Genomic DNA, 72,089 nt, shown 5'->3' with positions numbered 1-72,089 from the left:
TCATTTTTCAACATGATTCCTATCAGAGGATACTCGATAAGAGATATTGCTTAACAGGACCTAATGCAAGGGTAGAGTGCTCAAGAGATTCAAGATTAGTGAACATGAACGTTGAACAACTTGTTGACATGTTTTTGGATACGGTTTCCTCTTCTAACACCATTCTTAATATTCTATCAAATTTTTGTGCAGGTTTCACAATCAGATTCCATGTATTAACCACATATATATTCTCTAATCCTTCTAGGGCAAATGGTCTGATCTGTTTCCGACAATTGTTAAGAAAGCACAAACACTCAGCAGTTTGTCAAGAGATCGAAATGGAGCTTTGATGTTGGTATGTTTTCCTGAAAACCTGCTCAATAACAATTCTTTTGCTGCAATCAGTATTTGATGAGTAAGGAGTGTTTGTATAGATTAGTGCAGAAATGCACATTGTTTCTCCTTCGGTTCCAACTCCAGAATTCCTCTTGGTTCGTTGTTGTAGACAATTTGAAGATGGTGCATGGGTGATAGGGGATGTGTCAATTAATTCCTCGAAATACAAAACCAGTGTTCATACTTGTCTTTGGAGACGACCTTCTGGCTGCCTCATTCGAGAAATTAATCAGGGATTCTGCTGGGTAAGTTCATAGTTCTATTAAACTTGGAAAATGATTTTTTTCTATTAAATTTTGACAATTGGTTTTCATTTTTTCATTTTCTCTTCTTTATTCCAAAACCACTCATATTTAAGAGAAAGTTGTCAAAATTTAGTATTCAAAATATTATTATCCATTAAACTTTGCTTTTATTTTTGCTCAAAATGATTAAGGAACATGGATTCCACCTTTGTAGACTCAAACAAATATCTTAATCCTACTGATATTTTTAATAGTCTCACGTCATTTAGAAATTCAAATCTTTCCAACTTCCTCGTAACCTTGGAGGTGTTCGTATAAAAAAGAAAAGCCTAAAGATAGTCACATAGTCTGATTTAAGCTACCATTGTTGAACTTGGATAACAACAATATGAAAGTTAATTATAATAGAAATTTTTTGTTGATATTGAGTTTAATTACGATAGGTTTGTTGGGTGGAGCATGTGGAAGTGGACAAGAAGATAGAAAATTCGATAGAGGATCTCGCAGATGCTATGAGTCAAACCAACTATGGAGCAGAAAGATGGCTTTCCGCACTTGAAAGAATGAGTTTCAGATTTGTTTAGAAAGAGCATATCTAAGTAAATTATTAAAATAAATCTTATTTTTATATTTCCTTATATAACGTTTCAACACTAAATTTTATGTAATACTTCATTTATTTTTATTAGGAACTGGTGTACACACTTATTCAATATGTGTACCAGATATTTACCCACCTAACTATACATGAAATAAAATATAAAGCTAGTTTGTTTTTTTAAGTAATTGATAATTGCACATTTAACAAAACTATGACACGTTTTAACAAAGTTTTATTATAAAATATTTTTTTCAGAAAATACATATTAAATTTAAGGTTTAATTACGTTTTAAACATCTTATAAATTTTGAAGCTTTCAATAAAGATGTGATTGTTAAATGTTATTATCTTTTATGTAATTTAGTAGTATTGTCGTTATATGTTATTTTATAATTTTATAATTTTATATTTTCTTATTTTCTGACCGAGTAAAATCGAACATCTTACATTTTAGATTATAAATTAATATTTTATTCTAAAAGGTGAAATTGAAACCTAATAAATAGGTTAACTTTGGCTACTATAGCTCATGCATTTCTATTACAAAAATCTTGGCCATATGAAAATTTAATAAATTGGGTTTGCATGTGTTAATCCTATAAGTGAAAAGCTCCTACCCACCCTATTACATTCATTAGGTTTTAATTTAATATTCTTACCATTCAAAATTAGCTAACTCATTACACTCCTTCTTCCATACCAAATTTATTCATACAAAATTATAAAATTATAAAATAATAAAATAATATGTGGTGACAACTTAACCGTGTGACATGACAAAATAATAACACCTAAGACATACATGTAACATGACAAGATAATAATCATCTAAAATATACATGAGATATGCTAAGATAATAATCACCTAAGACATGTGACATAGTAAGATAATAATCATCTAAGATATACATGAGATATGCTAAGATAATAATCACCTAAGACATGTGACATAGTAAGATAATATAACACATAGGCAAGATAATAATCACCAAGACAGTGGCGGAGCATACAAGGGGCAGGCGGGTGCCACAACCCCCCCTCCCCAATTTTTTTTATTTTTTTTTCATTATTTTACATTTAATTTTTTTAAATATTTTAAATTATTTATATTTTTTAAATTAAATAATATTATATTCAAAATTAATAAAAATTAAATTAATTATTTTTTATTTATTTTATAAAGTACAATAATAAATAATAAAATATAAAATTAAATATATAAGAAAACAAAATTATTAAGATATTTTTTATTTTCTCTCTTAATTATCTTTTTGAGTTTTTTATATGATGTATTCTTCTTTTATGTTTATTTATTTTCTTTTGTTACTAAAAAATAAGTTAGGCATAAACTCAGTATTTCTATCCTCATCTTTTTATATTTTCTCTTCTATTATTAAATAAATAAATAAGGTAACTTTCTCTTGTCTCACTTGATAGTAAACTATTTCTTTAACATTTAGTATTATTTTTTTATCTCATGACCTTTTTGTATATTAATTTTTTATTAATATAGAAGAAGAAACAATATACTATGTGATTTTTCATAGTCAATTTTTAATTGTAACTTGATTATCATAGTTTTTTTAGTAATTATGTCTTTCAACTTTTGATTAGATTATGATAAATTATTTTTTAGTTTTAAACTTATTTTCTAAATAGGTATATTAATGAAAATAAAAGAATAAATTTATTTTTTAAAATTGATAGAGAAACTACTGGTGAAGATGAAAACATGATAATATGGTTATTTATCGCATAATAATGAAATGAAAGTTTGTGAATATTTTTTGAATCAAATGTATGTTAATAAAACAGAAGATGAATATTTTGCAGATAATATGATTATTTACATCGAAAAAAGTTAACTGAAAAATCTAATTATAATCAATTTCCATGAGTTCAAAAATATGACAAAAACGATAGACATTCCTTTAGATTGTGTAATTTCTTTGATAATTATATATGTACTAGATTATGTATTCATTTTTATTGAATTAGTCTCAAAAATATTAAATATATAAATTTTGAGTATATTATTTTGGCTCCCCCAAAAATTTTGGTGAAGATCTGCCATTGCACCAAGACATACATGAGACATGCCAAGATAATATAACTACATAAGACATGTGATATGACAAGATAATAATCACCTAAGACATGTCAATATAATAACCGCCTAATATTATTGAGTACTCAATAAATCATACAAAATTTATTAGAAACTTAATTAAAAGTTTCAAATTTTATAAGTGACTCAACATAATTAATACTAACTTTAAATGACGTTGGATTGAAAAAAGATTTTAAAATTAGTACGAAATTAATTAATAAGTATATTGATTTATTTGTTTCATTTTAGAAAGCGTGAATTTTGATTTAAGATCTAATTCTACTATTTTTATTTTTGACAAACTATTTTATATATATATATATATATATATATATATATAATATATTAAAGAAAATCTGACCTAATGATTATTAATGTAATTTTATTTTATTTAAAATATAAAAATGCTCCAGGAGTATTGTATATCTATGGTTAATATTTTATTTAATGATCATCGATCAAAGTTAAAAAATAATTAAATAATAAAATAATTATATTTTAATGTTGCTAAAATTTAAAATATAATTAAACATAAAAAATTTAAATTAAAAAAAAACCAATAAAATATAGTGTTAAAAATATCTAAAAAGTAAAAAAACAAACAATTAAAATGCTTATTTATATTAGAGAATTATTACTTAAAAATTTCAAAAAATATTTTTTACTTTATAAAATTTGTTATATACATTTATATTTTTAATTAATGAATTTAATTATTTCAGCTTTTCATAAAAGTTGATAGAACATATATACAATAATTATTCCATATATATATATACATATATATATATATATATATATATATATATATACATATATATATATATATATATATATATATATATATATATATATATATAATTTAGATTTAATTTTAATCTAATTATTTTAATTTAGATCAGTTATATGAATTAAACTTTTAAAAAATTAGGGTTTATTGCTTAACTTTTAACTTGAGAATGTATAAAAGAAAGTTTATATCTAACTCTACTAAAAATATTTACCATATGTTGAAAACTCATTTGCTTATGAAAATATTAATTAATTACAACTTTTATAAAATATGAAATATTTAAAAAATAATTGACTATAAATATTATACTTAGAAATGTATAATAATTTTAAATGTAAATTATTTTAATTTTAAATTCAATTTTAAAAATATTAATTATAAAATCAATACTAAATTAATTTACAAATATCAAATTACATTTTTTTAATTATGAATTTAGATTTAAAATTCAATCTAAATTTCTGAAAATTTTTAAATTAGTTATTTTTATATATAGATTTATATTTAATTTTAATCCAATTATTTGAATCTTGATTGGATGGATCATATCCACCACCACTGTTTAGTTTTGGTAATAGTTCATTTCTTTCTCTCCTTCATTGTTTTATAATAGTTTTTCTACCCGCACGAGATTTTTTAATGTCATTTTTTTGTAATGGCAATAAAGAATGAGTGTTGTTTAATAATATATATATATATATATATATATGATGAAAAAATGGTGTTTTTATAAATTTATCAAGTGTATGATACATAAAAAAAATATCATCCATGTTATGTAATCAATTAAGAACTAATAAAAAACATACAGTTGTATATTCTTATATTCTGTAAAAATAGTTTGCTTTTATAATCTTCACAATTTAACAAACCTTGAATCAAATGAGGTGGTTTTTTTAATAGTGAAAGTTCCACTTTTTCCTTTTCATAATACAATGAGAATTACATTTGCTTTGATGTGCTAAATTTTTCTGCTCTTTCTTCATACCAAAGTTGACCTTTATAGTATTGGCATTCCAAGCAAGGTTGTCCAATATTGAGTACTTCTAAACATAATAAAAAAGCATTAGATCAAATGCATGTATTTAATGTTAAGTTATGTAGAATTGGTGTTTGTTTACCTTGCAACTCCACTTTCAAATACTATTCCCTTGTATTTGTAGTATCTGCTTAAATTGTAGTGGAATGAAATTCATGTTACAAAAAATGATCCAAATTATGTACTTATTTACATGACTGAGTTTTTAATTAAATTTGTGAATTACCTTCATCTGTTATTATTGTTGAAAAATGATTTGTTGTTGTTGAACCATTTCATTGTGTTGTTGTTTCATCATTAAGACTGAACCTATTTTGAAATTATTGCATGACTTCAAAAGTACAGCATATAAACAAAATATAAACAAATATTTTATATAAGAAGAATTAGGTTATAAACAGAAGACTTACTAAACTCCAATTCAGTTAATGACTTCCTCTGTATAACATTTTGTAATAATTTATCATATTGATTTTTTTTGTCTGTCACTACTAAAGAAAACATTTTTGATTATGCATGTTCATTGTGAAGTTCCAATCAAAAACATATACATTGTTTTCAATATAAATCTCAAGTTAGTTTAGTCCAATGAAACCTAATATGTTGCTACTTTCAAAAGCATTGTTGTTGTCTTTCATTTTTTTTCTTCTGTTGTCTTCTTTTTATCTACAAAAACAAAAAAAATGTTCTTTCATTTATTGAGTATTCAAATTGTTAGTAATTGAAATAAAGTTAACTTTAGAAGATGACAACATGTATATAAACATACAACCTCTAGGCAAATTTGATGGCATAAAAATTGCACTTGGTGAGAGGTTGTAGTGGTTATCATTGTCACTCTCTAATTTCAAGAAGCTCATCATTTTCACTATGTAATTTCAAGAAGGAAATGAGAACCATTGTTACAACGTGACATGCATTTATTATAACTTCAGTTAATGAACACCATTACCATTGAACAATTGAATAAATTAGAAGAATAGTGTGAAATAAATAATGACATACCTATAGTTTGGTCTTTGTTAAAGAGTTTCGAAAATTTTCTTATACACAACATTTTTAGTTGTGTTTGTGATATTTCCATCTTCATCTAGAATAATTATTTTGAGTCTTTTTTTTTTTATTTTACTCTAGAGATATCAACATATAGTTGTCCATACGTGAAAACTGGATGGGGAAGATAAAATCCAACTCTAGAGAGAGATTGTCCTTGACTTTTATTGATGGTCATTGCAAAGCAAAGTGATATTGGAAATTGTCTTCTTTGAAATTTAAATGGCAAACCTGAATCTAAAGGAACTAAATCCATTCTTGGGATAAAAATTTTGTCACCAACGTTTTTCCTTGTAATAACAATTGCATAGATGACATTTTTTTCCTAAATGATTGAGTTACAATCTTGTTCCATTGCATAGACCTTTTGCTTGATCAATATTTCTTAGAAGCATGATTGGTACCCCTATTTTCAACTTCAATCTGTGATTCAGAATACCTCAACATTTGATTTCATTAAAAAATTCGGATGTAAACCATTCAGATTGCCTTTCTTCATCTTGATTAGATTGGCAAGGTATATCTAAACTTAGATACGTAATTTTCTCACCACTTAATAAAGATAGCATGAAATTATTAACTTCCTCTACATAATCATTTGTTGGGAAAAGTATTGCTCCATCATCAAAATAACCAGGATTCCTCATATGTAAAACAAAATCGGGATACACAAATTGAACCAAAGACATCAAAGGTGAATTTGTATATAGAATCAATAATTGTTGTGGAATTTCAACCATGCTTTCACCATTTTCATTTAAATCCATCTCTCCATCTCCAATTTTCAAGATCCAATCAACAAATTTTTTTATCTCCTCTACTGTCTGCCTATTTTGGGTGGTATTTAATCTTATTTTTTTGTTAGTTTTAACACTTTACAATACTGCCACAAATCAGAATAGTGTATTGAATATTTTATGATATCATACCTGAAAGCTTTCTTCATGATAGGTATAATTTGTCTAAAGTCACCTCCCAAGACAACCATTTTACCACCAAATGGTTTGCAATTGTTGTACTCATTAACATTTTTCATTATATCTCTCAAAGTTCTATCAAATGCTTCAAAACACATTTTGTTCATCATAGGTGCTTCATCTCATATAATCAAACTGGTTGCTATTAAAAGCTTAGCACGTAGACTACCTTGAGCAATGTTGCAAGTTGATTCCTCATTAATTAGTAGTGGGATGCAAAAAGTTGAATGTGCAATTTTTCCACCAGGAAGAAGTAACGAAGAATGCCACTTAAAGCTACATTTAAAACAATCATCCCATTGCTTCTTATTGCAGCTGACAATGTCTTCAACATGAAAGTTTTTTCTATACCACCATAACCATACAAAAAAAGAATCCTCCATGTTTTGAAAGTATTGCATTCATTATATCATCATGTACACACACTTGTTCATGAGTGAGTGACTTGAAGAGCATTGCATGTTCTTTAGCCATGTCTTCTTTATTATATTGAAGCTCATCAATAATAAATTTGTTTTCAAATGGAAATGAATTTGAAATATCTAGTTGAGGTAGGGAAAGATAATCTTTTAAAGACCTTCCATTTGACATCAACATTTTTTCGATTGCAAGAAGACAAACTTTCTATAATTCAAATTCTTCCATTTGAAGTTCTACACCAAACGGTAAATGATATCAATAATTTTAATTGTTAAACTAATTGACCAAAACAAAAATTTTAATTGTTAAAACATTTTCATAAATATCCGAACAGATGCATCTTAATTTTGTATTCAAATCAGGACAAAGTTATGCTTGAAATTGGATTGCAAGCCAAAAGAAAATGAGACTTAAAAAAACATAGAACAAAATAACAAAAAATAATAATTGAATAAATAACAGTATAAAATACCTGGGTAGTTTAAGTCCTTTCTTTTTTGGTATAAAATTTCATCACATAACACACTCCAAGTAGAATTCCAAACTACATCAGGTTTGGATATTGTATTCATGCCCAACAATGTAATAAACAATCTTCTAAATTGATATCCAGACGCAATTTCATTGGCTTCCTTAATTGCATCAATAAATTCTTTGTCATCAGCCAATAATCCTAAAGCATAACAAGCCTCCTGGAATATTTCAAACATTTGTCCATCAATTGTCCTTATGCTCTCATAATCAACACACCTTTTTTGAATAGTCAATAATATTCTCATATGATATATTTCTCCAGAGCCAAACGAAATATAAGTAAGCCTACCAATGTTGTAGCCTTTCTTCCTTGGTTTCCATTCTTTTTCTTTTGCCATCCACACAAATTTACTTGGGAATTCCCCATAAGTCAAATCTTTTGCTTCTGTATAATTACGATTAGCCTCGAACCAACCTAGAAACATTGTGTTACTGTTTTCACATCTGTTGAATACAACATTAATATCATCATCTTTAAACAAGGTTGATTGATCACTTGGAATATAGAATGTTAATCTTTGAACAGCAGGCCACCTATGGTGAATATCAAAAGCAAATGTTCTCCAAACTGTTCCGCATGGTGAGAGGTATCTACAGTCATAATACCTCTTTATTTCATCAGTAATTGTTTCTTTTTTCAAATCTGTAACAACATTAGTTATTTTAACTATAGCTATGTCTAGACCTTTGTTGACATACTTGAACAAATATTTGATTACATTTGTCTTATTACAATACTATGTATTGAGATGAGCTTGATACTTCATTAAAAGAGGTAGACTATAAAGAACCACACTGGAATTTTCCAACTGGATTCCATTTTTTTCAACAAAATTGCCATTATCACGTCTTTTATATGATAGATATCATTCTTCATCAATGGTAGTACAACTTGTAAAATTCTTTGGATAATATTTTGAACATCTACCTTCTTTCATGCAAAGAGAATTGAATCGTGCAGGTCCACACGACCCATGTATCATGTAACTGGAAACAACTTTATGCAATTTTGGGTACAAATCTTGATTAGGCAATTCAACTGAAATCACCTTATCAATATCTGCCAGAGTCTTCAGTTTGCTTTCTCCATCTAACCACAAAAGTATGAGCGTGCAATAATCCTCTTTTTTGAAATTTTACTGTGTACATACCTAATTATATAAAAAGAATAAATACAGTGATACACATTTTTTGTAATTGAATAACTAAATATATGATATAAAATTGCATACAGAACATACCTGCAGTAGTCTTTTCGAAGAAGTCCTTTTTTTTTTAAATTTGTCATCATTTGATCAAGTTTCATTTTGAAGACTCTGTACATAATGTCAGGTCTGTCTGATGTAGATAAACCTCTTGAAGAAACAAAATCACGTATTTCACTCCAATTTACATTGCATGTTATAGTTATAAACAAATCAGGATATCCAAATTTCTTACAAATTGCCATAGCATCTTGACAATTGTTAAACATATACCTTGTACCACCAGTGAAGGAAGTCGGCAAGACTATACGTCTTCCAATTGGAGATGGATCTGTCTCTCCTATATTAACAGCCTCTTGTAATCCATTAAGAATATCACAACATATTAACTTTTGATTTGCTCTAATGAAAGAAAAATGTTGTGCTTCAATCATTGTGTAGCAGTCGACCAAGAATTGTTGGAACAATCGACACGCATTAACAATGTTACCAAACTCGAAGACCTCTGTTGGATTCTAAAGGTTATAAATTCTCTAAAAGAAATACGAACTCTTATCCTTGCTTTACTTTTTGAATGATCTTCTCTAATTGGAATATCTTCTTGCTAACCATCTTCTGCAAACGGAAACATTAGAGGATATTGTAGTAGAATAAAGGCAGTGTGAGTTTCGCGCAATTTGGTCAATTCACCGGAACATTTCTTCACAATGATATCTCTTCCTATATCTAGATTACCAAAATCACCAACTATTAGTGCATCTATCTCTTCACATAAATGTGTGTTGTAGACTCTTGGATCTTTTGATCTACCTCTAAATAATCTTAGTGTGAAGTCAGATTTTGAATTGTTTGCTGACAAATCTCTAACTCTTATAAATGATTTTGCAAGAACATTGTGATCATCAATCATTTTCATCAAGTTAGCAACCAATGATTGTCCATTAAGAATGAATTGAGGTGGTGCAGAACAATGAATGAAGTTTTAAAAAATGTAAGCGATTTCGTAGATAACTATTGACTGAACAAAGAAAGTATATTTGAGAAAGTATATCTGAGACAAAAAACTCGATCCAACATAAATCGTAAACAAAGAAAAGTATATCTGTAAACAAAACATTCATCCAACAAAATAAAATAGAACAAAAATAAGTAGATCTTAGAGAAAAATATCTATCAAAAACAAAAAAAATAGAAAAAAAAATAGATTTGAGAAGATAGTAAAAGAACGAAAAAAAAACAGAATTCTTGTTACCTTTTTTGTATTCCTCAAGGTGCTCAAGAATCTTAGAGCAAAACATCAACCAAAAGAAAGGTAGATCTGAGAAGAAAAAATCCATCAAACAGTATACAACGAAAAACAAATCTGAGAGCAAAAAAACCATTCAAAAGAGAAATAGAACCAAAATTAGTTACATATGTAGAAGAACGAAAATACAAACAACAAAGTAAATCTGAGAAATAAACACCCATCAAATAGAGAAATACAACAAAGAAAAATAAATCTAAGAGAAAAACCTAGAACTAACACATCTCGTCAACAAAGAAAAGCATATATGAAAGCAAAACATTGATCCAACAAAAAAATAAAACAAAAATAAGTAGATCTCAGAGAAAAATATCTATCAAACACAAAAATAATAGAAAAAAATATATGAGAAGATGGTAGAAGAACAACAAAAATAAGAAGTTGTTACCTTTTTTAAGTATCGTCAAGGTGCTCAAGAATCTCAGAGGAAAACATCAACCCAAAGAAAAGTAGATATGAGAAGAACAAATCCATCCAACAGTAGATTTGAGACAAAAACCTTAATCCAACACATTTCGTCAACAAAGAAAAGTAGATCTGAAAACATTCACCCAACAAAAATAAGTAGATCTCAGAGAGAAACAACACTCCAAGACCACAAAGACCAAAGAAAAAACGTAGAAAAGTTGTTACCTTTTTGTTGTTGGTCACGGTGGTCATGAATTTGAGAGGAAAAATCTAAGTGCAAAAGATCAATGCAACGGAGATGAAAAGAGAAGATGAAGAGTAAAGGAGTAAGAGAGAAGAAGAAAAGTTTGAGAGGATGAGATGAAGAAAGGAGGTTGAGAGGAAGAGAGAGAGAGAGAGGTGAGACTGCTTTTGTTTCAACCGAAAACAAATGCCACATAAGTGTATTTCTGTTTATGGTAAAAAAAATTGAACGTTTTGTTTGACAAAATAATAAAATATTGAAAACCTTCTGATTGTTAGGTTCTCAATTATATATTAGATTAGATTAGCGAAAACTAAATCTAGTTGTGACGAAGGTGGAGGTTGGTTATTAATTTAATTTGTTTAATTTTTGAGATCTATAGTTTTTACTCTAATTTTGTGTTATTCATTGTTCACTAGGGTTTCATGCTTGAATATAAGAACAATATAATGCACATGACTCATCCTTGGATTTTAGACATGCAACATACCACTAATTCCCACATTTAAGTGAGAGTATCTCTCTGCATGAATAAATCATAACCAGATTAGTCAAAATGTTTGATTCTTAGTGTTTACTACCTGTAATGTGTAACAAAAAGGAGAGTCTAAAATGAGCAAGATTCGAAGGAAAAAGTTACTTACATCACAAATCACAAAAGCTAATTATGAATTGAATTTAATTCGGATCTATTTTAGATTCAAATAGTTAGATTAGATTTTGAATCTAAATTCATTTTCACTATAAAATTAATTTAATTTTTCTTTTTTTACATCTACATCCAAATATTTGGATTTAGATATAAATATATATTTAAATATTTGGATTAAGTTCAAAATCCATAACTCCTTTTTAATAAAAGAAATTTAAATTGAATTTTTTAAAAGTGGTGTCGTCGGGATCGACTCAATCGAATTTAGTCAAGTTTCAACTTGGGCTGACTTGCTCAAATTTTTGCAAGGACTGACTTGGCCCAAATTTGGTTGGGCCAACTAGATCCATTTTTAATTGAGGTCAACTTCGCCAAATTTGGCCGAAATTTAGTCAAGGGTGGCTCAGCCAAATTCGATCCAATTTCAGTCAGGGCAAATTTGGTCGAATACGACCTGAATTTGGTTAGGACTAACTTGGCCTAATTTTGGCAAGAACCATCTCAATTGAATTCGGCCGAAGTTGACTTGGCAAAATTTTGGTGGGGGCTGACTTGGCCGAATTTGGTCGAGTTTTGATAGGTGCCAACTCGGTCAAGTTTTGGTTGAAACCACCTTGACTAAATTTCAGCTGGAGTCGTCTCAACCAAATTTCGATCAAAGCTGACTCGGCCAAATTTTGGGTTGGGCCAATTCAACCGAATTAGGCCATATTTTATCCAAGGCACACACACTCAGTCAAAGTTGGGCGTATTTTGCCCAAGGCCAACTCGACCCAATTCTATCGAATTTCGGTTGGCCCAAACTTGAACGAATACGGTCGAATTTTGGCAGGGCTGACTAGATCAAATACGACCGAATTCAGTTGGAGTCGACTTGAGCGAATATGGTCAAATTTTGGTTAAGGCAACTCAGAAGAATTTGACTAAATTTCGGTCGGGGCTAACTTTACTGAATTTTGATTGGGCCGACTCGACCGAATTTAGGTCGGAGCCGACTAGACCGAAGTCGACTAAATTTCTTCTAGGGCCTACTCGACCGAATTCGTCCAAATTTTAGTCAGAGCCAACTCAACCAAATACGGCCAAATTTTGAACAAGACCTACGCAATCATATATGACCGAATTTTGGCCAATGCGACTCGACTGAATTTAGATTGAATATTGTAAGATCCGAGAAAATTAAAAAAATAAATATTTATTTATTTAATATAAATGCAATTAAAGGATCTTATGGTAATTAATGCGGAGAATTATGATAAGGAGTGATGGTAGCTCAAGTGGTTGAGCGTGTGGAGCATCATTGAAGGAACTTGGGATTGAGTCTTGTGTATGCCATTAGTTGGTTAATTTTATTATTTAATTGTTTTGCATGCATGCTTGGTTGTGGGATAGAAAATTATAAAGCATGGGGTGAAAGAAATGGTAAGAAACCTGAATTGGCTTGATAGTGGTGCATTGAATGGTAATAAGGTGGATGCAAGTTTGAACCTTGCTAAGCGTGAAATAGTCTCTTTTCACGTTTATTATTTTTGCTAAGCTAAGGAAAACCCTAGCCGGAAGGCAGAAAGGTTGATAAAGTAATGGAGAATTGATGAACATTAACCTTCTCCTTAATTGATTTTGGTTTTGGGAAATTAAGGGAGAAATAATTAGGCTAATAATGGATGAGAGGGAAGAGAGTGGTGCCCTTGTGAATGCATTTTCGTGTGGCTACCAAAAGAGAGTTTTAGAATCCTAAAAACAGAACTTAGGAGAGTGTTAGAAGGCTGGAAGGAGTGCTCAAGGGTGGAGATCAAGGGGTAGATCAGTTATGGTGCAAGGAAGGATTCTAAGAGCACTTTTGGAGTGAGAATTTCAAGTTAGGAGAGTTGTATCTCGTATTTTAATTTTGTGGTATATAATTCTGGGATGTATGAAATGCACGTGGGTTTTGGGTTTTGTCAATATCTGGATTGTTCGTGTTTCTAGAAATTTTCTAGAAACCGACTAGCGGTCTTGAAGACCTGCTAGGCGACGCATGCAACTTAATGTAGTTTCTAGGTTTTACCCAGAAACTGCCTGGTAGACCTCCCTTACCATCAAGCGACGCGAGCCTCGTGGTTTGGCTTTTTGAGTTTTATGGAGTTTGGAGGCAATGGTGATGTCTTTGAATTATTATGCATGATGGTATTGTATGATTTTCATGATCAATTAATGATAAATTGCTAAAGTTGATGCTAATATGGTGATTGAACAGTGTACATTCATAAGGGTTCTAGGAAGGCTTTTGAGAAACGAATTTGGATATGATTATAATGTTTGGTGCCAATGTTGGAATTAAAATTGTCTGAATGTAATCTAATAGCTTGTGTATGAATGTTGGATGCATGATTGATTGAATTTTCGAGCAATTGCATGAGTGGATCACGTAATTGGATGTTTGGGATGTGTGGAATAGACATCTTTTCATGAAAAACACTATTTTTAATGTTTTCGCGCAGCAAGGACCATCGAGCACTGGTTTTATACTGCCAGGCGCCAGGTCCCGACTTTTGGGTGCTGGGCGCCATCGATTTTTCTAGTCTATGCAGTTTTCGGAAAATTGTGTTTTCCAATTCGTTAACCGTCCGATTTAGCAAAAATTTAGACATGTGATCATAACATGTTGTTCTTTACTTTGAACGGTGAAGATTTGAATTGGAGGTCTGTAGCTAGAGATATATATTACTCATGATTGTTGGTTTCAATTCCCTAAAAGTATGATTAGTATTGGATGCTTAAGTATGCTTAAGTGTTGGTATGACCTTGACTAGTGAATGCATATACATACATACATATATATATATATATATATATATATATATATATATATATATATATATGTGTGTGTGTGTGTGTGTGTGTGTGTGTGTGTGTGTGTGTGTGTGTGTGTGTGTGTGTGATTGATGAGTATTTTTTTTTGGTAGTACTTTTTGAGCCATGTTGAATATATAAATCTATATATGTTAGCTTTAATGTATAACGTTATAAGTACGTAAAAAAGGTCATTATTGATGATATCACGATGATCGAGTGTTGCATGATCATGAGGGGTTTTGGGCAAGTATGGAAACATGATGTCAAGTTAGATTATTGTGATTTGGTAAAAAATGCATGGATCAATTTTGTTGGCTAGATATGTTTAGCTAAATGTGAATGATGAATGTACATGCTTATAAGTTATGAGGATTGAATTATGGTATGAGTTGTGTGATTGAACAATTGAACCCATTTAAGTAGAAGAGTAAATGTATTGATATTCTGGATTATGTGGGTTGGAAATTGGGTTCAATGGAACCTGAGTTAGAGGAGAAAAACCAGTAATTGGTATGTTACTAGTGTGGCGCTTAGCGGTACAAGTTAAACCGTTAGGCGATAGGCCACAAAGTGAACTCTTGAGCAAAATCCGAGAGTTGACGACTAACGACGTAAATGGTCTCGCCAGGCAGTGTGTTATAGAATTGGGCATGGACTAAAATCTAGTGGGCTGGTGCCCGGCGGCGCCAAGTGTCCCGTCAGGCTGTTTGGAACCAGGTTTTGCCTAGAGATGCTAGAGATGTGCCAGGCAGTGATGTGCGTAGGGCGAGGTTGCATTGGAGGATTTTACACCACTTTGAATGAAAGCCTTAAGACGATGTCTTGTTGAGGGTCGCTTACGAGTTGTAGCTTGTACTGGGGGTTTAACACGTGATCATTCTAGGTTAGAGCCTGATGGTATTGGAATTCCGGTGCGAGTGTGCTAGCGATGGCTAGTACGGATGGTTAACTTGATTGCTCTTCACGGTTGTAACCGGTGAAGCTAGTAGTCTCGTGATGAATACAGATTATGGTCCGTATTGGGGAGCTTCATTCGGTGTTACAGAATGTAGTCTTGGGGAGCTCCATTCGGTGTTACAAATTGTAGTTTGTAACTGGATAATTCCCGCGTGTGGACTACAGGTGATGGTTTGTAGTCGGAGGGGTGAGTTGTCACTCGTAGCAGTAAGTATCAACTTAAGGATATCATCAAAAGGGTGTAGAATCATGGGACGGGCAATGGAAGAAGTGAATGATAGTGTTGAGGGTTGTAGTCCTCAAAAGGGGTTAAGTTACCTTCAAATGATTTGGATGATGGCTTTAGGGTAGAGACTTGTTGGACCATTCCTTGTGTTGTGGCTCAAAATGAATTCCTTGAGTTGTGACTCAAGATGAAAGGTAAACACATGGCAATCCCGGAATGACAAAACTAGATATATAAAGCCATATAATTTGTTTCCATTTCCGAAGCAAGAAACATAAAAGGGAGGTAGGAATATAAAAGAAACCATCAAAAGGAGAAAAAGGAGAAAATAAAATTGTTATAAGGAAAAGGGTACAAGGCATTCCTAGAAGTTAGTTTAAGTTAGCAATGTGCATGGAGATGAATTTGTAGGTGGTGTGGGGGACCACAAGTGCCGTTAATTACACATTTTAGAATCCAAACTAACGCGTTTTCTTCTGCAATCACCTTTTGTGTGAACCATGGTTTTATTTTCTTTTTCCTTTTCTTACACCTCATCTTTGCTTCTTCATGATTGGCACTTAAGAATAATCAGTTCCTGTGACAGGGTACTAATTTTATATCATTTTCATTCTCCTCTTCGTAGCATTACTCAACTTTTAATATCCATTTTCTTTCTATGCCCCAAACGTATCAACTATATATATTATTAATTTTAGGCATCTGTTACACGTTAGTTGAGGAAGGAGACAGGATTAACGTATGAGATTGTTTAAATTGTTTAAGGAAAGAGATGAAGATGTTCATCTTAAAGAACAAAAAATTACAAAGACGGTTGCAGTAGGGAACTGGTGTATAAAAAAGAGTAACAGCATGACTATGTAAAATTATGCATAATACATTTTACTGTTTAATATTTTTAGGTTAAACATATAATTTTAGTTTCTATAAATATTTTGAATTCTCAACTAAGATATTATTAAATTAGTTTAGTGTAGACATTATCAGTTTTGTCTTATTCGCCCATTAAGATTGAATAAAAAAATATACGGTTTAGGTAAATGCATCGAATTAAGGAATTTAAATTTTTTTTACTTTAAATTATTTAGTTTTTAAAATATTTTTGTTAGAATAAGAAAATTTTAATTTATAAATTTTTTTATTGGATGTACGGTTTTAATTATCGCTAAATATAAAAATATCAAAAATATATTACAAAATAAAATTACTGACCTTAATGCAAAAAATCTTACAATGGCAAAACGTAGTTACTAGTCTTCAACTAGAGAAATTTAGTTATATACTAAAACGTAGTTTCACTTTCAATAATAATAAAAATAAAAAAACTTCACAACCATCAACCAATATATAATAATGACTTATACCAGCTGATAAATAATTTTAGTATTATCAAGTGAAATATAATGTTTACCAATGTCGATTAAAAAACATTAACCCACATCATCTAGAAAATGATGTCATTTGGTGAAATTTTTTTATCTAGCATCGACTCAAATAGTTTTTTAACAATGTTGATAATTCTAACATATATGGTAAAAATAATATTTTAACTAAGATCAATTAAAAATAATATCAATTGACATTTATACAAAATTTGTGTTTGGAAAATAACATCATCAAAAAGTTGAAAAGAAATATTTAAGTAACATTAGTTATTAACACAAAAAATAAAAATTGCAGCTGAAAGAGACAACTTTAATTTTAAAGGAACCCTAGAAAAAACAATATATTAAGCTAAACATTAAAAAAAACAATATTAGTTAAAATCAGTTTGAATGAAGATAACTAGACAATGTTTCAACTAAATTCAAGTTAAAAAATATTATAAGGAGATGAGACATAGATTATGAGATGAAAAATTTTAAATTTTTATTTTTGAAATTCTTTCTCAGATTTATGAGAGAGAAGCATATTATGAAAGGAGTTTAAAATTTTATTCTTGAAAGTCAGATTACTCTAGTGAATTTTTAGAGTTTTTTTTTTTCTAACAATTTTATATCCAAACAACATAATATTTAAAGTTCTATATAAAAAAAAAAAAAAATTCTAAGAAATCCTCCTCCAAACACCTATGAACTTTTTTATAACTTTTGTTATTAGTGTATATAGTACACTGTTAATTTGGTTATACGTGATAAGAGGATGTTATAGGTGCAAAACAAATTAAAAATGCATCATATGTATAAAATATTTATAAAAAAGTGTTGAGACAATATAAAAAAAAAAACGCTAGAGACTAAATTAAGAATAAATTGTGCATACAAAAACCAATTTTATATATATATATATATATATATATATATATATATATATATATATATATATATATATATATATATATATATATAAATAAGTTAACTATAAGTATATGGTAATAAAGTAACGCTTGAACAGTAGATTTAATATTTAATTCAATGGCATGCATAATTATATATTGTTGGATTTTAACCACCTTTATTGTTTGAAAATAATTTGAAGATTTTAAATGTATTCTTTTAGGTATATAAAAAATGTTTATAGTGTACTTATGTACACCAAACAATTATGATAAAGGGTACCTAAGAAACTTTCGTAAAGGTAAATAATGTTAGAAAATTAGTTAAAATTTTTTACAAAATTATATTCTTTAATGTTTCATAATCGAAATGTTTTCACCCGTATCTATAAACTGGTTAATCGAAATCATGCAAAACTTGTGTAATGAGTTTATAATACATGCATTTGCTATAATTACTCACATTTATCAAAGAACTTGGGAAAGGGGATGAAGATGGAACATTATTTTGAAGACTTTGATATATTTTATTATCTTATTAAACCAATACTTTGTTTTATTAATGATATATAGACACTAATTATTTTTCTCACATTCTTTTCCTTATAAAAATATTACTTTTTCTGTTTGTTTTTTCGTGCTTGTAATGAAGATTCTCTTGAAAGTGTGTAACCGTTTTACCTTCCTATTAAATTAATGAATTATTTTTTCTATAGTTAACAACAGGGTTAAACATTTACAAGAAGTGATTTACATATGATATTTAAAATTTACAAATTAAATTACAATTTGGATTCTTTTAAATATTAAATCAAAAAGGCTTAAAGGAACAAATTATTGGTTTATTTGTGTTACAGTACCTATTACATAGTGCATTAGTTTAATCAGATGTGTCTTCTAAATTACAGTGGTCCTACAAAGTTCTGTGTGAATCACAGAATGTGGGACCTGAAAGCAAGAATCTGACTTGTTTGTAACTGAATGACTCTTTTTCTTTTTTGTTCCAATTGCTATGTCTAAAAGATTAAACTAAACAGTGAGATATTTGCCTTTTTTAAGTGTCACCATAGTTCCTACCTCTCCTCTACTTTATCTCATACCTTCTCACAACAAACTCTCTCTAAAGAAAAGAAAGGAAGCAATTCCAAATCCCTCTGGTTTTCTGTATGAAACTACTGTTTCCTACTCTGCATATTATTTAGTTTTCTTTCCTTCTAGTATAGGTAGTTTTTCATGTTCACAAATACAATAGTAAGTAATTACTTTCTTCGTTCAATCTGGTGTTAGAGCCACCAAACAGTTTTTTCAATGAATGCTCAAATTCTAGTGTCCAAGTTCTTTTGTTTTTTTTTGTTTTTCCTTTTCTCTTTCTTGGGTGATATTTTTGTATTCACTCACATGGTGTGTTGTTTTTGTTTATTTTAAATATCTGATTCTGTTGATTTGTGTCAACTACTGCAGAGAGAGGTCAAAAATGCATGAGCAAACTGGTTGCTTTGATCCCAACACAATGGGAGAAAACATACCCTCTCTAAAGGATAACTTTCCTCAAACACTTGGAGACCCTCTAACTCCATCATCACCTATGGTTGTAGATAACACCACAAACACTGATAATGGCCTTGAAGAAAATCTCAGGCTTTCTGTGGAGGAACTCTCCTTTAACCATCACAACCTGCAACACCAAGATGGAGTCACTGCCACATCTACTCATTCACAACAACATCTAGGTTTGAACATGGATAACCATTTGGTGCAACAGGTCATTGATGTTCTTCCCTATCAGCAATCCACTTGGGACCCTTCTACTGTTCAGGAATTGCCAGACATAGCTTATGCTAATCAAATAGAACAGCAACAAAATGAACAACAATTTCAGCAAATGGAGACCCAAAGCTTCAACCCCTCTTCCATACTAGACCCTCCTTACCCTTCACCAGATCTCCTGAACCTTATCCACTTACCAAGATGCTCAGCCCCATCTCTGCACACCAATCCCACCATTTGCCTCACAAACCCAACACAGAACACACCAAACTTTCAGAATCCACTGGCCTTTATTGCAGATCTTCCAATAGGGTCAGACAACAACACAAGTGCATCCTCAGTTTTGTATGATCCTCTATTCCATCTGAACCTTCCTCCACAGCCTCCAGCCCTCAGAGAGCTGTTTCAGTCTCTCCCCCGTGGCTACAGCTTGCCAACCAACTCAAGGAATGGTTCACTCTTTGGAGGGGATGAGATTGAGGGAGATGGGAGCCAGCTTGACATGGGAGTGCTGGAATTCAACAGGGTCACTCCCACTGTTGCCAAAGGAAGAGGAGGAAAAGCTACCAAACATTTTGCAACTGAGAAACAAAGAAGAGAGCAACTCAATGGAAAATACAAAATCTTGAGAAATCTTATACCAAACCCCACCAAGGTATACATCGTCTATCAATTTTCTCACTAATACATAACATACTACAATTCTTTGAATTGAATATACTTTTAATTCCTACAAATATGACCATAAATAAGTATATTCTGATCTCTTGTTCATGAAAAAAATGTTAGATACAGTCTTTGTCCTTCACAAAAGATGTATCCTTTTGGCTCCCTGTTGGTGAAGTAAAGATCATATAAGACTCATTTCTATATATGAAAGATAAAAGGAACTGGTTTTTTTATGAAGAATTAAAAGATATTTGAACTTTTATTTTTCTATGGATCAACTGGTGAATATTGTTGATTGGGTTTGGTTAAACACAGATTGATAGAGCCTCCGTGGTGGGGGATGCCATTGACTACATAAGAGAGCTGATTAGAACAGTGAATGAACTGAAACTATTGGTAGAGAAGAAAAGGTATGGGAGAGAGAGGTGCAAAAGGCCTAAAACAGAAGAAGATGGTGCTGAGAGCTGTAACATAAAGCCTTTTGGTGACCCAGATGGGGGCATAAGGACATCATGGCTCCAGAGGAAATCCAAAGACAGTGAGGTTGATGTCCGGATTATAGACGATGATGTCACAATCAAACTGTTCCAGAGGAAGAAAATCAACTGCCTGTTGTTTGTTTCCAAGGTTCTGGATGAACTTCAGTTGGAGCTTCATCATGTTGCAGGTGGACATGTTGGTGAATATTGCAGTTTCTTATTCAATAGCAAGGTTGGTATATATAATGTCATCAAATTAGCTAGGTAGTTATATAATTATGAATTCTTTTCAAGAACAGAATTGTGTCATTCATCTGATTATGACTTTACTTATGACTTGTTTCACTGAGACAGATAATTGAAGGTTCCTCAGTCTACGCAAGTGCCATAGCCAACAGGGTCATTGATGTTTTGGACTGTCAGTACACAGCATCAGTTCCTCATACAAACAGCTACTAGAATAGTGTGAAGATCAGTCTGTCACCAAATGTTTGAAACAGTAACTTACAATAATGGTTATAATGGTTATAGTATTAGTATTAACTAATAAGTTCATGTAGACTTCAGAAAATAGAAAATTTTACATGTTTCACAGTTTGAAACTTTTTCAATCATAATAAGATTTCTATAGTGATCATATAAAGTTATTGAAAGATTTTGCTGGATATGTTGTTTTGGGTTACTGCTATGGTAAAAAATGTTGTTTTGTTAGCATATTTTGACTTGGCATTGTGGCTGAACATGAAGAAATGAATGTTTTAAGTTTGTTTTCATAGTATTTGGTTAATTAGTTAAGTCATGCTTGAGCTTCTAGGAATAACTCCCTTAGCATACGTATAACTTTCCATTGTTCATAATTTTCACAAAATGACATGAAATTTCCAGAATTTCCATGTCTATACAAAGATTATGTAATAAAAAAAGTATTATTATTAGAGTTAGTACCAATAACAAAGCAGTTTTAACTAGTTTTTCCTTACATATTCTCATTTCTAATTTAAGCATCACCAGTCTTAATATCTGTTATATGATCTAAATAAATACAAAAAAATCTCATGAAGAGCTAAAAGTAGAGAACCTGCATTGCCATTCTGAAACAAACAAACTAAAAAGTGAGGTGAAATAAAAATAAACAAAAAATTAAAGGAATCAGCTCCTTGAATTTGCTTTGATTTTTAAAATTTAGATTCTAATAACACGTTTTTATATAAAGTTTTCATCCATGTCAAGCTTGTGTAATATAAATATATGCATGTGTAATTTAGATGACATTTTTTAAAACTCTCATCATATGAAATGATTTTAAATTAGTTAGAAACATAAGATCCATAAGCGAACAAATAAATTAATTTTATAACAACTATTATACCAGTAACTAATAAAATTTCATAAAATAAAATCTAGATTTAATTTTAACTTGAAGGTTTCTATTAAAATCTAAATAACTTCTAATTAGTTTATTTGTTTTTATTTATATATACCTTTTCAACTTTGTACAACATAAATGTTTAATTTTCAAAAGAATAGTTAACATGTATATCAAGAAAATAAAATTAAAAGTAAATACTCTTATCTAAACTCAAAGACTATCTAATAAAAAATATTAATATAATATTTAAGTTAGCACTTATAATTATAAAATACATATAATATGAATGAGAAGTGCAACTAATTTATTGAAAACAAAAACATTCTTAAGAAATTTTAGTTCATATTTGTCTGCCTTATGGTCATTAAATCAAGATAGAACCTAAATTTTAATAAATAAAAGAATAAAGAAATAAAATAAAATAAAATTATGAAGTTAAGGATCTGTTGTAAAAAAAATTATGTTCAAGTTAAAATTAGTTTATACATAATTCTTACAAAAGCTCTATCACAACTTTCTCTAAGGGCACTATTTAGATTAAATTCTGCATAAACACTCCTAATTAAAAAACCCCAAATAACCTTTTTATTAGCTAAAAAATTTCTGTGCTTAAATCAATTTATAGAACGTTTATTGTATAACTTTTTAAAATATTTATTTTTAACCTGCATAAGCTAACTATATCTTACAAAAAACACTTACTATCATCTTTTTCTTTTACTTTTCTCTTAGAAATATTCATGGATAAATTCATCCAGACGGGTCCTAAACTCATGTTTAAAATTTTGTTCATAAGTTATTTTTTACAAATGAAGAAGCTTATTTTATTTTTTATGATTTCTTTTATATTATTAACAGTTTTGTGGACCAAAGCTTAAAAACTTGGTCTCTTCAAAAGGGAATTTAAACTCTCAAAATTTAAAAATAAAATGGCTCCACTTGCCTAACAAAGCACGGCTAAATTTAACTACAAAATGTATTGACAAATCAAACACCCTGCCCATACCTGTTGCCAAGTATATATGCTTCTCAAGAGAATTAAGGAAAGGATACCTCCAAGATAAGGGAATAGGAAAGGAGGAAATGAGAACTGAAAATGGTCACTAATCTATATATGTAAACTTTCCAAGGTCAGCAAGAAAATCTCATCTCTATGACTATGAATACATAAAAAATCATCTCCATGATTTCCAGGCTTTGCTAACTTTTTTAGTAAGGTACCTGCTTGCATTTACCGCACCAACAGCTAGAAGACCAGATACAGCCTGCCTTGCACTTGAAACCATTACTCTACGCCTCAGAATTCTCTGTAAGGAATTAGCAGCTTCTTCTCTTAAGCTGCTTCGAGTATCATTTAAGGCTCTTCCTGAAACCATAATACCTTTTTTTCAAAATTTGTCACACATCACTATTAAGTGGTTATCTTGTAAAATCCCCCCTTTCCCTGTTCTGTGATTTGGACCTCAATAATATTAACAGTTAACAACTAAAGCGATAATTCAGAAATAAGTCTAATAATATCAAAAGCATACCAGTTTCCCATAATTTTTCTTTCACTCCTTCTTTCATTCTGATTTGGTTTCTGATTGATTGAGGAAGTGCAGAAACCAGAAAAGAATCATCTGATAAGTCAAAATCCTGTTTTAGGAGAGTAAGGAAGTTTCTTTACTTGGTATGTAAACTCCGAATATTCATTTTACATAACTTGCCTGCATTTGCAAGGTATTTTGAATAACATTGGGAAGAAGCTTTTCTATTTAGTAAACGACCAAGAGTGTCATAATTTATCAATAAATGTGATGAAATATATATATATATATATATATATATATATATATATATATATAAATTGATAATTTTCTAGAACAGCAATGAAAGCTATACTCTTTCTACAAGATATAAACCTCAAGAATGTCTTCAACAATCAAATAGAACCCATAGGTTAAAATTAGAAGAAGAAGATGAAAGGTACAAAATAACAGTAAAACATCGTTTATATTTCTCCTCAACAGAAACTAAAGAAAAAAGAAGCATGCAAGAAAGAAAAATGCATCTCATGACATCAAGTAGCACCAAATAACAAGATGGACATAAACAGAAACAATCACATGTTCATGCATTACAGAATACATGCCTTACATATTTTGTAATAAAAATTTCAAGGGAAATGAACCAATTCCCGGTTCAAGGCAGTAAAATAGTCAATTATCAATACAGCTTTGCTTGTAAGATATAATTTTCAAGAGGTAACACTTTAGCATAGAGTTTATGGCACAACAAAGCTAAATTCCTTCAAATTCATGGGAAGAAAATGGGAGAACTATCATTCAGGATACATAGTTAATAATTATAGAATTACAATTAACGACAAATGAACCATAAAAATGGCTTATCAGATTTTTCGAATGTTGTCAATGATTTTTTTAGTCCATTATCCTAAATTGGAAATATGTTGAAGATATCCAAAATTTTAACACTTCCAAAAGTCAATACGACATAATAAAGACCTGAGAGATATGTATTTGATTATTGGCAGTTGATGAAAGTCTCAATAACTTTTTAGCCTCATATTCTTCAAGAAATGGCTTATACATTGAGTGGAATAGATCAAACTGCCCAGAAACGATCTTCTTCACCTGGACAGATTGTGAACAAAAGTAACCTCAGTAAAACATACGGCAACATGATCCATATTTTCTCAAAATTCAGCTTCCTTCACAAAAAAAGATGCCACAATCGCAAACAGTTTTCAAACCAGGATCTGCCAGTCCCTAAGAGAACTAAAGAAATAAGAGGAAGGAAAGATTATGTGCAGATTCAGCAAAAATATATTCATAATTTAAGTAGATAGTGCTAATCATATTGATGAAAATCCATCTTGACTGTCAAGGATGGGCAGAGATATCAGTGAAAGGACAACTATCCAATGTTTCACATTTGCACTATAAGAAACAACAAACAGACAACTTATAATTCAGAAAAGCAGCAATTTCTAAACCACGAGCCAGACTTTGTGACCGAACTGAGATATAACCCCTGTTGACACAAGTTCCTACATGGGATGGTATCAAAAGTAATAATGGGAATTTAAATATCTTTGAAGACATTAACATTTCCATACCACGTCCTACTCAAGTAACAACCAAGGAATACCTTGTTTTTATCCTCAGCAAATAACATGCGTACATCCCCCGTGTATGAGAGACTACATACTTTGGCATACAGATCTGCCTGCAGGGGGGTGGTTAAATCAATTCAGTTGTCCAACTCTCAAAGTAAATAATTTAATAAGAAAAAAATATACCTCTGTGAATTCTGATGGAAGCAGGAGAAGAGCAGCTGACACTGCAGCTCTCAAGTTAACAGAATTGGTGCTGTTAACATCTAAATTATCAACAACAACATGAACCTGAATGAAACACATTCATAAATATAGGGACCCAATTCAGCTCAATCATGGATTCAATTTATCAAGTAAATTGAGGACAGGCAAATTATGAGATAGATATGCGAAACTAGCGCTAAAGCATTGTTACATGAATTTTTGTATATTCCGTTATTTCATATTGTATGTGTTAGAAGTCCCACATTAACTAGTGATAAGACTATTTAGAGGATATAATTGGGTACAAACCTCACTTTACAAGCCGGTTTTGTGGGGTTGAGTTAGACGTAAAAACCACTTCTTAACATGGGACCAAAACCATGAGTTAGAGCCTATCCTAACAAAAATTGTTATTTGTTGGGCATATTGTTCCAGCTGCTATCGGACCATTATCGGATCATCCATTATTGTCTAATCTCATGCACGAGATGTATATGTCTTGGAGTGAGGAGGTGTGTTGGAAGTTCCGCATAATTTAATAGTAATAAGGTTAGTTTAGAGTATATAAATGAGTACAAATCTCATGTTACAAACTGATTTTGTGGGATTGAGTTAAGTTTAAAAGTCCACTTCTTAACATTATGCATACAAGTATACAATAAAGGACTTCTCTTGGTATAGGATACAGGGCATAGACTTAGTCAGTTTAGTATTTAAAATCCATATTCACCTACAATTTTATCACAACGTATAAACATCCAATAATGGCATAGTCTCTTTTTGCTAATTTATAAAGCTAGTCCGGGCACATAATTTCTTTAATTTATTATTTTTCCTATCTGAATGATACTGAGATTCTGAGAACTAAAGGTTCTTTTTCTTCACCTTTTTCTTCTTTTTACCACAACCACCTTCTACTCCCTCCCCTTCTCTGCGATGCCAATGCCTAGTTTTTTTCCCCTCTGTCACTAGAGTTCTGTGTGTTTAGATCTACCTACACTCGTAACAGTAGTCTGCAAATAATATGTAAATGATAAAGCTTACAAGTACTTGTTATTCTACTTCAAATCTCTCTAATTAAACATGATAAAATATAAATTAGCATAAATGCCATATATATAATATCTACAGTCCTCATACTTATAGAACATTTCATATAAGAAAGTTAAGAATCTTTTAAGAAAATAAGCCTAGAGCACAAGGAATATAAAGAATCAAACGATTCTAGACACGAAGAAGATAAAAAAGCGTATAACATACTGGTTTCTGTAACCGACCACACAAGTAGAATTTCTCCCAATAGTGTACATCTTGAAGTAAGTCATGCATTCGAACAACACCATACTTGAATAGCTGCATAAATTTGCTTATAGAGACAAGGAATTCGTGAAAAAGTTAATCTTGATTTAACAAATAAGCCAAAAAATATGTTAATAGAGAAATAAAAAAATTTAAAAAAAAATCCCAGCAATCTGAAATAATTTCTCTAGAAGATGAGTTTGCAGGAACTCAACTAAAGGTCTTAATCACACACTACACCACTGAGTCATGATAAGAGGTTATCGATACCTTTCCATTCCAACTGACAAAAGGGTTGAAATGTACTCCCACACCAATTTTATCAGCAACTCCCGTAATCTTATATGTCACATCAAGATATAGCATGAGTTAAGATCGCCATCTGATAAATCACAAGCCAGATAAGAGAGGCCAAAAACAAAAGGAAAATGAAACTAAATTTGATCAAGTACCAGCCTCTCCCCACCAAGGTGCACCATCCAGGACGCATAGTGATGCTTGTTCAATTTAAGATTCTTGATTGATGCAATTGCATGAACAATAAAAGGAAAAACAAAAGATATCAGTGGGGCAATCAAACAATATTAAGCAACTCGACACAAATACATAACACATCATTAGTCATAATCACATATCAGTACCTCAGAATGCCACTGTTTGGGGTCAGCCACACCAATAATATAATCTGTCATGGTAGTCTAGAAACCCAGAATCACAGAACAGAGAACAAATATTAAAACAACAATTAAAGGGAGAGTAAAAAAAAGAGACCCATAACAAAGAAGAGGATCAACAAGCAAAAAAAGAAAATTATGGGTTTAAGAAAAGATGACCTTGTCGCGGTTGGATGGATGAAGAGATGATCCATAGACGCAGGCAAACTCAACAGGGGGGAGAACCTGAAGAAAACTGCGAAATGTTGCATTGTCCATAATGCCTGTGGCTACAACAAATAGTATAGGCACAACTTCAACTCAGAAAATAGCTTTTTTACAAGTGTTGTCATCAAAACTTTAGCATTAGCAGCTTGTAAAGGACGAAAGACCACAACTCATGTTTGGAAAAGTGAAGGATCAGTGGTGAGTTTCTTCGAACAGTTTAAGTGCATCGGAATCAGAAACAAAATAATACAAAATAGTGAGGAAAACGGGTAGCCCATGGCCGAAGGCTAATCTGCCCGATCCGTTTTACCCATCTCACCATTTTCAAAGTGTTGAACCCCTTCAATGTTGTATTATTACAAATTTTTGCTATGATTTTAATTGGGTTAAATAAATATCGAAAAATATTTAAGATTACTCTAATTTTGAAATTAACTCTCTGACTTTGACTAAATTACAACTCAAAGTGATATTTACAAGAAAAATACAAACTTACCCCGTGTTGTTTATTATGGTCTTGTTTGTGCCGCTAAGTGGATTTGTTGATTACTTTTTGTAGAAGTTAATGTCCTTTCCTCTCCAAATGTCTTCTGGAAAAGCAGCTCAAACAGTTCGTAATTGAAAGTTAATATAGTTTATACGTGTATTAATTAAACATGAAAATATATAATTATGAAGAATTGTGATGTTCGATATGGAATATTTTATGAAATTGTATATTAGCAAATATTTAATTAGGCAACATCAATTATATTTTGACAATGATATTGAATTATCACTTTTAAACACTTCAATAATCCATAGGAGATCAGGTTTGTTTGAATAAAAATATTTAATAAAACATCTATTCATTATAATTTTTAAAACATTTGGGTATTATTTAATGGAACAGAAGGAAAAAAATAATTTTCTTTTTCTATTGAGAAATAACTAGTTGCTTCCCATAAAAAAATGCAGCATAAGAGAAAATTTTAAAAACCATAGATGTGTTTATAACTTTTATTAGATAAAGTTATTTCTATATTTTGTAAGATCTCGGTAGAGGTAACAAAACAGGTCAATCCACCCATTTTTGACATGTTGAAAATGGGTCGAGAGGGACCGGTCCGTTAACATAACACGGGTTAGAAAATGCAATTTGTTCCATCCCATGACGGGCAATCAAGCTAACCCATCTGGCCCGTCCTTTTAAAAAAAAAACAATTGCCACGCAAGGACCTTAAAGACAATAGAGTTCTATATTGGTTGGCTGTTATTTACAAACCAGTAAACCAGTAACCAAAAGGATTAAAACCATAAGCATCACAACACTCTAATCACATTTCTTATCATTATTAAAGGTCTATGTATTTAAGCAATAATTTGACCAGAAATATGTTGTAATTAAGGAACGGAATAATTTGTTAATGGACAAAAACTAAGAGGGGTAAATTGGTTTATTAATAAGTATTAAAATTAATACTTTTAAGATTTTCCCAAATTTTATCATTTAAAATAAAGTCTTAGTTCCTTTAAATGCAAGAGCAGCAGATAAATTAAAGAGATAGGGAAGAAGATTCAACATAGATATTTATACCGGTTCGGATCAAAAGATCATACATCCAGTAGTTAATCTCTTAAATAAGGAGATTAACTTAATCACTATAATAATCATCGTACAATCAGATTAAGAGAATAAAGGATTATAAAACATCTATCTTGAAGCCACAAGAGATGAAGACACCTCCCTTGAAATTCACAAAGGGATGAAAACACCTTCTTTGAATCACACAAGGAATGAACACCTCTTTTGAATCACACAAAAGATGGTTGGCTCCTCCTAGCAACAGTAGGAGCACTCAATCACTCAAGATCTCACTTGATGAAAGGTATCACTCTACTAACACTAGATTTTTCAAAGCCTTCCTACAGAGAATTCTCAAGTACTCAGACTTCTCTAACTTCTGTCTTTTAGAAGTGAAAGCCTACCACTTTATTTATAAAAGCTTATTTAGAAATTATATTAAGAATATGAAAAGTTAACTCATAACTGCAACAAATAATCGATTATTTCAGAGCAGATTGTGAAAAACATTGTTTCATGTTTATAATCGATTATCCTATGAGATAATCGACTATTCCAGAGTAAATTCTGAAAAATTTTAAAAATACTTATGATAATCGATTATCACAGTCTGTTTTGTAAAAATAAAACTTTCTCTCCGTGGTCAGTTGCTTGGGTTTTGCTTTTTGACTCTTGACATACTAATTTAACTATTTTAAATAACATACACGTTACAAGACTTTAAACAACTAAATTCTTAAGTCTTCAATTAATCTCTTGAATATAAACTTCATGTTTTCTTTAAGTTTTCAACATTTTTCTATGCATCATCATTAAGTCTTCCATACTTCTTCACAAGTTATCATCATCATAAAAACTCTTTATTGAAGGAAGATATCCATCTTCTTTTTGTCAACAAAATATGTTATGCACAATTTGAAAGATATTTGTATTAAAATATAGCCTAGTTTCTTTTAAAACAAAGCAAAAACTAAAGGTAAATTGTCCTAAGGGAGATTCAAGCACGAACTTGGTTACACCAGAACATACCAATGGCAACACTACTCCTTTGTTCTGGGTCTTTGTATTGTATCAGAACATAGGGGTCCATTTCACCTATCAACAAATGTAAATGAGTAAACAACACAAAACCTTGTTAGATTGTACCTTCTAAAACTCTTTTATAAGTTACTGAATTAAACATGTAATACAAACTTTTTATCCATTCATTTGAGTTTTAAGGAAAAGAAAAATCAGAGCAACAAATTGGTCTTTGATAGAACTAGTTCTTAAAAAGAAACTCAAAGAAAAAGAGTGAAAACAAAGGCTATTTTTTACAACAAAAATGTAAGGCAAAGTGAGTTGTTACATACTTATGATATCAGAGTTATGCAGGCCTTTGCTTTCACAAAATGCACCTCCATGAAACCAATTGCTTAAAAAATGTTTTTCAAACATGCACAAGACTACAAACGAATCAGGGGCGTTTTCATCACCAGAACCCCAACATCACAAAGCATAAATTGGGAACGAACCTGTGTCGTCGCTGCCATGGGTGACCAACGCCGTCGTGGGTGATTGTCGTCGTCGGAGTTAGCTTCGCCGTTGTAAGGTTTCCCAGGTGAAAGAATAACCTTATTAACCACTACAAATAAGGCAATAAGAATCCAAGAAGAGAAACAAAATCGAAGAACATGAACGAATCTGAGCGTGTCGTCGACTGCCGTGGGTGACCGTCACTGTCGTTAGTGACTTGGCTGCCGTGGGTGCACTTCGTCGTTCCTGGGTTTTGCGTTTCTCTCGTGCTCTCTCTCGTGCAGTGTGTGTGAAACAAACAAAAATGGTCGTTTCTCCCTGCACCTCCAACGATTTCTTCAGCGCGCCTAAACTTTTTGAAACTTCCCAAAATAATCTCTTAATTTTTACTCGCTGACCGATCTAAATGTTGAAATTCGGTTAGATAATTTTTTTAACCGATTATATATATATATATATATATATATATATACCTTCATTTTTAAGGGCATAGATGAGTTAGTGGGTCAAAATTAAAAGATTATTTTGAGAATATTTGGAAAGTTTAGGAGTAATGAAAAAATTATTGGAAGTGCAGGAAAAACAACCAATAAACAATAAGTAAACATCAAAATGGACTATGTCTAAACATTTCATTTTTCTCAAAATTCAAAACGGATCGAGTTATTACAAATTCACAGGTTGAAAAATCTTATTCGATCCACCTTTTCTTAGACGGATTGATATTCGATCCACCTTTTCTTAGACGGATTGACAGGTCAGTCCGTCAGACCTTATGTGTTTTGTCATCATTAATCTCATGTTGTTGAAACCCATGTACTTGTATGGTTGTAATCATTTTCTTGGTGACAATCCATTCTAAAAGTTATATTGTTTCTTATTCATTATATCTTTATGGTATGTTTTTCTTTCATTTCTCTCTATGGTTTAGGATTTTTTTTTTTTTGCTCAAATTACAGAATCGTAACTTAAAAGCAAATAACTCTTTTAGAAAAAAGTATAGACTAAACGTTTAATTTCAATCTCTTTTACTTATGTTCTTCTCTTTTACATTTCTATACGTTTATCATTTAATATATGTTAAATAATTGATTTTGCTTATAATATTTTCATTTTTTTAATGTCACAATTGCTTGAGCAAGAAAAAGGAAAAACGGGTATTCATACATGTCAAGAGAGACAAACTATGTCAAAATCTATAATCTTCGACATTTGTCATCAATCTTGTTGCTACCTTTTCGTTGACTTAAAAAAAACGCTAAAGATTATACGTGCAGCAAAAGTTGTCGAGAACAAATAAAATTTGGGTCGAAGGAAAAGCAACTATGAAAGAGATCCGAGTATCTCGAGAGAAAGCAGGAGTGGAGAGGAAGGGGAAGCACAACTTACTGAAGAGGAAGGAGAAACACAAAGAGAAGATTCATTATTAAATCCAACCATTTAAGTTCATCTGACCTGGATAAGAGAAAGATGTCAACCAGAACAAAAAACATTGACATATTGACACTTGACATTCCATTCTTCACATTACTAATAGAGTTACTACATTATAGAATGAGTATTTCAGGGTTTAGCATTCAATAATTATATTCAAATGCAAAGAAAGTGACTCGGTGCAGTGTTGTTATTGCATTTCAATCACTTTCAGGTCAAGGAATCAAGCTTCTCTCACCCACATGATTTACTGTAAAAAAGAAGTCTACGCAAAAGCTAATAAAAGTATGCAAAGATCCCTTATGGATTTATATTATCACCTACCAATGTCTCCGATTTAACATACAGCAACGCTGACTTCGAACCACTAACACAAAAAACAAAAAAGGCGCACTTATAATCAATGCTTAAAGCTAAATTAAAACAGAGCTTACCCAGCTTAAACAAGAGTCATTATTTATGACATCTAACACCTATTTTACTTTTGCTCTGTTTAGACAATAGCTATCGATACAAGATAGAAATCCACTTACTCTCGAACCAACCCAAGATGAAAAAAATAGCAATTTTTGGTTGAATTGATTGGAGAAAATTTACATATAGTATCCTAACTACAAGGTTCCTCGTGCTGATTCCATAAAAAAATTCTCAACCAAACAGCCAATCCCGAATCAGCTACCTTACATATTTCTAATAAAGCATTACAAAATATGTACACTAAATCAGAGTCAACAAAATTTATCTACTTTTGTCAGGTAAGAAATAGTGTTTAATACTAGAACCTCGTTTAGCCAAATTAGGCCGCTTTTGTGGCCTAAGCAATGTTCGAAACTCTTGCTGAATTTCTGGTGGTAATTCATCAATGATAGAGGGGTCAATTTCATCAATATTATAACTACTCCAAGCTTCCCTCCCTTGTGATACACCTACACTACATCCATCCTTGTTGGTATCAATCTCTTCATTACAAGTTGAATAACTATCATTAGCTGACTGAGATCCTGCAGTATCAACGAAATTAGCATAAGAAAAAGCGATTGAAACTCAAATATAATAAAAGGAATGGGATTATAAAATTACCAAGAGATGATGATATTTTAACATCGTGGGCATTTGAAACATTCTTCTGCTCCAATGAAGACCGGGAATTATGGTAATTATTAAAGATATTTATAATTGAACAGTTCTCCTGCAACAAAAAGAACTCGTATACTGTAAAAACTTAAATGCAATAGATTCATTGCTGAAACACCACATCTTTATATGCATAAGCTATTAGAATTTATAACTCTATTGATTATGCCAGCAATTCTTTTCATATCTGAGACTTCTGCACTAATACACACACACACATATATATGTATGTATTAAAAATTAGAACAGGCAGATTGGGAGCTAAGATTATGAAAACTGAACTATGGTCAAACCAGACTGCACAACATGAGACATTATCCCCACCATTTACAAGTAAAAACCAGTAATGACATGTCATTAAAGTTCCCCACTGAAGCACCACAGCATCCATTCATTCCAGCATCTATAAAATACAAGACACGTGCATTTTAGCATCAAACTGTGTGAAATGAGTGCCTTTGGCTTGTTTGGGACATCACAAAAGTTGGCTAGTGGATCAGTCCTTTTCTGTTCGACATATAAAAGATATGTTGCAAGTAGTAGCTGGATATAAATTGTATATTCATGTCTTCTTTAATAATTTGGTTTTGGAATTAGCAGAAAAGTATTAAAGAAAACTATAAACCATATGACTTTGTAGAAAAGTACTGCACTGACACCTAGTCTCAGACCAATGTTTACAAGTTGTTGAAATAAATAAATTCATATACTGCAATTGGGTCAGAAATTATGATGCAACTGGTGTTGTGGAAAAGTAACTCATTTCTGGCTAAATTACCAGCTTAACCAGTCTCGTCCAGTTTACAGAACTATGTTATGATCAGAATTTGGAACAAAGATAACTATTCTTGGCCAAAAACATAACTCCGTATCCTAGATCCTTGCTTAACATGATTATAACTGATTTGAAGTTTTTTATGTTCATGATTGCATTTAAGACAAAAACTATGCAATCAGTAGCTAAATAGTGTCAGAGAGCATACATGAAGCATCTTTCCTGCTCTCTTTTTCTTCCCTACTACTGCTTTCATACTAGAGACATTTGAAACATGACTAGGATCTTTTGCAGGTAAAACTCTATTTCGCCCACCGTCTGTCATTCTGTCTTCACTTCCTGAAATAAAAAATGATCAAATCTCAAAAGGAGCCAATAGAAGGGAGAATGAAGAGCTAAAACCTGTATTCCACAGTACCTGAGGGTGACATGAAGGAGGATTCTTCAGTCAAGCCTTCCGCTTTACTGGACAAATGATTCAACGGATCCTGCAAAGGAAAGGGATAAATCCCCATGATCATTACTGAGAACATGAAGCATTTGCATATAGAGAAGAAAAACCATGGTTTTGAACTAGGATGCACATGCACATTGAATATTAACAGTCAAAAAGAATATAGATCAAACTCTTGTAGTTGAATTTATTTACAAATATAATAATCCTGCCTACAAACAAGTTTGCTTTTGAGCTCTTAGCTCTCAACTTTATAGGTGAGAAAGCCTACCTCATTAATGCACCTCATCCTTAATGGATCTAGTAGTAAAAGCTTAATTCTCATTTCTCTGAAAGTCATACATTTGCTTTAAGACGTTTACCCATGAAGAAAACCCATTAAAATGAAAACTAATATTGAAGTCTGATAGAGCCCCAATAGCCCCAATAAGCAAAATCTCTATCATGATTCATATGAAAACTTGAGTTTTTGGATACTTTAATTGTTTATTTATACAAGCATGACATGTCTATATGCTAACTGGTATAAAATATTTGTACCACATCCTCACATTAGCCATTAGAAACCATCAAAATCAACCCCCCCACCCCCCTCCGGTAGTTTTGCCACTTCAAATAATCTGGTAAATATCTCTTGCGAATAATTTCAAAAGACATTGTTATATATGGGTTATAATATTACACGTCTTTACATGAAATCTGACCATGATATATACTTGCTTTGATATACCTGTGGATCCAAACATGCACTAGAATGCTTCATTTCTGTGTAATGAGGATGTTGAAGCTGTAAATCATAGGGAACCATTGCCGTACAATTTTCATTACCTGCTTAAACATATAGCCTTCATCAAATTATATGTGAATGCAAGAGAATCGGTATTTTAATAATTAAGCAACCAATGAGATGATGCAAAACCTGAAGGTGATGATGGTACAGCTTCATCAATGACAACATCTATTGATGGATTTGATGTAGAAGAACTGGATGGAAATTGCCCTCCAAAGTATTTAGCAATTGAATGTGTCCCCTAGACACAAATGCCATTTAATACGTCAATTTTATTATCACTATATGATAACTATATGACAATAAATGGTACCACTTGCTAAGGACCAACCTAAATTGGGAATGTAAAACTGCAAGGCTCATGTTAACCAGTATAGACCAAACACTAAATACATATCGCTTAGAAATACCAAATACTAGTAGTAACAGTATACTTAATAATCCAGGTTATTACATTTCAAATGCTAGTGATGTTCCTCAATGCTTTAAGGTGATCTATATCAGGAAAATTTAGAAAATGGAACAGATCTAACTTACAGATGGTATAGACACAATTTTACTCGCAGAAAGAGAAAGTGATGTCACTCCCCAGTTGCTATTTTCGTTTCCATGAACCTTAGAGCTATAGGAGCCCAAAAAATCACGCAGCCCAGCTTGAAAAAGAATTAGAGCGTCCTCTTGAATCTTTCTAGTCCCATATCTTAAAGGACAAGATTTAGAAGGGAACTTTCTAAGTGAATCTGAATCCCCTGTCTGCAAGATAAAAGCTCAAATAAAATATACATAAAACAAAACCACTGAAGAGGATAAAAGAAAAGTTGGTAATCAGATATGAGAAAAAGTAAACAATGAACTAATTTTCCAAGTAAAAGAGAATTATGTAAAGACCAGTCTCAGAAGAGTCACCTTATATGCTCTAGCATGTAGTGTCAGTGTCTGTGCAATCCGTTTGTTTTGATCCAGATCAGAATTAAGGCGTTCATTCAGCTCTTCACACAGTTGATTAAGCCAATGTTGAACCTGAAGATAAAAAATCAATCACAAAAAGAGATGTCCAAGGTTGTGAAACAACACAAAAAAATAATAAATCACAAACTAGCAAATGACAGCCAACAGAAACTCCAAAATAAAATGCACAATATTTATGAGAGCAATAAAAATATCTGGCCCAAGGAGGCACTAAGAAATAAAGCACAAGCAGTTTTCATCGTGCATAAGTAATAAAATGTTGCTGAGTGCACTGCTAGGAGCACTGCTCATATGAGAGCTCTTACAGAATCAATTGTCTTCAAAGCCTGAGGCCCAGGAAATGTCTTGCCAGAACCATGGCTCTTGGGAAGTAGTCGCCCCTCAACTTCTTCCCCATTGATTCCTCTTGAAATATTCCACAACCAAGTTCTGTAATGCTGTAAAAGGTAGAATCACGAATAGAATACCAACAGATTGCAATGAAGACAATCAAAAGGACAGTAACGAGCAATTAAGAAACAGATCAAAAATGCAAGCCATTAGAGAATGACACAAAATTGTTATTTAAATATGAGATCCCAAAATTTAAATTAGCAAATGATATTTTGGTAGCAGATATGACATACTACATCTATATATCTATATATACATATAATATATATACATATATATATATATATAATATAATATAATATAATATAATATATATATATATATAACATCATGTTAAAAGACAGAAACTCACCCAGTATTGATCCCATACCACTGTTGTAACTTCTCCTCTGAAAACTGAAGCAGATCTCCAACGGTGTTGACACCAAGATCACTCTGTAAAGAACTCCCCAACTTTCCCCCAAGGTGTTTCCTACAAATCAAGTTTTCTTCAACAACATGCTTTATGATATAAAAGACAATGATCAAAGAAATTTAAAAACAGTTAGAAGAGTTACACGAAAAAGATGAAAAATGGTATTCAAGATAACATACATGATAAGATTTAATTATGAGTGAAATACATGATAACATACAATGTCATTACATTTTCTTTATTGGCAAAGTCGCAAGTAACCGTTCAACTGATGAGTGTGGCACAACAGTTTGTTGAGCAGGTTTGTTCATAGCACTTGCAAGTTTAGCCAGCATCTGAGAAAAGCATCAGACACCAGTTATCGGCCATATAAAAATATCAAGAATCCTTAGGAAGAAAAGTTGTCAGACTTTTGGACAAATAATAGATGGATATGAATATGGATATATAAGCATACCAAGACTGCCTTTACCTTATTATGAGCAATCCCAGCAGAGCATGTGAATTCTGTCTCTTTCAGCACCTGCATCCTGAGGTCACTAACAATGAGAGCCCCACAAGCTAATAGCTTATCTTGGTAACTAGCATCACTTCTACAAAGCCACTTCCTAACCTCTTCTTTGGCATCACTTCCATCCTGAATAAAAAACCAGTTTCAGTACAGCCATATACTCTTATGCCTGTGCTGCCATTAATTTATTAGAAAAATAATTAAAGATGAGGTAGGTAAGTTAATCGAGAGCGTTAATATTGCCATAATCAATGGTCCTGATAAATGGAAAGGACAGAACTGGACAAGCAAGTTTGACAGGTATTTGAGTAAACAGGTAAATGTAAACTCTAACTGAAGTTTCAAGTTCTACTGCATTTAATTTTTATTGTTTCTTACACATAAAAATTAAGATTCAACTCCTGTTTTACTTCTGAACCAGAGAACACCTTTTTTCAGTGCACTGATAGACTGCGTTTACAGAATTTTGATTTAATATTGAAAGACTTGCCTACTTAATAAAACAATTTCTTTTAAGACAAATAAAGAGCATAAAGCTAAACAAAAGAAAGAAAAAAATGTATTTTGTATCTTGATATTAACATTAACAAAGCAATCTCAGAAAAGGCATGATATTTAAGTATAGCCTCTGACCTCAATTTCCAGCCCCAAAACATGAGACTTCAGAACTTCCTCCTCAAAGTCTTGCATGCTTTCTGGAGATGATTCCATCAGCATGGTTTCGGCAGCATGAGTTAGGTCAAGATATACTTCATCAATCGAAGCCCTCTCACAGCGACCCTTTTGCGAAAGAACTGAAACAACCTGAAAATTTCGAATTTGGGCACAGCCAACACTGGGGAATGAATGACTCCAAAGGTAAACAATCACTTTGAAATGCCAATGACACGCACCTCTGAACCCGCATTCCTATATGAGTTGAGATCAGCCTTACCACGTGCTACCGGAACTTGGACCAGTTGAATTTGCGGGCAAGCCTCCTTGGCTTCATCACCTCGCATTGAACTAAAACAACGCAGGTAAGGTGAACATTGAAGCAGTTAATACAATAAAATAAAAAGTACATAGCCAATTTAGTATTTGAAAATTGTGATTCATTGTTACTTTAATCTCCAGAATTAACAAAATTAAAAAAAAAAATCCCGGATTGTAATCCGGAAACAGAATCCAATTTCAAACTAAATTGGGAATTTCGTCTAAAATCAAGGGTTTGGTTCAAAACTACCGTTTGACGCCACATCTGCGAGCCTCATAGCTAACAGCAATGAGAGCCCCACCTTTGTAGGAATTGTACTGTATGACTGCAGTGGGCAAGCCCCTTAAATTTGGTTGTTTTCTCTGTTCCACTACACCAATCAACAACACCATCATCATCATCATCACCATAATATTTGCAGAGAAGGAAAAGGAGATTCACTTCAGAAATGCGAGAGAAGAAAGAACCTTGAACGTAGAAACAATCCATGTCTACATGAGCAATAACTCTTGCATCGCAAGTCTCTCGCCTCGCTACCGGCATAGCTTCTACAACTTTTTTTCCCTCCAAATCTCTTTCCCTTCTCTTCCGTATTTATCTCGGCGCGTTTTTTACTTTTTTCTTTTCTTAAAAATTTATCATCAATGTACTTAAATTTTTAATTAAATAATTATTTTAAAGTTATTTTTAATATTTTAAATATAACTATTTTCCATATACTATTCAAAAAAAAATGTTATCATGTGTGTTTACTCTTTTTATAATAATAATAATAATAAAAATTATAAAAATAGATATAAACAATTTTTATAATTATATTATTAATCATTTTTATTTATTTTATAAATAATTTTTATTATATGTAAAGGTCTAGAAAATTGCATTTTTAAGAGTTGATAGTGTGTATAAAATTATAAGACTAGATTATTTTAATATTAAAAAGTTAAAATATAAAAAGAGATTTTATAAATAAGTTTCATTATTTAAAAACATAACATCTCTATAAAATAACTCTCTTTTTTTTTATAGGATTTTTCACCTTTTACTCATTTGTTTGAAGATTTGAGACCACTAAAGTGATCCTCATGGCGAGCTCTCTACTTTTATCTTATCAAATTCTTGTTTAGAGTGAGTTGGTTTTCTATCATTTTCTTGGTTTGTTGATTCTTTAGTGTGCATGTGAGTGGTTCTAGCTTGCATGTGGTGTTCTAGTTTTCTTTATAAGTCTCTGCTAATCAGTGGTCCTAACGGTTTGCTTTGATCGTGTTTGTGTTATTCTTAGGTATAAATAAAGCATCATGCTAGCTTGAAGGGGAATTGGTACTTTAAGTTATTGGAGTTGTCTCACAAGTAAGGGAAGCTAATTGCATTGTTTTTAAGTTGTAAATATATTGAAATTGTTGATTGTATGACGGTACGCATTTTGCCTGCGTGATCGAGTTGTATGATGAAATATGATAGGTTAAACTGAGATTAGGTTCTAATTGACTTACTTTGATGTTATCTTATGAAAATGGAGAAGGTTGTCTGAATTGATATGCTAAATTCACTTCATGTGTGTTGTATGATTGGTTTTTGATGTGTTTTAATCTCTGTAAGTGTTATGGGACTAATTTGGTCGGACTTGGATTGCATGATTAATACTAATTATTTGTAACAACCACAATATTGTTAAGAAAGTAGCCCAAACAATTAGTAAAGGTAAAGTAACCCAAAGTCGTCTACTAATGAACATGGAATTGATTCTTAACAAAATAGTTCTTATAAAAACTATACAAAAGGGTTAGTCACATGCCACACACCAAAACAATCTTCGCTTGACCGAAGTCATAATGAAAACCACCAGCTCAAGCTCCAACTCCCTTACAGGAAACCCCGATTCATCAACGCATTCATGTGACATAAAGGAGTGTGTTGCTTCAAACCAAACCAAAACCATTAACAAAACTACCATTTATGTAACATACAATTTGAATGAGACTACCTATGTTAGTCACTTCAGCACCAACATAGCCAATACCCCTCCCAGCTACTTGAGGCCTTCCCCTTCCTTACCTTATTGTTCGTGCTCTGGCAACATTAGTTTGCCCTTTGAAGAAAATTCTTAGCAATTTGCCCCTGTTGGCACCAAAAAAACTTTACATCAACCCAAAGACAAACCTTTCCTTATGCAAACCTTTGATAACGTTGTTGTTGAAGCAATCAAATTAACATTACTTATTTATAACAACTACAATATTGTTAAAAAGGTATCCAAAACAATTAGTAAGGGTAAAGTAACTCAAAGTCATCTACCAACAAACATGGAATTTATTCTTAACAAAATAGTTTTTATAAAACTATACAAAAAGGTTAGTCAAATAAAATAAAAATAGTACAAGAAAATAAAGACAATTAAATAAAATATTAAATGATAAAATAATAAATCAATGGAAGAAAAAAATAGAAAAAGATAATAAGAAATAAAAATAATAATAAAGAAAACAAGTCAATTCCATTAATTTCAAAATAGATTCAACATCGGTTATCTAAAGATTATTATTAAATTAATTATTGTCGTAAATTTGAAAATTAATCTTTGTAAAGTCTCCATTACTTTTAACCAAAATACAGTCTCAATTAACAATAAGAACTTTTAAATTATCCATAGTAAATTCAACCAAAGTACAATCTCAATCAAATTTTACGATGCCTAATCATGTCTATTCCTTTGTCTCCTCACCAAATAAAAAACTTAATCAATCAAAGTAAAGTATTGACTAATTTTAGTTTAAGTGATTACCTTTAATCAAAGTAAAGTCTCTAATTCGTAGAAACTTATTTAATCACATGAAAGCTTATAAATTAAATCAAAGTAAAGTCTCAATTGAATTTAAAAATCCTTCAATTGATATGATCATCATATCTATTTCCCAACTTCACAACCTGGTTATAAAACACAACATACAACATCATTTTCTCACTCAACACCTCATCACACATAAACCAAATTAATCAAGTGTCTCATGCCCATATAAAATCAAAATTTATAGCTCAATGAAGTCACACAACAAATTCATAACTCAAGCATCAATCAATTACTTCATGTACAATTATCACTATAAACCAAACTCACCTACTATATTCATCATAAATCATCACCATAAATATTACAATTGATTAATCCTTAATAAGAATTAAATTTCAAACTAGTTTCCCTTACCTTTGTTAAACAACCATTTAACTCAGTTGCTCCTTAGAGCTTCATTTCTCATAGGACGCTCGAACTACCTACACAAACAAAAAATCACAAGTCTAAGCATATCTTTACAATCACAACTAAAAAGAGAGATGATGGTTTTTATATAACGTTCTAAAGTGTTGCAATTGTAACTTGCGTTATCTCCTCTACCTCCACTACGAATGTCGTTCTTCCACCATTCTTGCTCTTTTTTTTCCCTTTTTCCACCATTGTCGTCAAACCCCACATCGAACATTGCCCCCATTGTCTGCCGCTGTCGCCAAACTTGAGTTTTTGAGGAAAGCCACTCTCTGTCATTGAACTCGGGTTCTTTAGCACTTCCACTCTCTGCCACTGTCATTCAATGTCAAACACTCATAAGTGTTGTTTCTTTCTTCCCTACTTGTTTTTTTTTTTGGCCTTTTTTGTTGAGCTTGTGTGTTCGTTGAGGTTTGTTGTTCCTAAAGTTTGTGTTTTTTGCAACCATTTGTGTTTAAGGTATTTCATTGTGATGTAAAACTCACATTTTTGCTTTGAAAATGTATTTTTCATTGCCTTTCCTCCATTGTTATTTGCGTTTCACGCTCCCAAATTCTTATTACCTCAAAAATTTATATTCAATAACGAGCCTATATTTTTTTTTTCACATGTTGTTAATTTATTTTTTGTATGATAGAATGTTAAATTATTCATTTTAAAAATAATAATTAATTTTATGTTTAATTTTTTTTATTTGAGATTATTGCCATGTTGAGTTAGCCTTAATTATTACCATCTCTAAGTTTTTTGAATAAATTGTATATTTTAAAAATTAATATAATAAGAGATAATATTAATAATTTATATTTTGTTGTATTGTAATTATAATTCATCATTAAGGTATCAAAAATATAAAAAACATTCAAGAACAAGAATATTTAGATTACAATTTAATGTAAAAAAGATACATGTAACGTTTTATTGTCAATTTTGTGTAACACAAAATTATAAATGTTAAAATACTTTTTTGGTCCCAATCTTCGTCAAGTTTTTTCAAATAAGTCCTAATTTTGGTTTTGTGTTCAAATAGGTCCTAATTTTCGTCAATTTTGTTCAATTGGGTTCTTTTTTGCTAACACCGTTTAAATCATTAACGGCCATGAACAATGACTGCCACTTGTCACTTTGGGGTTTTTTTGAGTTTTTTAATTTTAATTTTATTTTTTTTAAATGTACATGTGTCAACCCAGTAGCGTGTCACGTGTCACTTCGTGGTTTTTTTGATTCTTTTTAAAATTTTTTTAAAATGTCCACGTGTCAACGTGCCACATGTCAAAGTCAAAATTCTATATTCAATTTGGTTCCTATATTTGTTATTTTTGTTCAATTAGGTCTCAATTTTTGTTAACATTAACCAATTTGGTCCCTCGTCAATTTAAAACCAAATTTAATTTTATATTAAAATTCAAATTTTTTATTAAATATTTTTATATAATATATTAAAATTCATATTATTATAACTTTGATATAAAAATTAAATTTGGTCACATCTTCGACAAGGACCAAATTGGTTAATGTTAACAAAAATTGGGACCTAATTGAACAAAAATAATAAATATAGGGACCAAATTGAATATAGAACATTGACTTTGACACATGGCAGCTATTAGGTTGACACGTGGACATTTAAAAAAATTTTAAAATAAAATTCAAAAAAAAAAAATTCAAAAAAATCACGAAGTGACACGTGATATGCTACTGGTGTACATTTAAAAAAAATATTAAAAAAATTTTAAAAAAAATTTTAAAAATAAAAATAAAAATAAAAGAAATTCAAAAAACCACGAAGTAACATGTGACAATCACTGTTCATGGCCATTAATGATTTAAACGATGTTAGCAAAAAATGACTAAATTAAACAAAATTGACGAGAATTGGGACCTATTTGAACACAAAACCAAAATTAGGACTTATTTGAAAAAACTTGACGAAAATTGGGACAAAAAAGGTATTTTAACCAATTATAAATTATTTCATGAATTTTTTTATATGACAATATAAATACTAATAAATATATAAATTGTTTAAAATAATATTATTATGAAGAAAATAAAATAAAATAAAATTTAAATTTTATTTTATTAAATGACAAAGTAATCAAAATTTATAAAAAAATACAATTAAAATAAAAAACACTATAAATAATAAATACTATAAATAAATATTTTTTAATAATTTATTAAATGTCCAATTAAATACAAATTATAACAAGATAAAATTGAAAATGAAAAAAAATATATTATAAAATTAAATTAAAAAAGAAAAATATTATAAAAAATTTAGTACTTTAAACATCATTCTTTAATAATTTATTGATGATTAATTAAAATAAATTATAAAAAGATAAAAATAAAAGCAAAACAATTAGTGTAGAAATATATTTTTATATTGAAAAAAATAATTTAAAAATAAAATAAATAGATAAAAAAGTATAATAACTTTTATGTACATGTGACTACAAAATAAATAAAATAAAATAAATATATTAAATAACTAAAAAACAATATTTTAGAACACCTCTTAACAAAATAAATATGGTTAATTATAGATATCAGCAGTTAAGTATTTCCTTTTCGACACTCCCATTCTCCTCCACTTCCTTTTCTTTAATTTCTTCCTTCAACCACGTGCTTTAACATGATTTTCCTAGTTAACTATATTTTTCAATCCAATTTATTTTTTTCTAATACTTACATTATTAAAACGAGTCATTTTAATTAAAATATTTTCACTTTGAATAAAAAAAGTTATAACGGAATTTATTTGTTAAATGAAAAATACCAAGATTCACAGAAAAATAGATAATGACGAAAGAAGTGTTGGAAAAAAATACGTTATAAAATATGCTAATAGTAGTATTTATGAGAAAAAGTGTTTAAGTCTTTTACTGGTAATAATGTGGGTAGATTTAGTAATTGTGAGTGTAGGAAGCAATAGCCCATAGCTAATAGCCAGAGGAGTAGAGAAACCACTAAAACCTTAATTACCGAAAGCAGTACTATGCAGTGAGATCGCAGGAAGAAGTGAAGTGTGAATGTGGCTGAGAAAGACACCACAGGTCTGTTCGAGGGATAGGAGAAGCAACACCAACACCCAAAACGGACAGAAAAAGAACCATTGAACCACGAAATTGTTCACCAGGTGCGTTCTGCATAAATCTATACCTAGTAACAAACAAATCAAGTGTCGTTTTTTTCTTCTTTTTTTCTACTGTCCAACCGAGCTTGCTGAATCGACTCTAAACTCGTGAGCGATTTTGTCGCACTAAAAAACGATTCTGCATGCAAAGTTGATTAGGTTCGAGGATTTGGGAACGTAATATGGTGTTGAATCGCGATTCCTCGATAATCCTGATATAGGAGAAATAGATAGAGAGGAAGTCCAGTTTTGAAAAACATTGATTATAGAGGAGGACCAACAGAGGGAAAATTAGAAGCGTGGAACAGATAGACAAGGTCAAGATGGTTGTTGTGGTACAAAATTTAGAAGCATACTCGTTTAAAGGTCATGTTTCAAAATGCATAGATTAAATACTATGCAGAAACAGAACAAGCATCTTGTTGTTATAATGCACAAAATAACTTAGATTCTTATGGAATGCTTCCTTAATTTCATATTTGAATTCCTTTACATATTCCGAACATATATAGATTTGTCGATCATGTTACTTTATTTTCCACCAAGTCTGATCCATACTGAATATTGATAAGACAGGGACTCGGTTCAAAGAGATAGGTGAATCAGCATGATTATAATAATAGAAGAATGATAATGCTAAAGTTCCTATTAAAGAACTAAAGTTTCTAGTGGCTATGTAAACATTATTCAAGCTCCCAGTTTGCACGCACCCAGCCAACTTAGTCTCATTATCTTCTTCATTTTATAGCATTGTATTCAAATCAGTTTTGGCTTCCTCCAAAACCCCAACTTGTCGTTTCTTTTGACCTTTAAGGCCTTCAGTTATTGAAAAAATGTGTGATCACGTAGACAGAATCGAGAAATTCAAGTTCTCAGATCTACAGAATGCCCTACCTTTCAAGGACGCGTCAAATTAATTTATTATATGGTTGGGTTTTACCACCACTTCCAACATGAGCATAATGTTATAAAGGGTATTGATATATTATGAGTATTCATAAAGGGTATTAATTCCCCATTACTCAATGGTCTCCACCAACGCCTAAAACGAAGTCACGTAAAGCTTCTCAACTCAAAGCAGTGGTCTAGTCCTTGGTATCAACAAATTCACTCCACTTCTTCCCATGCTAATGCAATAGTAATCAGGTGTACTTCACCCTTCTTCTGCTGATACTCTACCTAAGTATGTATAGCCAATCTCTGAGGTGTGAATAGTTCCTTTATTGGCTATGATGTATATATAATAGTTAGTTCTGAACCTTTTGAACAGCAGCAGAAAATGAGAGTTAAATTTGACATAAAAGACACTCACCTAATTAAAACACACACACGCTGCACTCCGTCACACACTAATTAACACACACACAACTCTGCACACAAAAAAGAAAGGGGCCCAGGCCCACGAGAAGGAGAGAAAAAACTCACGGGAGAACCCTAAAAAGGCTCTCTTCTCTAAAAAAAGAAAAGGAGAGAAGATTATCCTCTCTCGTTAGCGATTCAAGGAGTTCGTCATTGCCGCAGCTAGGGTTCGAAATTTCTTCTTCCAACACTCGTCCTTGGCCACTGTCTTCTTGTTTTCATACCTGGTTAGAACTACTTGAGTTTTGTTTTGTTTTCTGATTCTGCTAATTGCATTTGCTCGAGATTTCAGTTTTTTCTTTTTGTAATCGAAAGTGTGGTGTTGATTCTTTTGGTTGTTCTTGTGGTTTTGTTGTTCGGTTAGAGAGATTCTCTAAATATTAGTTCCTACTATGTTTCAAATTGTTTGCAACGAAATGCTAGGTTTCATCAGTACTAATTTAATGTTAATGAGTGGCTTAATTTCTTTTAAGACTATTGTTCCCGTGATTTCATTCCATTGATTGATGGTTGCTTTAGAAAAATCCGTGGATGAAGTTATGAAATGTTTGGATTAATATAATATAATGGTAGACCACTCTGTTTTTGTTTTGGTTTGTTAGCATCGGGCTTGATCCAGTAATTGAATATTCTTCAAGCAGTTGAATTTTCTGTGTTTAGTTTTCTTGGAGCGTGCTCATTTCCTTCATTTTGGGTTGTTTTAAGTTTTGATATTTACTTAAGTCAGTGGCAGCAGCTTATGGAATTGTTTATTACGATTTGCTTATTATGAATTGTCTGTTACTATGGCATAGGTATTGACTGTGTTAAATGATTGACTTGATTATGTTTTGGGGTGGAAGATATTTGATTTCTTGCAAACTGTGTGGAGAATTAAAGGGATGTGGATATATGCGCTGATTTGGAATGTTGGAGTTGGAAAACTTCTTTTATTTTCTGCTTGATGGATGTTTGGACCTTTCGGTTTCATTGTTGGTGAAATGGTAGCAAAGCGTCGATGTGAAACCAATTGTGGAGGAGTTTATGTCATTGGTTTGAACGATTGAGTATTATTAATTAATTGTTAATTGTCGAGGTTTGATTATCTGGGTTCTAATTTGTTTAAGGTTGTGTATTTGAACGGCCTTTGGGGTTGATATTGCAATGCTTAATTTAGAGACTATTGATTCATATAATGTGGGAGTGCTTTATTCTTAATGTGTGGTATTCTGTTGGGATATATAATATCCTATTTTGATTTGTTTGGGAGTGTTTCGTGATAGTAGAATACATTCCGATCAGGACCAATTGTTGGTCTCAAAATTTGGGAAATTTATTTGCTTTGATCATAGTGTAGTGTAAATATAAATTTTGATATGAGGGTTTTTATTTTGAATGTTGTATAGTCAAGATTTTATTACTCTAAGACTTGTCGCGTAATAACAAGATATTCATTTACTGATTTGATGCAAGGAGTGTGGTTTGGTGATCAAATTTTATATTGTTATTGTTTGATATTAAGATTGATGCTTGTATAGAGTAATGAATTGCACTATTGCGGAATTTCTTTTGTGTTGGCACTTTGTTTGATTAAAATGTAGTATATATTATTTTCAATCTTGATAAGATTTGATGATTACGATAAAGTTGGATACTTATATGATCGTCTGCAGTCTGCATCGTCCGGTATCCAATCTTGTTATCCAAATATTTTTCAAAGATAAGTTTTTGGGATGTTTGTGTGATTGTCTATCGTCTACATCCCTCCGTGATAAATGTTTTTTGATACCTGTATGGTTGATCGCATCGTCTGCTATCCAATTATTTTATCCAAATATTTTTAACGATACATTCTTGGAATGTTTGTGTGACCGTCTGTCATCTACATTCTCGATAAATGTTTTCTGATACTTGTATGGTCGATCGCATGGTCTGGTATCCAATTATTTTATCCAAATAATTTTTAACGATATGTTTTTGGAATGTTTGTATGACTGTTTGTTATCTAGCATCCCCATAATAAAAGTTTGAGTACTTGTGTGATTATCCGCATCGTCCTAGTACTCGATGCCTTTCATTTTATTAAAATCCTAAAAAATATAAAATTTTCAAAAATTAAAAAATATCAAACACTCATCCATTTAAGCCCAGTTTACATTGGCCCTCTCTTTCGTTCAAGCCTAGCTTCCGCGAACATATTTTCGCAAAAGGTTTTAAAAATAACTATGTAACCCTGATTCTCTATGACGCATAAAGATACGTAGGAGTGAAGAATTATCCTTGTCGGACCCTTTAAAATAAAAAAAATTGTTTATTTTCTATATTATTTCCTTATTGTTTTTGTTTTTGGGGAAAATTAAGCGTCTTGAAAACCACGTCATTTTTGTATATCTAATTAAAGGGACTGCCTTCGGGTGGGTGCTGTAAGGTGCTAATACCTTTCCTACCATGTATCTAACTTCCGGACTCAAAATCTGTTTTTCATATAGACTTGTCTTATTTTATTGATTTTCCATAGTTTTTCAAAATAAACTATGATGACGACTCTCTTTTTTTTTTTGAAAAAACATTATATTTGTTTCGAGTTAGCCATTTTCCATCGTGATTTAGATTGTGACATGGTTCAAACACTTGCTACCATCTACCTCCTAATTTACTTAGCAATGTAGCTCAGGTGATGTCTTTTTCTCTCAACCTAGATTATGTATGCTCTTTTCGTTTATTAAGCGTGAGGTAATCATGGTCTTATATAGTAACTATCAATCAACACTTTGTGTGTGCCTAGATTTAGCTATGATTTATATCATTGATTAATTAGTTATTCATGATTGATAGATGATAATAATACAAATAAGACAACTCTATGGTGATGAACCATTACATTTGCTTGTTCCTAGTTTTTCTACTAAGTATTTTTAGTCAGTCATATCAATTGCTAAGCATTTTCGTACTAATTGTGGTGCTCATGTTGCATCAGCATTTGCTTTTAGTTTCCTATGATATTTGTTGTCCTAGTCGTGTTTATTTCACATTAGGATAATTTTACTTGTCACTTTTATAGATGATTTCTCTTGTTGTACTTGGGTTTTTCTAATGAAGAATCTTTCTGAAATTGAAACCCACTTAGACTACAAAATTAAAATTCTAATAACTGATTACGTAAGAGAATATTTGTTTTTCCAATTTCAATCTTTCTTGAACTTGCAAGGGATTCTTCATCAAATATCATGTGCCCACACACCACAACAAAGTGGTGTTGCTGAGTGCAAAAACCACCACTTGGTGGAAACTACTCATACTCCTTCCTACTTTCTTTCTTATCTTCTTTGGACTTTGTATCTATTTCTAAGTTTGCAAGTGAAACCATAGTTGACCACATTTGGCAACAGGTGATGCTAACTTCTTTGAGTGCCAGCATGGGAGCACGTTTTCTTGCCTCTTAACAAAACTACTGTTGGGTGTCATTTAGTCTGTACAATGAAGATCAAACCTGATGATACAATTGATCATTTCAAATCTTGTTCGGTAGCTAATGGTTATACTCAATTTTTTTGCCAAGATTATGGTAACACTTTTTTGGCTGTAGCCAAAATCACCATTGTTTGCCCTTTTTTCTTTTCATGGTTGTCATCCGTCTCTTCAGAGTTGAACATCAAAAGGGCTTTTCTTCATGGTGAGTTGTAAGAAGTGTACATGGATCAACCACTTCATTTTATAGTCTGCAGTAACTCAAGTCTTGTCTGGTTATACAATGTTGTCATCCACCATTAGTCTCTTCACAGTTGAACATCAAAATGGCCTTTCTTCATGACGAGTTGCAAGAAGTGTACATGGATCAACCACTTCATTTTATAGTCTCCAGTGACTCAAGTCTTATCTAGTTATATAATTGATCATTGCAAATCTCGTTCGGTAGCTAATGGTTACACTCAATTTCTTTTGCCAAGATTATGGTAACACATTTTCTGCTGTAGCCAAAAGCACCATCATTTGCCCTTTTTCTTGTCATGGTTGTGATCCACCATTGGTTTTTTCGTCGTTGAACAACATCAAAAGGGCCTTTCTTCATGGTGAGTTGTATGAAGTGTACATGGATCAACCACTTCATTTTATAGTCTCCAATTACTTAAGTCTTGTCTGTAGTCTCCAATTACTTGAAGCAATCTCCTGTACTTGGTTTAGCCATTTGAGCTTGGTTTTGCTTGAGTTTAGTATGACTCGTTCTGAAGCTAATCAATTGGTTTTTTCCACTTTATTCTCCATTTTGTATGTGCATCTATTCTGTGGCATTCTTTGACTTAGTTGTCACCTTCATAGTCAATTTTAGACCAAGGACTTGGGTCCACTTAGTGCTTTCTTGGCATCGGAGTTGCACAATCCTCGTTTGACATTGTCATGGCAAAAATATTCTTTAGATATTTTTACTAAGACTAGGAGAAATACATGTGTATTTGTTTATTTTCTGATAATAAAAAATAACAAAATTATTACCGTTCTAGCCAAAAAGTGTAAAAACCGATTAGCTAGAACGTTCAAGTGTGTTGTTTTCTTTGTCCCTCAGAACCCACATTTATGTCTAATTTTCCGACCTTCTGTTTCCCTTTTTCTCTTTCATTATTCATAAATCCCTCTTTTAATTCAGGCCCTTCATTATGTCTCAAACGATCACCTGAATAACTAATCTCTAACCCCTCCAATTCAGTATGCAAATGTAACATTCCATATTGACATGACCATAATCCTTAGTCTTAAACGGCCTTATTCCTGAAGACCCAATTGATATCTGGGTTTAAAATCCAATCTACATTGAGCCTAACACCACACAATCCACTAGCCTTAGCTTTTTCAAAGTTAAGGCTAGATAAAAATGTCCTTGTATCTATGACAAATCATTACTACAACACAACCCATATTATATTCAGCAACTGCTTAACACGTTTCGTGCCCCTTGACCATCTAAATGACCATGTACTTAAAAACCCTATCAACATTAGTCTTACATCACAATCAACATTTAAACTTAATATACAATCAACATTTAAATTTAAGACCCAATTGACTTTTGGGTTTAACACCACACAGTTCCTAACCTTAGCATTTTCAAAGCTGAAGCCTTAAAATATCTTGTCATACCTCCAAATCGACTTAGACCCTTTCCCTTCATTGTCATTTTTTTCCTTTTTAATATATATTTAAAATAAAAAGTTTCCACTTCCTGCGCCTCAGCGACTGTCGCTTCATTTGTCACTTCAAGTGGTAGGTGACACTACTAACACTGCTGCCATAAATGAATTGCTAAAAAACGTTATCTTTACAACTTCATTGAAGGTGTTCCCTTACTGCATCATCCTCAACCTTCTGGAACGCATTCTTCTTCACACCCAAAACTCTGGTACTTCCTCCACTCTCATCTTCATTTCTCATTTTTGTTTTTCTTCGTGTCTTCATTGTTGCCGCACATCAACCGTATCTTTATTTCTCATTTAGTCAATGGATTATTATGCCTTATATCCCTAGGTCAAATTCGATATTCTCAGAAAAACCACCATGTATACTTCTGTTAAAAAAATATGTGCCCCTGGCCAAATCAGATATTCTCATAAAAGTAAATATATATAATTTTTACAATTTTATTGTAGATAAGTTTTATTTATTTGGTAGGTAATTTGTTATTATAAATAGTTATCTATAACAATATATCTATAACAATATATAAAAGGGATTTCCCTTTTTGTGTCCACTTTTCAAAATACCGATTTTACCCTTTAAATATAACAATTTTTTAAATTTTTTAAAATTGACCGTTATTTTTACAAAAATTTTATAAAATCAGATGTTGCTTCTTCTTTATTTATTAATGGTTATTCTTTTATCTGTTCTGATATATTTCACTTTATTTTTAATAAATATAATTCTAATATATATATATATATATATATATATATATATATATTAACTTAATAACATTATCATATTATCACCTACTAATAAAAGGGATTTCCCTTTTTGTGTCCACTTTTCAAAATACCGATTTTACCCTTTAAATATAACAATTTTTTAAATTTTTTAAAATTGACCGTTATTTTTACAAAAATTTTATAAAATCAGATGTTGCTTCTTCTTTATTTATTAATGGTTATTCTTTTATCTGTTCTGATATATTTCACTTTATTTTTAATAAATATAATTCTAATATATATATATATATATATATATATTAACTTAATAACATTATCATATTATCACCTACTAATATAATATCACGTATATTTAAAAAATATATACACACAGGCGCCTAGCGCCTGTGTTACGCTAGTTTTAGTATAAAGAGTATGGTTATGTTTAAAAAAAAGTCAAATAAAAGAAACGGTTAAATTTATCAAGTTATTATTAAAACATTGTTTGTCATGGCAAATCAAGTGCATGTTGAGCTGAATTCAAAAACTTTGATCAGGGAGCTCATTCTGTGTGGTTCATGCATATCATTCTGTAAAACTAATAATACTAACCCGGGCTAAAATATTCCAATCTTCCTAAATCATGTTTGAATAAAGCAGCAGGTAAGCATTAATGACCAGCATACACACACCACCATTATCGACTATGATTGTTAGAGGATGTGTTGTTAATATAGAGTTTTTGAAATATTTTTGACTTTTTTAATTATTTATTATAATTGACATAATAAATTGTGATAGGTTCTCCTTCTCGTAAATTGCTTATTTCGCTTGAAATATAAATAAACTAGGCTAAATTTATAAGATGGAGTCAATTTAATTTTTGAAAGAATGAAATATTTATTTTAGTTTCCGAGTATGTAAAAGTCTTTGTTATAATTCCCTGCTGTTATGTATTTTAGGATTATTTTATTATTAAAATATAATTTGAAAAGTAAATTTAACAATAAATTAAAAACTATTTTGATATTAAAAATTAATTGAATTTTATACATATTTAGAAACTACATCAGTTTTTAAAAATTTTCAAGCCCTAAATTAACTGATTCAAAAGAACCCAAAATGTCAAAATGGCCCAGTCCCATCCCTTCTTTTTCATGTCCGCTTTATTTTCTATTGCTTTTGCTTTCACTTCTCTGATTTTCTCACACTCACCAACCGCCGGCGTAATTTCTGTTTTTGCAGACTGAATCTCATTGGAGATTCTTCTTCAATTGGCGCCTCCTCTCTTCTCTGTCCGTCCGGTAACCTCTTTACTTGCTTCTATTTAAAATTGGATTTTCACAAAGATGTTTTTGTTTTTGTATTGTCTATAAGTTGAGTTGCATAAGAGAAATACCTTCAATATAATATTAAAATGAAGGCTTCTATTTGGTGAAGGACGCAAGAATTTCCTTTTATTACTATCACAATTATTTCTTCTTAGATATAATACATTCTGCTTGAAAAGGGTTCATGTATGATTTATTTTTTTAATAAACATAAAGTTTTCAATTATGGGTTTTTATTACATGTTGATTTATCTGTATCAATTGAAAGGAAATTTACATTTTCCTGGATGTATGTGAAGTTGAAGGATAATGGGTCGGAAAGTTGGTACGCTTTTTATCAACCCCAAGAGATTCGGTTCACTTCATAAGCCTTGCATGAAGGAAATGGCAATGTTTCTCAATTGTATGGCTGCAAACCAGAGCGACATGGAAGCCTGTGCTCGTCAGAAGGAGCTATTAAATGCCTGTATGGATTCTCAGGTAACATAGACATAGTTTGATTAAAACTAGCATCTTTTGTTGTCATCCAACTTTTTCAGGTTTACATTTTTAGTTGCTTTTACCTTTTAACTTTAAAATTAAGTAGTGCTTAAAAAAATCACTTCAATTTTGTTTTTTCAGAGTAAAAAGAACAGAAAGTCTTGGGGAAGTATCAATTATCAACTGCAGAGGCTTAACCGAGGAAGGAAGTAATTCAAGATTTTTCATATATGTATTGTTTTTATCATTCAGGATCTTGGGGTGTTTTATGCACTCCTTTGGTTGTCAACCTAAGCTAACCAACTGTAGTCTCTCTTGAAGTATCTTGATGATGAAATTTCTACTTTTTGGTTTTTTAAACCATTCAACTGAGGTGAAAGAGATGGCGGAATAATGTTGAAGAATACCGGTGTAGTTTATTTGCTGTATCAATTAAAGCTATAATATTCTGCATATCATTTGACACAATCACACAATGTGATATTGGCACTGCCTGTGAAAAAATTATTTTATAATTGATGAACATGAAGGTTGTTTATGTTGCATTGTTTTTGGGTGGAGTGTTGAGTGTTGATGGCTGTTGATCAATATAAGTAGTTTTGGAGCATTGGCGGCACATTCTCTAATAATCCAATTGATGATGATGGTGGATTATGTTGCTCAATGGTGGTGTGTGGTCATTAATGCTTACCTGCTGCTTTATTCAAACGGATTTATGAAGATTGGAATATATTAGCTAGGGTTAGTATTATTAGCTTTAGAGGATGATATGTATCAACCACAAAACTAGCTTCTATTCAAAATTTTTGAATTCAGCTCAAGCTCATCAAGTTCTGCACGTGGAAAAAGATCTTATCTCTTCTGATTTTGAACCTGTTCGGATAACCCAGGAGCTTCTACTGCTTAACTCGTGTTTGGAGTTGGTGGAAGATCTTGTGATTCGAGAATGTAAGAATTCTTTTAATGAAAGACCAACTAGAAAATCATATAATGGCTATCTGTAATTTGACTAAACCATGGAAAATCTGATACTTAGAGCAGGTTGTTTAGATGAAGGTTTGTCGTGATTCAATAGGAAGTAATTATCGTGTCCTTCACAAAATATGGTGTCCAATTTGTTTCATTTTCGTGAAATTAGATATCATACTTGGCATATAACAAATAGCTGTAACAAGTGACTACAAAAAACCATTATAAAAAAGTAACGGAAGTGCAAAAATCAACGAGTATCATTTGTACACCTTTATTTTTAATTATTTTTGGCGTCTTTGCTTGATAGGAAAATAGAAGTTTCGTGTCATTCATCCACATGAAGGCAAGATGGTTAACTCTATTTAAGAAAATTAGTGCAATGGTTTTGCCAAAATAACTTGATAAAACAACTACACAACAGAGAGAATAGAGACAAAGTTGTGTTATGACCTTATTTCAGACACAAAAGTTTGATCATAAGTCATAAATTTGGATGTATAGTAAATGGGTTATTTGAGGAACAATTTTTTGTTAACCGACCAAATGGAGTTTAGACTATTGAGAAAAAGATATACAAGCTTCGTAAAGTGAGAATGAATTATGTTACAAACTATTATCTATAACATACGCCAAGAACATGAAGAGAGAAAGAAGTCACTTTGTATTTCAAAAGTGAAAATCACAAGGTAAAATTCATTCAGGTTGTTGGTATTATGGCTGACAATCTAAACTAGTTCAAAATGAATATGAAGCAAGAATTATGTTTGACACTCTAAACTAGTTCAAGAAGTATATGGAGCAAGAATTAAAATGATAGACTTTGATAAAATGAATTATTTTCTTCGGTTGCAGATACTCTGATCATTTGATGTGATATTTGTACCTCAAAAAAAGTATGCCAAGGAGATTTTGAAGATGTTTCACATTTGCAAATGTGTCATCATTTTTTATACTATCTTAAAAAGTGAATCTTAAGCTTAACTCAATCGCATAAATTTGGTTTGTAAGGTAAAGTTTGCACCGCATTTATATACTATGAAATTGTCTTATCTCTAGTTAATATGAAACTTCCATCATTATGGATTTAATGGTTGATGTGAGCTTGTTAGTTGAATATATGCATTCTTTAAGTCAAATTCACACGACTTCTCCAAAATGAGTTTAGAGTGATTTGATTTTATTGATGATGATGATAAGGAAGGATTTTATTATGATCTTGAGGACTTTTACTTTTCAATGGTTAAGACGGTGCGTGAGCATGAAGTTAGTCAATCCAAAGTTGTAAGCCATATTTTAATAATATGAAGGTCGAAATCTATATATTGAATTGGGTTTTGATAAACAATTTTTTTTCCATAATATCGGTACTTCGAGTCTTCATTTGTTGGTACTGCTTTGGTATGTGGAAGGAAGGAATATTACTTAGTAAATGTTGATGGAATTTGTTGGGCTTGTAAAATGAAATGGACATTCAGAAGGAGAACTAAGTGCAATCTTACGTCGCAGTGGAGAAACTTGTGTTGAGAATGGATATAAAATTGATGACGTTATGAGATTTGGAGTTAATATGAAGAGGACAAACCACATTACTGTGATGCAGGTTTGAAGTGGATGTAAATTTGAAGATATTGTCCAACTTTTTATCATTTTGAAGTTTATAAAGCAGTTTGAACAATGTTTTTATTTATTTATTTTATGATCAAGTGTATGGATATCAAATATGTACTTGGAAGAAAATTATATACAATTATGGTTATGAATTGTAGGAGAAAAATATTTTTGATCTCATTATGTATATATAATGTATAAATTTATTTAAATTCTGAACTTATTTTCATAATTAGTAATAATATAATTTAAAATTCTTACTATATTAATTATTTATATATAGTAATAATAATAATAAAAATCATATAATCACTATTAAAACCCATGTCTATTTATTTGAATTTGAAAATAAATTTAGTGTTCGTTTCATACTCAAATTCAAAATAAATTAAATAAGGTTAAATATGTTTTTGTCCCTTAATTTTTAGTGAAAATTTGAATTAGTTCTTTTTCAAAACTTTGACCTAATATAATCATCAAACTTTAGAAATGTGTGAATTTAGTCATTTTAACCAAATTTGTTATGTTTATTTGACATTTCAAGGACATTTCAATTTAGTATTTGAGTTAACATTGAAGAGAAAATGTATCAAACGGTATAAACAACTCAAATACTATCATGAAATATGTTTGAAATGTGAAATAAACTTAACAAAATTTGGTTAAAAGGACTAAATCCAAATATTTCTAAAGATGGGGGACTAAATTGGTCCAAAATTCGAATTCCAATTTTCACTGAAAGTTAAAGGACCAAAAACATATTTAACCAAATTAAATAATATGTAATTATTAGTTTAACTTTATATTAATAAATTTGTTTTAGAAATGATATAGTATTGTTGTACATCATTATCAATAAGTTAAATGTCATGTATATTAATATTCAATTAAGATTGTTGTCTATATGTGTTGCATACACTAGTGCAAAATAGATATGCTAGAACAAGCTATTAAATCAATTGTAGAGGAACTAATGTAATGCAGAAACGCGATGATAATTTTGTAAATATTGAGAACTAACTATATTAGACCAGTTATAATGGGAGCTAATATAATATGTACATATTAGATCAATTATAAAGGAAAACAATCTAATATCAGTTAAAACAACTACTGATCTAATAAGCCTTCTTTTTCCTTTTTCATTCTCGCGAGGTTCCTTCTCTTCTTTCCACCCACAAAACAACTCTTTTCTCTCTCATTTTCAAAGCCCCAAAACTTTCTATTTCAATGCAACCCTTTCTCTTCTTCCTTCATCTTCATCTTCCTTCCCGCTAGAGGCTTCATGTTTTTATTTTCTCCAAGTTGTCATTGCTTTATTCCTCTCACCACTAGTAGTGATTTTCTTGTCCCAGTTGTTGTGATCGTCGTCACCATGGTCACAACTATTGAGACTCCAATGTCTCGACCTGTTTGGTTGTTTTTGAAATTGTTGTTATTGCTTTGGTCGTCGTCGTTTCTGGGTTGCCTACCGATGGTGTTGCTACGGTCGTCGCTTGTGTTGTTTTGCTAATTGCTGGTGTTAATCTGCTTACCGCTGGTGCTAATATCCTTTTCATTGCGTTCACCAATGTTGGTCTGTTGTGTCAACAACTAAGGCAACCGAGTTAGGGTTACATAGAAAACTTTCTCAATTTTTTTTCTTTTTAGTTAAAGGTATTAGATCGATTGTGCTAGAGCCGATTTAATATGTCTTCAACATATTACATAAGCTCACGATCAGTTGAAGACCGATCTAATATGTGCTCCATAATCGATCTAATATACCTATTTTGCAATAACGATACATGAAAAGACTATTATTTTGGCGAGAAGAATAAGTTTCTATTTTTTGTTCTTTTACATTTCTTAATTGAAGATATATGTATTTTCAATTAATAAAAAAAATTTCTTCAGTTTTGATGTTTGATATTCAAAATTCCAAATTGGAGAGATTTTGTTTTAAATGAATTCGAAATGGGTTTTGTTATTTCTTATGTTCGTTATTTGTAATTTCAAATGCATTTAACATCTTTCTACATAGTTATAAGGAGTGTTCAAAGATCTATTGGAGTTCATCTTGCGTGGCAAAGTGGTGCGACCGAAAATGTCATCATGTAAGAGATATAATTTCAAAAATGTCTTCCAAAACTCCCTATGTATCTTAAGTCCCGTTAAGGTAACATTTCAAAGGTTGACTATAAGATATCTATTTATGACTTTTGTATGTGTGATTTGTGGTTTGATTGTCATCGCCATGTCATTATTTGTGGTTTTGGGTTTCGTAAATCCAAATGGTCATTGCTATTTATGGTGAAATTTTTCTATGTTATAGTCTTTATTTAATTAGCCATAGAACATAATCAGTTACATAGTGTTTTTTTGAAAACCTAGTTGATATTTGTACATTACTATGTTTTTTATCGTTATGTTTCTCGTGGTGGATTAATAAGCGTGTTTGAAACAACTAGTTGTATTTGTTTGGGTTTTTTCAATCGTGGTGTTTAGTGATTTTGTTTTCAGACTATTGATATTAACATTCAAAGTTGTTATCCTCAATATTAAGACATGGTAATTTTCTTATTATTGTGTTATTATGTTTGTTATATGAATTTATTGTTTTTAAAGGAGGTTTCTTTGTTGAATGGGGAAATTATTTGTAAATTGATAGGAACTACTTCCGAGATCCAAAGGGCAATGACCTCAATATCGAGTTTGAGGAATCCTTCACTGGAAAGAAAATATTCCAAGCATCATTTGAAGTTGCCAAATTTTATAATTTGGATAATCTGTATTATGTGGCTATTTTGTTCTTGGTGACAGACATTTCCAGATAAGGATACTTACTTTAACTTGGGATGAAATTGAATATTCTATGCCAACAAATTTGGCATTACCCCTTGAATGCTTGGTTTCCTCAAGGTTCTTTTCATCGTTTAGAGTAAAGTTATGCTACTAATTTCCAATAGTTATTTGTCCTTTTTATGAATAATGTATAAATATTTTTGTTTTGACTCTAAGAGTGTGTTGATCTGTGGGAAGAATCCATTATTCTATTGGATCTAGTGTTTGAGTTACATATATTGGGAGAAGAAGTTGGTATTCGGTCATAAGTTGCAATTGGTTGATCCTCGTTCCAAAAAAAATTATGTTTGATTTCGAGAAAACAAAGAATGACATAATTTATTGGTTTGGTGGTGTCTAAAATATGATTTAGTTCTATTATTTTGAGGATTGAGTTCACCTGCATTTAAATTATGTTACACAAAATATATTCATATTTAGTATCTTTTCGTTGGAAGGAATGGAAATGAATTATAATGTAGAGTTGGGTAATTCTTCTCAGATTGTTAATAATCCTACGAACAATATCCACCATAACTTAAATATTGTAACCTATCAATGGTGAAATGTTTAAGTGCTTATGTTGTTAAGACATCCTCATTCATATATCTTAGTATTATTTTGCATTACCTATATATTGTTATTTTTTGTGGAGTTTGGTTAATTAACAATGTTATATTTTATTTCAGTACTTGGATTCAAGTTCTGTTGCTAAGGCTTTGGCAAAGACACATAAACACTATATGTTGTCTAATGGTGATGTAGTATATTGGCTTTGTACAATTAGATGGACTAGGAGAAGCAAAACTGAATGTTATCTGATGTGTAGTTGAAAATGATTATGCAAGTAGAATAAATTAGTTGTTGGAGATTTGATATGATTGCACATTGACAATGAACAAAACAACTTTATCAATGTTTAGAATGTTTTGTATTTTGAAATTGGTTTGAACAATGGTTTTTTTTTTGTCGGGGATGTATTATTTTGATGGTTGTATATTTTCCCCTGATGCTTATAACAATTATTGACAATGTTATTTTTTATGACAATGTACATAATTATGTTTTGTCAGTATATGAGCATAATAAATTTTATATGATTGTAGTTGTAACTTATACAGAATGAAATAAGATAAACATTTTAAATTTCTTCTCATATTTAAATAACTGAATTTATTGAATAATAAGCGTTATGATTGATTTGATAATTGATGTATTATTCATCGAATATAATACGTGCTATGAAGACAACTTTTTTTATGACTTTAACAATGTTAACTTTTATGTAATTTTGTAAAATATTGGAATGATAAAAAAGAATTATTTAACAAAAGGATTTGAAATAAATTTGTAGGTGTAGTATATTACTTTAACTAACGATATAGCACATTATTATATATAATTTAAACAACATAAAAATAATTATAAATAATTTGTGGTGGTGTAGTTACTAAAAAATTTGATGAGTTGGGTTTATGATGGTATTGATAGTAAAAAAATTGATAAGTTATGTTCGAAAAGGAATTATTTATTATTGTTGTCCTGGTTAGTTGTTGGTTGTTTTGTTTTAAATGCATTACATATCCAATTGAAAATTGGTATTATAATATTTGTGAGATGAAGGTTCCGTAGGAGACAAAAAATTAATAAAGCTATTTTTTGGTAAGATTTCGTCCGCTCTAGTTTCTATTTCATTTTTGTTTAGTTAGGATCAATAATGGGTGTTCCTTTTGGTTTCTATTTCGGATTGAAATAAGTCTTTCTACTCCTAAATATGTATTATTGTTTTGAATTTGTACTTATTTTTAAATTTTTTATTGGTTATAATATTAACTTGAATAAATATCTATAGAAATTGTGTTTGTAAGTGGACTAAGAAAGAGATAAATGAATAGTTAAGCAATTATTAAAAGAGATATGTGTAGGTCCATACAACTTATACATTCTAGAAAACTTCTTTAAATACTATGATGGTTGTAGATTTCAAAGGTTTGTTTTTCATTATCATAGATTAAAATCTATAATCTAGCAAACAATTTATAGTTGAAGGGGAGAAATTACAAGACCTAACCATGTTCAGACAGATTATTGGAGCACTACAATACTTAAAAAAAACAAGACCTAACATCAAATTCTTAGTAAATAAGCTTAGCCAATTCATGAGCTCTCCCACTATAGATGACTTGCAAGGTATCAAAAGAATAATTAGGTATCTTCAAGGTATCATTCACCATTGTTTACACATTAAACCACCTATTGACTTGGACTAAACATGGTTCTCGGGTGAAGATTGGACCACAAGTGTGAATAATAGAAAATTCGTGGTTGGTCAATGTATTTCTTGGTTAAACACTTGTCTCTTGGTCCTCAAAGAAGCCAAAGGTAGTTTTAAGATCTAATACAAAGTCAGAATATAGTTTTGGCTAAATTTTCTGTTGAAATAGCATGGAGTTGTTTGCTTCTTAATGAGTTGAAACCTTTGCTAAGAAAACCAACATGATGGTGTGATAACTTAAACGCTAAGGCTTCAGCTTCAAATCCAGTTATGCATACTCGATCAAAACATATTGAGATTTATATGCATTATATCACAAATCAGGGGTTGCAAAACAAAAATTTTGTAGCTTATGTTCCATCAGCTGAACAAGTTGCTAACTGTCTCACTAAAGCATTAACTTATACACAGTTCAACAAACATGGGGTGACTCTCTCATCCATAAGTTTGAAGGGGGAATTAGATACAAGACCCCTTGATTTATTAATATTTATGCATCCTATATTACCTATTAATATTGTCAATTATTGTAATTAATGTAATTTTCAATCAATGATTATAAATATTACTTGTTAGCTTATTTATTTGTAGGGTATTAATGCTAGCCATAACATATGATCCTATATTGCTAGCATTTGCTATATATGTACACTATTACCTTCAGATTACATCATTATCTTACATCCTATACATTTCTTTCTTTCCCCACCTATAAATAAGTGTCTCCCTTCTCTTCTATATCACACCTTGACTAAATCTAATATCTTCTCTTCTCTCCTTCTATTGTGAGTTATTTGTTCTTTAAAGTTTAGTTGCTAGTTTTGCTCACAAATAGTGTGTTTGTGTTCAACATGTATAGGACACAAACATGCATACGACACTCATGTGACATGTATTGGTGAAATGTCCAATTCAGAAGATATCTTTTTTATCTCTTACATAATTTTGACATCTTATAATAAGAACAAGTATAACGATTTTCTAAAAACCATAAACTTGTAAACTTATTGCAAAATTTTCTATTGTGATTATAGAAATTATTGATGGGGAAACAATAACAATAACCAAAAATACCAAAGTATGCAATATAAATAATTCTGCCAAACTTGCAAGAATCTATGAGGAGCAACAACGAAAGAAAATGGCAACAATATCACGAAATAAAACACCGATATTTTTAACGTGGGAAAACCCTCTCAATGTGAGAAGTAAAAACTCACTGGCATAACCCAGTAAATCAAGTTCCACTAATATCAAATGTGGGTACAATAGAGTCAAATCAAAAGCATAAATAAGTGCCTAGAATCCGCCTATAAATCAAATCAATAATGCTCTAAAATATGAAAAACAAAGAAAGTGAAACCTAAAATAATACAACAGTGTGAGATTGCTTTTTTAACCACAAACCTCCGATTGACGATCCAAACAGTCAAAATGAAGAACACAATCTTGCGAACTTGATGTCAAAATGTTAACCCAACTAATAATTAAGATGTCACTAATACCTTTGTCACTATTGTACTAGTTGCGACTTTTTAAACTTCTATACTTAAGAAGTAGTGTAGATGACCAAGATCCTTAAGTGAAAATACAATATTGAGTTGTTTGATGAAGGACTCCAAAAAATTGGTGTTGTTTCTAATGACAATTATATCACCCACGTAAATAAGCAAGGAGGTAATATGATATGTACCTCTTAGAGTGAAGAGCGAGGAATCACTTTTCGTGTTCTCAAAACCCCAACTAAGTAAGGCATTTTTAGGTTGTCAAACTAGGCTTTTGAAGCACGTTTTAATTCATAAATTGCCTTAGATAAGTTGCATACATGATTAGGTTTAGGTGAATCTATAAACCCCCTGGTTGACATATAAACACAATTATTTTAGGTAGCCATTAAGAAAAACATTGTTTATGTCCAATTGTTTGACTCCTAGTTGAGATGTATTGCAATTGTGAATATTATTCGAATTGTATTGACCTTAACAACTGGATTGGAGGTTTCTTCATAGTCTAATCTAGTTTTTTTTGGAACTCTTTCGCAACTAATCTTGCCTTTCTCCTTTCAATTATTTCATTTGTTTTGTACTTGGTCTTAAATACCCATTTAGAGTCAATTTTGTTATATAGGACTTATATGGTACTAAAAGTCAGGTTTGATTTGACATGAGGACTTTATATTCATTGTCCATAGCTTCTTTCCACTATGGTCTTGTGAATGCTTCTTTGACATTTTCTAGTTCCTTTTCATATGTGCAAATTTCAATTAAACCAACATACAATTTCTTTGGCTTGTGAATTTTAGCCTTGCTTATGGCCCAATGATGGTTGATGGTTATGTTTGGTTCAAAAATGTCTTAATAGGTTTCAACAATTGTTTGAGTGGGATCAATGTCATCAAGAGTTGGACTATTTCTTGTTGACTCATTTGTAATATGATATTCTTTGAGTTGTATCAATGTCATCAGTGTCAACAATTGTTTCAGTATGATTATTTATTGGTCCTAATTCTTCATCAAGATTATTATCATTTAAAAAAATTATGGTACACTCAGTATACATAGGCAAAGAAACCAGTGGACTTTCAGTTAGTGTTTTCAATGGACCTTTTATATTGAGAAAACCATCATGGAAAGGAAAAGCCTCCTCATTGAAGACATGTCTTGAAATAAATATTCTTCCTTGAGAATTTAAACATTTGTATCCTTTGTGAGAGTTGTTATAGCATAAGAACACGCATTTGGTTGTGTGAAATTGTAGTTTATACTGATTGTAAGTCTTGAGATAAGGATAACAAGCACACGTAAACGAGTTTAGAGATTACAGTTAAGTTACTTTAGAAGAAGTAAAAAGTAAGGGCTTTCATTTTAAGTGACTAGAGAGGGTAGTCTGTTTATGAGATATATCACTAGGCGACACTTTCACATTACAACTTTTCAAGAAACTATCTACGACTTTGTTATTTGGATAATCAAGTCTTATGCCAATTTTCCTTGACAAATACATAAACAAATGTGTCCCATTTTGTTCTTCAGAGTTTATACAAGCCATCTTCAAGTGTCCCTTTTAGGATTGCTCTCTCTGTCAACTTGTCCTTCACCAAGTAGTAATTTGCATCAAATTTAACAAGAATGTTATTATCATTGATCAATTTTGACACAATTAATAGATTTTTGGTAATTTTGGGCACATATAAGACATCATGTAAATCAAGTGGCTTTAGTTTTGATGAACCTAAGGTAAAAATCTTTATTTTTTCACCACTTCCAACTATTAAAGACTTCTTACAATGATGTTCTATCAAGTTTTGAACTTTTTAAATTTGATGTGTCACATTATTGCTTGCATCGCTATCAAAGTACCAATCATAATCTTGAATAGAGCTTTATAAGAAAGGCATTGTGTGCTCCTTGTTTAACATTGTATGTATCCATATAGTAGCAATTTACTATTGTGTACCTAACCTTGTTGCAAACTTGACAACTTGGTTTAAATGTTCTTCCTCTTCCTCTTCCTCTTCCTCTTCCTCTTCTCCAACCTCTAAAATTAGAGTATCTCCAAGTGTTGTTTGAGTTGGACTTGTCAACTTTGTAATTAGTTTTATGAGAAAAATATATTGATGCATTAAGGTTTACGCTAGTAAGGTTATTCAGTTGGTCAAGGTTAACAATTGGGTCTGCAAATTAATCCAACTATGAGTAGTTTGATCAAATAAATTGACCACTATAGGAATGTAATAGAAATGGTTTAAATAATCAATTATAAATTGGAAAAAAAAGGAAACAAGTAATGTTTATAATCATTGATTGACAATTACATTAATTACAATAATTGACAATATTAAAAGGTAACATTGAATGCACAAATATATGAACAAATCAAGGGATCTTGTTTCTATTTGGGAATAGGGCGAGAAACCCCATGACTCATGGAAGAAGCCCATGCCTTGCGAATGAAGCTCCTTTATCTATGGAGAAATCTCTTTGTCTAGCAAAAAGGAATGAACGATCCAACAACGATTGTGGAAAAAATTCATAACATTGGTTGAGAGGATATCGTAGTCACGAAGTAGCTTCCTTATAACAACTTCTGTGGAACTCTACTAAGAGAGTAATACCATGCGTGGAGAAATCACCAGAAAAAAGAGGATCCTTGCAAAATCGTTGTAGAGTGAATCACAAGAAAAAGAAGGGTAATGGCTACAATGCAGATTTCAATTCTAAAGAGGGAACAAAACAAGTCATTTTTTTCAATACTCTATTTTTAGAACACTTTTAAGTTACATAACTCCGATTTCGAAAATAAACAATACCTTATATATAATAATGGGTTAATTATGTTTTTGTATGTCTTAACTTTTAGTGAAAATTGGAATTAGTCTCTCTTCGAAACTTTGGCTTAATTTAGTCCTTCATTTTTAGAAATGTGTGAATTTAATCCTTTTAACCAATTTTGTTTAAGTTTATTTGATGTTTCAAATGTGTTTCATGATAACATTTGAGTTTTTACACCGTTTCACACATGTATGTTATAATGTTAGCTAAAATGTTATCATGAAACACATTTAAAATATCAAATAAACTTAACAAAATGTAGTTAAACGAACTAAATTCACACATTTCTAATATATTTGAAATGTCAAATAAACTTAACAAAATGTGGTTAAAGGGACTAAATTCATGCATTTCTAAAGTTGAAAGACTAAATTAGTTCAAAATTTCAAAAATGAATTACTTCCGATTTTCACTTAAATTTAAGGAAAAAAACTATATTTAACCCTATAATAATTTCACCTAATTATGTTATTTCAAACATTATAATACTTAAAATAAAACCTAATTTTTTGTTCATTGAAATTAGCATAAATGAATGTGGGGACGAGTTAACATGGCTATGTTAGTGTTCGAGTGGAATGGTCCACGCCATGGCATGCAAATGCAAGTGGTAATGAGGCACAATAATGCATAGCTAGGTAGGGTTATTGGGTGATGAATGGGGAAACACTTGAGAACCACTTTACACTTTTGTCAGTTCAATGGTTCCTATGTAGCCCTTGTTCCGTGTTTGTAAACTAGGTTTGTTGGATCTCTACATTTCCATTGAACTTTACCCCATCATAGGAAGCTTCTTAATTCCATTTCGTTTTATACTTTATTTAGAATCAAAGTGAAATAGAACACCCACAAGAAAGAAATAAAAGAAGAAGATAAATAGAGGTGCAAAAATCAGAGTAAAAACGTAATTTGATAGATGGATAAAAGTATGAAAAAGGAAGTGGGAAAAGTTTCTTCATTTTGATAGATAGATCGAATATGAAAAAATATTTTTATATTAATTCAAAAATTTAAATTTAAAAATGTAGACCTCCTACCCTATTATATATTTACTATTTAAAAGTTAAGAATATAGGTAAATTGTATTTTAAAACATGACTTCTGCATAATAAAAATAAATAAATAAATAAAAACAGACCCATGTTTTTAAAAGCACAACTTGCCATATTTTGCAATTTTTTTAAATTTAATATTTTTTTTTTATAATTTCTAAAAGACGATCTTATATGGACAAAAAAGCGTATCTTTTTTTCCTTATAAAGGTGACATTGATGTAAAAAAATCAATTTTACTAAATATTAATATTTATTCAAAGTATAATCATTATTTGAATCATCAAGTTTTTGTTCTATTTACATTCCTCGAATTTAAGATTTTAAATATTCAACATGCAATTCTGAAACCTACATGTTAGGAATATTTCATAGATTAACAGTATATATTTCTATACTAATAAAATTATTTGTTAAAATAGTTTAATATAAACTCGAAGTGTGAATATTAATTAGTAATCTAATATTTGTTAAAAAAATTTATGATAGAATGGAGTGGATAAAGGGATATCATATAATTAGTCAAAATAGGGAGACCAATTAATGTGTGTTTGATAATAGTTACTAATTTAAAGTTCAATCGATAATAAATATTATTAGAATTATCAATTTAGAGATTAATTAATTAAAAAATTTTAAAATTATTTTAGTTGTCAATAATTTTTAATTTATAAATTAATATCTAAATTAGTTTTTGTAATATCCCATTTAAATAATAACGTAATTAAATTAAACATCTCACAGTATAATATAAAGAGCAAAGTTGCAGAGTATTAATGTCACTCCTTACGGTTAACCAAAAATACTTAGAGGGAATTAGTAAGGCACACCACGATGCCATTAACAAGGCAGAGAAATAGTTCGATAGTAATCAAAATAAATGCTTAAAGAGCAAAATAATACATGGACTACAACCCTAAAAGGAAACTCGGAAAGGTGGGAGCCGACCCAAGACAAACTATGCAGCGAAATTTCCATCACCCTGATGACCACGAGGATTTTTCGCATATGCTCATATCAATAAATTGATGATCATCGCAAAAGGAAAAAACCACACATAGAACATACAAACAAACAAAAGGGTAAGGTAGAGTAGAAAAACGTGTTATCATACAATTGCATACAATTTTATAGCCAAAGATACATACATCAACCCAACATGTGATGACCAACAAACAAGACACTAAGACTCAAGACACGATTATCCGGATACATATAATCAGTCGGATTCACTGGATGCTTGCACTTGTGGTGGCCTTTACTGCTCTGTAGAGCCAATTGCCAATGGGTTTCACCCTACCACTCACAAGGTTAGCCTTCAAACATCTAACGTCATTATCCTGCCAAAGACTAGGGCCTCCTGCTACTCTCACCACTTCAGTCAGTATGCTCTACATGAGATTAATTGACTTTTTATAGTGTCAGGATGCAATCTTTACTTGAATCCTTACTAAATTATATAATGAGGCACCACCACGAACCTTTGTGGAATTACGTCTTAACCATGACGTGCCACCATGAACTCCCACTAACAGGGATCATGGAATTACGTCCTGACCATGAGGCACCACCACGAAACCATCGTGAAATTACGTCCTAACCAATGAGACACCACCATGAGATCTCACCTAAAGATTCATGAAATTACGTCCTAAGCCCCCCAAAATCATGTCCCACCATCCACGCATAAAGTTATCATGCATACTAATTCCATGCCAACATTTATAACCAACCATCCAATTCATGTTTCATACAAAGGTCATACCAAACTCATCAACTCCAACCCATACTATCAGATATTACATGCATATTCACATACTTTATACTTTAAATAGAGCAAACCAGCCAATCATACAATCAACAACAATTATGTGAGAAAACAACACGATCTGTGTCAGGTCTCACTCAAGCTAGGAGCCCTCACTCAGGCAAGATGAGTGGTCTCGCCAAAGCTGTAGGCTCTCGCTTAGGCGAGACTGTGAATAGAGGCCCTGGGAGGTTTTGCGAACGCTCACTTAGGCGAGGCCATCTCGCTTGAGCGAGATGGTTCGTCACTCAAAAATTCAATTTCTCTGCCTGAGCGAGTGCTCGAGCAAAAACCCCTGGGCGAGCTCCTACTACTCTCGCCTAGGCGAGACAGAATCCCTTGGGCAAAAATAGCAGTTCTCTCTCATTGTTCCACGCCTGCAAAGCCAGAGATTCATCCAAAACAGCAAGCAATGTATATCCATTCCATCATGAACACCACACAAACACCAAGAATGCAAAACAAAACCAAAAATAGGCAAAATAAATCTAAAACACGAAACCCTAGCTTCCCTTACCTGGAAAATGCTAGCCAAAGACTTGGACACCCAAACAGTTGAGCACAGTAGCTTTAGGAGCAGGTTCGAAAGCTGGAAAAATAGCGGAACAGGTTTAAAACGAGTTCACCAAGACAAACCTTAGTTGGAACCATGAAGAATAATCTGAAGGGACAGAGTATGAGTTGAAAACGACTTACGTGAGCAGAAAAATGGGTTGAGCTAACTTGAAGACGAATGGAATTCAAAACCCTAGCATAGTACTATTGAGGGAACAAGAAAGTGAGCAAGGGATTTTTTTTTTCTTTCTAAAAGTGGTAGAAAGTGAGAGTGTTAGGCTGATTTAGGGGCTTTGGACACTCTATGGGTCAGCCTTAAGCCCAATTGATTATGATAGACCTTTAAAATTAGGGCAGAAAATAAAGTGGATCTTATATTTTTGTTATTGTAATTAATTACTTTTTTTTTATTAAAATTAATTACTATTCAATAATTTTTATAATAATATTATACTAAAAAAACTAGAAGGAAAACACATATGTTAATTAAAGAAGTTTTAGAAAATGATAATTTAACAAATTTTTGGTAAAAAAAAAACTATTTTATTACTTATTCTGGTTAAAAAAATTAATCTATTTTAATTTTATTTATGAGGACTTTTAAAAAATTTGTTGAAAAAAATTGATCAAAAATTAATTTTCCTAAAGTTTTAGGATGAGAGTCGGTGAAAATAAATATGAAGAATATTTGGTAGCAGAAGACGGAAGAATTTGTATTGAGAAATGATGTTTGGATATTTTGTACATAAATTTTGTTTGCACTCTCTTATCTTCCACTACACTGCGTCAAGTTGATGTGTACGTCGATTGTGTAAGTAAAAATTGTTAGCAGACACGGCCCAGCAAGCGGTTCTTCTGGTCAGTGTCAAAACTGCTACACATCAGTAGTGACACAATCCCAGCACGAGATTTGGCACATTACAACATTACTACTAATAACAACAACAAAAACTACAACATTAACGAGGAAAATGAAAAACATTAGAGAGAGGTTTTAATGTAAATATTAGGTTGCAATATATATTGTTTGTTTGACTTTGTATTTGTATATGTATGTCTGTAAATTAAAAAAGAAAAGGGATTGCTTGGGAGTGAACATAATTTACTAAAAATGTGTGGTTAGGCTTTTTCTGAAAATGGAGATTTCTTGAAGGAACAGAAAGATATCGAAAGCAGAGGATGAAGACCTTTTCCAAAAATTGAAGGAGTGTTGAATGGGAGAGATTGACACGAACAAGACAGCGTGACAGAAGAGGGGGGGAAGTGGGGGCTTTTCTGACTCAGATTTGCTTCCCTTAACAAAACCAAACAAAAGCCAATTGGGTGAGAGAAAGAGAATATTATGACTCATAGAAAGAAGAAAGGAATAGTGAATAAGGTGAATGAATGAATGAATGAATACGAAGGAACTAATATAGCATAGCTTCGTGTATGGCATGATGAGTACAGCTAGTAGCTTTAGCACCACCAAAAGCTTTTCCTTTTGGTAGTTCACGCCTCCCTCTGCTGTCTAAACTGTAAAGAAACCTATCACTTCGATGGGATTGGACGTATGCATGTATCATCTGACACCACACTTTGTATCATTCTGATTTTATTCATACTCATCATCATCATCAACAAATACAACCTTCTCATGCATTAATCATCATTTTTTTTTTCTTACTTAGTGAAAATCAATATAATATATAATGATTCTTTTTTTATGTAAGATTTGATGCACCTTTTCCATGCTAGACTTGTCATCTACATACATATCAACTGTACTTCTCATTGATGGCCTTGTTTTGTCCCTTTGTGGGAATAACCTGCGTTTGAACAAGGGCAACGAGAAAAAGAAAAAAAGGAAATGCCGCTACTCTGAGAGATTCACGACACACAAAAAATGGTTTGGATTTGGATGAATATTGAATCAATACTCATGAACACTATTTTATATGCCCCCATGTGTTTGTCCTCGCAGGGTGTTGCGCTTTCATCAATTGCATCTGTCTCACTTTTCTGCCACTGTGTCCTTCCAACCTCGGCCTTGACAAAACAACACTGAAATGATAGATGCATTCATCAGAATCACTTGCCTTTTCTTTCTCTTTCTTTCTCATCCTCCAAAAGATGCCAACAACACACACAGATATACATCAACCACTTAATTAATTATGCTCTCAACAAATCAACAATTCAACAAACCCAAACATGTTTTCATCTTATTATATATACACTTGTCCCACTTACCACCGATGCCTCA

General features: G+C 31.2%; 5 protein-coding genes across 8 annotated transcripts in view; 3 read left to right on the top strand and 2 right to left on the bottom strand.

Annotated features, from left to right (window-relative positions):
* LOC114175085 (homeobox-leucine zipper protein HDG8-like) overlaps window positions 1–1,207 on the top strand; it is a 1,532-nt gene extending 325 nt beyond the window's left edge. Inside the window, exons 1-4 of the mRNA XM_028059843.1 lie at window positions 1–143; window positions 248–337; window positions 417–623; window positions 1,067–1,207. The exon at window positions 1–143 is cut by the window's left edge and continues 325 nt beyond it. Coding sequence (XP_027915644.1) covers window positions 1–143; window positions 248–337; window positions 417–623; window positions 1,067–1,207 — 581 coding nt within the window. The remainder of the gene's footprint in view (window positions 144–247; window positions 338–416; window positions 624–1,066) is intronic.
* Window positions 1,208–19,203: 17,996 nt separating this feature from the next.
* Window positions 19,204–21,647, top strand: LOC114175780 (transcription factor bHLH89-like). Of its 2 annotated transcripts, XM_028060577.1 has the most exons (4): window positions 19,204–19,422; window positions 19,720–20,680; window positions 21,010–21,405; window positions 21,528–21,647. In XM_028060577.1, the coding sequence occupies exons 2-4, from the start codon at window positions 19,733–19,735 to the stop codon at window positions 21,630–21,632; spliced, it is 1,449 nt and encodes a 482-aa protein (XP_027916378.1). In that variant the 5' UTR covers window positions 19,204–19,422; window positions 19,720–19,732; the 3' UTR covers window positions 21,633–21,647. The 2 variants fall into 2 exon arrangements, with proteins under 2 accessions (XP_027916378.1, XP_027916379.1); XM_028060578.1 differs by lacking the exon at window positions 19,204–19,422 and having other exon boundaries at window positions 19,581–20,680.
* LOC114175781 (phosphatidate cytidylyltransferase, mitochondrial-like) lies at window positions 21,564–31,541 on the bottom strand. 2 transcript variants are annotated; one of them, XM_028060580.1, is made up of 14 exons: window positions 31,126–31,541; window positions 30,641–30,706; window positions 28,544–28,637; window positions 28,000–28,109; window positions 27,808–27,864; window positions 27,619–27,681; window positions 27,437–27,505; window positions 27,128–27,220; window positions 25,847–25,951; window positions 25,696–25,773; window positions 25,050–25,178; window positions 24,075–24,180; window positions 23,764–23,908; window positions 21,564–21,650 (listed from the first exon to the last, which is right to left on the bottom strand). In XM_028060580.1, exons 4-14 carry the CDS (start codon window positions 28,096–28,098, stop codon window positions 21,629–21,631), a joined length of 966 nt encoding a protein of 321 aa, XP_027916381.1. In that variant the 5' UTR covers window positions 28,099–28,109; window positions 28,544–28,637; window positions 30,641–30,706; window positions 31,126–31,541; the 3' UTR covers window positions 21,564–21,628. The 2 variants fall into 2 exon arrangements, with proteins under 2 accessions (XP_027916381.1, XP_027916380.1); XM_028060579.1 differs by lacking the exon at window positions 21,564–21,650 and having other exon boundaries at window positions 23,460–23,908; window positions 31,126–31,539.
* A 1,570-nt stretch (window positions 31,542–33,111) lies between these two features.
* On the bottom strand, window positions 33,112–39,559 carry LOC114176256 (DNA polymerase eta). Its single transcript, XM_028061231.1, has 16 exons — window positions 39,445–39,559; window positions 39,227–39,347; window positions 38,895–39,006; window positions 38,635–38,805; window positions 37,963–38,127; window positions 37,722–37,825; window positions 37,428–37,547; window positions 36,988–37,111; window positions 36,620–36,733; window positions 36,251–36,466; window positions 35,843–35,954; window positions 35,654–35,751; window positions 34,888–34,957; window positions 34,678–34,808; window positions 33,641–33,749; window positions 33,112–33,561 (listed from the first exon to the last, which is right to left on the bottom strand). The coding sequence occupies exons 1-16, from the start codon at window positions 39,518–39,520 to the stop codon at window positions 33,299–33,301; spliced, it is 2,106 nt and encodes a 701-aa protein (XP_027917032.1). The 5' UTR covers window positions 39,521–39,559; the 3' UTR covers window positions 33,112–33,298.
* Window positions 39,560–45,171: 5,612 nt separating this feature from the next.
* LOC114178849 lies at window positions 45,172–55,028 on the top strand. Of its 2 annotated transcripts, XM_028064971.1 has the most exons (5): window positions 45,172–45,378; window positions 52,042–52,105; window positions 53,856–53,914; window positions 54,241–54,421; window positions 54,563–55,028. In XM_028064971.1, exons 4-5 carry the CDS (start codon window positions 54,251–54,253, stop codon window positions 54,632–54,634), a joined length of 243 nt encoding a protein of 80 aa, XP_027920772.1. In that variant the 5' UTR covers window positions 45,172–45,378; window positions 52,042–52,105; window positions 53,856–53,914; window positions 54,241–54,250; the 3' UTR covers window positions 54,635–55,028. The 2 variants fall into 2 exon arrangements, with proteins under 2 accessions (XP_027920772.1, XP_027920771.1); XM_028064970.1 differs by lacking the exon at window positions 52,042–52,105 and having other exon boundaries at window positions 45,183–45,378.
* The last annotated feature ends 17,061 nt before the right edge of the window (window positions 55,029–72,089 follow it).

Source organism: Vigna unguiculata, chromosome 3 (genome assembly GCF_004118075.2).
Source record: "Vigna unguiculata cultivar IT97K-499-35 chromosome 3, ASM411807v1, whole genome shotgun sequence".
NCBI lineage: Eukaryota > Viridiplantae > Streptophyta > Magnoliopsida > Fabales > Fabaceae > Vigna > Vigna unguiculata.
The sequence above is the reverse complement of the archived record's forward strand: the minus strand, read 5'-3'. Positions and strand labels throughout refer to the sequence as shown.

Coding starts and splice junctions, on each gene's coding strand:
- LOC114175780 (XM_028060577.1), top strand. CDS start 19,733: ATGCATGAGCAAACTGGTTGCTTTGATCCCAACACAATGGGAGAAAAC. Junction 20,681..21,009: donor TTATACCAAACCCCACCAAG/GTATACATCGTC, acceptor GGTTAAACACAG/ATTGATAGAGCCTCCGTGGT. Junction 21,406..21,527: donor GTTTCTTATTCAATAGCAAG/GTTGGTATATAT, acceptor TCACTGAGACAG/ATAATTGAAGGTTCCTCAGT.
- LOC114175781 (XM_028060579.1), bottom strand. CDS start 28,098: ATGGACAATGCAACATTTCGCAGTTTTCTTCAGGTTCTCCCCCCTGTT. Junction 27,865..27,999: donor ATCCATCCAACCGCGACAAG/GTCATCTTTTCT, acceptor CTGGGTTTCTAG/ACTACCATGACAGATTATAT. Junction 27,506..27,618: donor ACCTTGGTGGGGAGAGGCTG/GTACTTGATCAA, acceptor GTGACATATAAG/ATTACGGGAGTTGCTGATAA.
- LOC114176256 (XM_028061231.1), bottom strand. CDS start 39,520: ATGCCGGTAGCGAGGCGAGAGACTTGCGATGCAAGAGTTATTGCTCAT. Junction 36,467..36,619: donor TACATGCTAGAGCATATAAG/GTGACTCTTCTG, acceptor TTTATCTTGCAG/ACAGGGGATTCAGATTCACT. Junction 34,958..35,653: donor GTGCATGTTTGGATCCACAG/GTATATCAAAGC, acceptor TTTCCTTTGCAG/GATCCGTTGAATCATTTGTC.
- LOC114178849 (XM_028064971.1), top strand. CDS start 54,251: ATGGGTCGGAAAGTTGGTACGCTTTTTATCAACCCCAAGAGATTCGGT. Junction 54,422..54,562: donor ATGCCTGTATGGATTCTCAG/GTAACATAGACA, acceptor TTGTTTTTTCAG/AGTAAAAAGAACAGAAAGTC.